Raw genomic sequence first — 71,747 nt, 5'->3', positions numbered from 1 at the left:
CTTCCTTTTGCTTTTGCTCAAATCTGTCTTTGAACAAAAATATATTCAACATTGGCCATGTGTGAGGTAATTCCAGGGATTGTTAAGGGGATGCCCAGATAAGTCAGGAACTTAGCTACAGTCATAGAAATAATACATGCGAATAATTACAACTTTAGCTACAGGAGTGCTGTAAGAAGTAAAGGAAAGAGGCTTTGAGTGGGTGAGAGGTAACTTTTATTTGGGTGAACTTAGAGAAACCTTTTGGAGAAGGCCACCTTTGAGATGGATCTTCAAGAGGGAACTTAAACGGATTGGATGCAGCCCAGATCCTTTAGGGAGTGTATAGAAAATCAATCAATCAATGAATCAATAAAACAGATATTTTTTGTTGTTGTTGAGATGGAGTCTTGCTCTGTTGCCCAGGCTGGAGTGCAATGGTACAATCTCAGCTCACTGCAACTTCTGCCTCCTGGGTTCAAGTGATTCTCCTGCCTCAGGCTCCTGAGTAGCTGGGATTATAGGCTCACATAATCACGCCTGGCTAATTTTTGCATTTTTAGTAGAGACAGGGCTTCCCCATGTTGGCCAGGCTGATCTCGAACTCCTGACTTTAGGTGATCCACTTGCTTCAGCCTCCCAAACTGCTGGGATTAAAAGTGTGAGCCACTGCGCCCAGCCATAATGGGTATATTTTGTGATAATTTAAAGAACAGGTATGATGATGGCATGGCTATTTTTTTTCCTCTGGTGAAATTCCACATAATGTAATTGTAGATTTTAACAGTGACAGCTACAACAAATAATTCAAAATGGCTTACTTGCCTTTTTGTAGGATTACAAATTCATTTTAGGTTCTTCAGCCCACAAGTGATAACTGACAATGTCTCTCAGCAGGACCCAATATGTGGGACACAAATCTTTCTCATAGGAAAGTTTAAACTGGGGATTATTTCCAAATGCCAGGGTTGCTGCTTCCCCCTGCTGGTAGGAAAAAATGTCGTAGGCAAAGCAAAGCACAAGCACTCTCCCCACCCATGTGTGCTGCACACAGATCTGGATTGTTGACATTGTCAGTGATAAGGTCATTAGCACCCATGAAGTAACAACAACAACAAAATAGTGATTAGGAATTGAAACTATACTGCAGACTGCAGGAAAGAAAAATACATTAGCAATGTCTCTCATCCAAAGTGCATCATTAAGGCCGGGGATGGTGGCTCATGCCTGTAATCCCAGCACTTTGGGAGGCCAAGATGGGTGGATCACCTGAAGTGAGGAGTTCGAGACCAGCCTGGACAACATGGTGAAACCCCATTTCTATAAAAGTAAAAAAATTAGCTGGACGTGGTGGTGCGCATCTACAGTCCCAGCTACTCGGGAGGCTGAGGCAGCAGAATCACTTGAACCTGAGAGGCAGAGGCTGCAGTGAGCAGAGATCACACCACTGCACAGCAGCCTGGGTGACAGAGTAAGAGTCTGTCTTAAAAAAAAAAAAAGCATCGTTAAAACCGTATACAGTATATGACCTTATAAAAATCAGGAAGAAGCAGGGAGTGGAGATGAAATTTTTATTTTCTTTTTTCCTTTCCTTTCCTTTTCTTTTTTTGAGACGGAGTTTCACTCTTGTTGCCCAGGCTGGAGTGCAATTGTGCAATCTTGGCTCACTGCAAACTTTGCCTCCCGGGTTCAAGTGATTCTCCTGCCTCAGCCTCCTGAGTAGCTGGGATTACAGGTGTGTGCCACCATGCCTGGATAATTTTGTATTTTTAGTAGAAATGGGGTTTCTCCATGTTGATTAGGCTGGTCTTGAACTCCTGACCTCAGGTGATCTGCCTACCTCGGCCTCCCAAAGTGTTGGGATTACAGGTGTGAGCCGCCGTGCCCAGTCTTTTTTTTTTTTTTTTTTTTTTTTTTGGCAGAGTTTCACTCTGTTGCTTAGGTTGAAGTAGAGTGGCACTAGCACGGCTCAAGCAATCCTCCCACATCAGCCTTCCAAGTAACTGGGACCCCAGGTGCATGCCAGCTTACCCAGCTTGGAGATAAAAATTTTTACTTGCTGTCTTCCAATTATTCTGCTCGGGTTGATCAGCAAGCCAAAGATACAATGTAACTGACTAACAGATGCTCAGAGATTATTATCTATAAACCTGTCTACCAATGACAGAGGTAGTAAGGCCAACAAAATTAACAAGTTGCTGCAACAATTGGACTTGCATAAGCATAAATAAACAAATAAAAGGAATTTTGACCCTTACCGGGCATCAAATACAAAAATTAACCCAAAAAGGATCATAGACCTAAATGTAAAACTTAAAATTAGAAAACTTGTAGAAGAAAACAGAGGAAAAATCTTTGTGACTTTGAGTTAGGCCAAGATTCTTGGAAAGGACACAAAAAGTATGAACCATGAAAGAAAATGATTGATAAACTGGTCATCACAAAGAAAAAACTCTGCTTGCTGAAAGACACTTAAAAAATGAAATGATTAACCACAGACTAGGAGAAAATATTTGTAAAAGACATATCTGATCAAGGACTTATACCTTGTGTGTATTTGTGTGTGTGCCTTTACAATTCAATAGTAAGAAAACATGCCAATTTAAAAATTGGGCAAAAATTTTGAACACACAGTTCACCAAAGAAAAGATATATATGGCCAGTAAACACATGAAAGATATCTAATATGAAGGAAATGCAAATTAAAATCATTATACAGATATTAGAATAGCAAAAAGTAAAAAATAAAAGGATAATACCAAGTGCAGATTGAGGGCAACTATACCTCCTAGAGATTGCTGAGAAATGAAAAATAAGCAGCCTCTTTAGAAAACTGCTTGGTAGTTTCTCATATAGTTAAATACATAATTATTATAAGGTCCAGCAATTGTATCATTATGTTGTTATCCAAAAGAAATGAAAACATATGTCCACACAATTGACTTGCATGGGAATGTTTATAGTAGTTTTGCTAATAATCACCTCAAACTGAAATCACCCAAATGTCTATTAACCAGTGAATCAATACATGAATTACAGTACATTCATACAATGGAATATTCCTTATCTGTAAAAAGGAACAAAGTATTATACATTGAACAACATTGATGGACTTCAAAAGTATTATGCTAGGTGAAAGGAACCAGATACCAAAGACTGCATACTTTCTAATTTCATTTACATGACATTCTGGAAAAGGTAAAACTATATGAGCAGAAATCAGATCAGTGGTTACTAGAGGATGGGGATAAAGGGAAGGAATCGAATAAAAAAAAAAAAGTTGTTGGGGTGATGAAATATTCTACATCTTAATCCAGGTGGTAGTGGTTTTATGCCAGTGTGTATTTATCAAAACTCACATAACTATTCACCTAGAGTTAATTTTATTCTATGTGAAGTATCCCTCAATAAACCTAAATTTTAAAAAATCAGTAGGGTGGAAACTAAAAATTTCTGCTTGCCATTTAGGTTCAAATGATAGCGATGTTTTCTATAATGTGCCAAGATCCTAAGGGAGGCAAGAAGTCGGTTACCGTGCATCTTTGCCCATTTCTACCCTTTCATCTCCCCCGCTCTTTCTTTCTTTGCTCACTAGTTAGGGAGCACACAGGCTCCCTTCCTGTCTCTAATTCAGAAAGATCATGGCAGCCCCACGCTCTTTGCATTTGCTGTCTCCCAGATCTCTGCACAATTCACTCCTTCATATCTTGTTTCCAGAGTTAACCTTCTGTGAGAGGCTACCGTGACCACCCTGTGTAAAGTAGCTATCCCCCAACCCATGTCACTATCATGTTAATCTGTATTATACTCTCCCCCATAGCCCTTGTCGCTATTCGAAGTTTTTACTTGTTTGCATATTCCTTGTCTGTGTCTCTCTAGAGCACCTTCTAGAGAGAACACCTTTTTCTTGTCTTTTTTTTTTTTTTTTTTGAGACGAAGTCTCGCTCTGTCACCCAGGCTGGAGTGCAGTGGCACAATCTTGGTACACTGCACGCTCCGCCTCCCGGGTTCACACCATTCTCCTGCCTCAGCCTCCCAAGTAGCTGCGACTACAGGCGCCTGCCACCACGCCTGGTTAATTTTTTTTGTATTTTTAGTAGAGACAGGGTTTCACCGTATTAACCAGGATAGTCTCGATCTTCTGACCTCGTGATCCGCCCACCTCGGCCTCCCAAAGTGCTGGGATTACAGGCGTGAGCCACTGCGTCCGGCCATGAGAACACCTTTTTCAAAGGCCCCACTGGCTTTTGTCTGTTTCTTTAGACTTCCAGACCAGTGCCGGCACAACAGATACACAATACATATTTATTCAATGAGCATATTCCTTGTTAAGCTGCAGTAGGCATCTTTAAGGAATAAGCTTTCCATCGAGATTCTGCAAATATAGTCACATAATTAAATGTTTAACACACATCATATTGTCACTAGCCCTTCTCATGATATGCACTTCATATCCATTATTCATTTGAAGTTTATTGGAAAGAACACTAGATTGATAATCAAGAGTCCAAGATTCTAGCCTTGATTCTGCTACTAACTGTTAAGACACTGCACCTTTGGGCCCAGTAATTCTATTTCTAGAAATTTATTCTAAAGAACAAAATTGGATACATGCACAAACATATATGCACTGGGATGCTCATCATCCTGTGTAGTTATATTGGCTAAAATTGGGAGAAATATAATTTAACACAATGAGGCTTTGGCTAAAAAGACTGTGGTAAAACCACCAAAGCCACACTACGAATTTATTTGAAAGTGATGATTGTATTCATTTTGTTCCTTATTCAATAAACGCTCTTTGAGTATTTGTCAATTTCAGCCACTCTTGTATGTAGGTTCAAACAAAACAGCAGTAAATGAAACAAAGGTCCCATGCTCATAAACCTGGTATTTTTGATGGATAAGAAAGGCAATAAAATACATAAATATAAGATGATTTCAGATGATGAGAGGTTCTATGAAAAAAATATAATACACAGTAAGGGTTTCAGGGGCATCTCCCAAGAGAAAGATTGGGGATGTGCTATTTTGTATAGAGTAGTGTAACCCCAGAACTCTTTGAGGTCACATTTGACCAGAAACCTGAATGAAATGAGGAAACGAAGCCGGGCACGGTGGCTCACGCCTATAATCCCAGCACTTTGGGAGGCCGAGGCGGGCGGATCACAAGGTCAGGAGATTGAGACCATCCTGGCTAACACGGTGAAACCCCATCTCTACTAAAAATACAAAAAAAAAAAAAAAAAAAAAAAAAAAAAAAAAAAAAAAGGGAGAGAAATAAGGAAATGAGACGTGTGAATATCTATGGAAAGAGTTCCAGGCAAATGCATCGGCCCCCAAGACTGGGATGTACTTGGCAATTTTGTAGGGCCTATTATAGAGGCCGGGGGAGGATGTCAGATTTTATTCTAAAAGTAGTAGAAAGCGTTGGAAGATTTTGAATAGAAGAACGTTAAGACTGGTCTTATATTTTAAGAAGGTGTGGTAAATAGACGAAGGCAGGACAAAAATCAAAGAAATCCAGATGAGAGATAATGGCAGCATGGCATAGGACCATACCAGTGGGGACGGTGGTCAGTCATATTTGGAACTTTATTTACTTATTTTTAAATAGAGCTAATGCAAAAGGCTGGTATGGTAGTCTCGGTGGGGTATGGGAGAAAGGAGAAAAAGGTGATTCCTTAGATTGAACATTTGCAATTGAGTAAAGGGCAACTGGGTAAAGATGTCTGTCACTACTGGATATGAGGGTCTGAAGTGCAGAGGAAACAGTGTTCCACGGCCTGCATGTATCTGGGTGATATCTGACTGAGAAGTGGTTGGAGAACCGAGTCTTGGGGCAATCCAGATAACCAAATGTGCCAAATGCTGCTGACAGATGGAGTAAAATGAAGACTGGGAACAACCATTGGAAGTCACAGGTGCAGGACATATTGGGGTCAGCGGTGAGGATGAATTTCTTCAGGAAATAAATTTATATGTGCGGGGGAATTAAAACGGGGGAGGCCGGGCTAGGTGGTTCATGCCCATAATTCCAGCACTTTGGGTGGCCAAGGCGGGCGGATCACTGTAGGTCAGGAGCTCGAGACCAGCCTCACCAACACGGTGAAACCCTGTCTCTACTAAAAATACAAAGAGGAAAAAAAAAAATTAGCTGGGTGTGGTGGCACATGCCTGTAATCCCAGCTACTTGGTAGGCTGAGGCACGCGAATCGCTTGAAACCCGGAGACTGAGGTTGCAGCAGCCGAAATCGCGCCACTGCACTTCAGCCTGGGCGAAAGAGACTCCGTCTCAAAGAAAAAAAAATAAATAAATAAAATAAAATAAACCAACAAAAAACCCTGCATATCTATATTTTCGAATTTATATGTAAGATGTCTTCATTGTATGGGTTAAATTAAAAAAGAAAAGACAAAAGGAATGGAACTACCAGCCGCGACTGTCAGTAGAAGAGTGGTACCGGAACCGGGTGGAACACGCGCAGGCGCCTTTGCTAGGTTTTCTTTGAGAGGTTATTTTCGCGTCATAAATGTCTAAATTCATGGAAGTCTTACAAGAGCATGTTACACATTAAAATATAAGATTGTTTCTAGTTAATAAGGGGTCTATAAAAAATAAAGCAATAAGGTGTCTTGTTTAATTTCATGCCTTAAAGAAACAACCCTCAGCTACTACTTTTAAGTCAGTAAAAGGGGTAGGGATGGGAGGAGTCGAATATACGCAGGCGCAATATCGAGCGATCGGTCTGAGGCGGATCTAGAATCTCGTTAAAGGACAGCTCCTACAGCCAATCAAGGACAGGGTCGATGGCTTCTTCCAGGAGGAGAACGGAAATTAGTTACGGCTGCAGAGGGGAAGGCGGCTACCAGTGTAAAACCAGAGCTGAGGTGAGTGGGCGGCAACGGCTTGTGGCCCGCGCGTGTGTGCGTTTTTTTCTTCTGGACCCCGCGGTTTCCTCTGTACTGGGCTGGGAACTGGGGAGGCATGGAGGAGTTCGGCCTCCGAAGACGCTCTCTCGTCTTTCTGTCCCGAGTCTCTGCGAGACCGCGGCATCCCCGCTGCTCGCGGAGGTCTCGAGATGGACAGCCCGGAGGAGGGGTCTCAGCTCTGCAGTCCCAGGGCTTCCTCCGTGTGGGGTCGCCGAGCCGGAGTGGAGGTTGGGAGACCTGGTATCTAGTCCCCTCGCCTCTGTTTTTCTAAGCTGTGTGGCCTTGGGCGAGTTATTTGCCCTTTCTGGCCCTTTGTAACATGAGAGTAGGCCACCCTGCCCTTCCTTCTGGGAGCAGTTGTGAAACAGCTGAGATATGGGGGCAGGCGAGGGCGGTAGATTCCAACCAAGCCTAATCGTCAGGTCCATCTGGAGAGGTTTTTAAAGCGACATACTCGGGCCCATTCACAGTGGACAGAATGAATCAGATCTCTGGGGCTGGGACCCTGGAATATCTGTGGTCTTATGGCGAGGCGCCTTCTCCCCCAGTAGAATAAACACTAGATGTTGGATCTTGAGTCTAAGAACCAGTTATGATGCTTGGCTCTGGTTTTAATAAAATAAGACCTCCATCGCCTTTGAAAAGTTTCATCTAGAGAGACAGTAGAGAAGAATACAATTTTTGTAATATGCAAGTTCTAATTGTACAATTAGATGCTTCACGGCTTAGAGATATAAGAGCTTGCCCTTTGGAGCTAAAGGGACCTGGGATAAGAATTCTATTGTACCGTTTATTAACCTTTTGATCTGGGGCAACACTTCCCCTCATTGAGACTTGGGATCTTCACCTCTAAAATGAAATTGATAATAGAACTTAATTCGTGGGACCGTGTGGTGGCTCACACCTGTAATCCCAGCACTTTGGGAGGCCGAGGTGGGCGGATCACCTGAGGTCAGGAGTTCCAGACCAGCCTGGCCAACATGGTGAAAACCTGTCTTTACCGAGAAATAAAAAATTAGCTGGGCATGGTGGCACGCACTTGTAGTCCCTAGCTACTCAGGAGGGTCATGCAGTTGAATCCCTTGAACCCGGGAGGCAGAGGTGGCGGTGAGCCCTGATCGTACTACTGCCCTCCAGCGTGGGAGACAGATTGAGACCTTGTCTCAAAAAACAAAACAAAATAAACAACCTTAATTCATAGAATTGTTATGAAAATTATGTTAGAGAGGTCATAAAACAGCAGTACCTGTCATGTAGTTGGCCTTAGGAAAATGACAACCGAAGTACAGGAATGCACATCGTGTAGGAAAGTACAGAGCAGCACTCGTCACCTAAAAAGGTTTGAGTGGGATGAAACGTAAGCTGTCAAAAATTGTGTTTTGAAGTACCAGATCAATATTAATTCCTTGATTTTGGTAATTGTGCTGTGGGTAGAAGAAAACATTCTTGTCCTGGGAAAACACACTGAAGTATTCAGGGGTAAAGGAATGAGAAACCAATAAAGCAAATGAAGGAAAATGTTAACATTTGGAGAATCTGAGTGAAGAATATGGTGTTCTTTGTATATTCATGCACTTTTTCTGTAACCTGAATTTATGTTAAAAGTTTTTAAAATGTTGGCTGGGTGTGGTGGCTCACACCTGTAATCCCAGCACTTTGGGAGGCCAAGGCAGGAGGATTGCTTGACCTCAGGAGTTCAAAACCAGCCCGAGTAACATGGCAAAACTCTGTCTCTACAAAATATACAAAAATTAGCTGGGCGTGGTGACATATGCTTGTACTCCCAGGTGCTTGGGAGGTTGAGGTGGGAGGATCGCTTGAGCCTGGGAGGTCGAGGCTGCATCATCCTATGCACCACTGTGGCATAGTGGAAACTCAGGGCTGCACCATGCCTGCCCTTAGTACCTCACGAATTCTAAGTATAATATTGCTTCTAGTAGAATACTTGCCCCACCTGATGTTAGAGGGTGTTTGATAATACCAGTGTAAAGAAGCACTTCAGAATCTTCTCATTGGATGGTATACCTAGGCTTAAGGTAGAGTAAGTAGAGGTTATTATGGCCATAAAAGATACTGGGTTTGAACCTGGGGTTTGAAATTTCTGTGATAGTTATAGGGAAGTTAATGTGTCCATACAGGCCGGGCGCGGTGGCTCACACCTGTAATCCCAGCACTTTGGGAGGCCAAGGTGGGCGGATCACCTGAGGTGGGGAATTAAGAGACCAACCTGGCCAACATGGCAAAATCCTGTTTCTACTAAAAATACAAAAATTAGCCGGGCATGGTGGTGTGCGCCTGTAATCCCAGCTACTTGGGAGGCTGAGGCAGGAGAATTGCTTGAGCCCAGGAGGCAGAAGTTGCAGTGAGCTGAGATTGTACCACTGCACTCCAGCCTGGGCATCAGAGCAAGACTCCATCAGAGCAAGACTCTGTCTCAAAAAAAAAAAAAAAAAGTTAATGTGTCCATATAAAATTGCATAGTATACTGTGACAAAAAGGGTATGGAACTGAATCATTTCATTCAGGAACTTTGGATAATACCATGTGTTTAGGATTTAGCAGTGTTAATTTTGTCAGTGTTTATGAGAGATAAAGTAAGTATTTGCTATTGAAAATCAATCTAACATAAAGCAAAAGTGATTGTGATATGAGATTGGGAGACAACATGTGTAGTTTGGTTATGGAAGAGTAGAGAAATGGGGCATAAGTGGTGAGGGGCGTGGAATCCAGAAGATTTTCTTGTTTTTGTTTTTGAGACAGATTCTCGCCCTGTCGCCCAGGCTGGGGTGCAGTGGTGCAATCTCGGCTCACTGCAAGCCCCGCCTCCTGAGTTCACACCATTCTCCTGCCTCAGCCTCCTGAGTGACTGGGACTACAGGCACCCGCCACTGTGCCTGGCTAATTTTTTTTGTATTTTAGTAGAGACGGAGTTTCACCCTGTTAGCCAGGATGGTCTCGATCTCCTGACCTTGTGATCCGCCTGCCTCGGCCTCCCAAAGTGCTGGGATTACAGGTGTGAGCCACCGCGCCCGGCCGAAGATTTTCTTTAGAGATCAGAAGATGCTACAGATTTTTTTATGCTGATGAAATTATTAGGGAGAGAATGGAAAATACGTGAAAGGTTGAGAATATAATGCCTACTTAGAAAATATGGCAAACTTTCCCTATCATAAATGTTAGTTTTAGAAACCAAGGAGATCATCTTGTCTTGGACCCCAAACTACTGGAAGAAAAGGAAGAAAATATTCTGTCTGTTGTTATGAAATGTAACAGGTTTGTTTTGTGGCTCTAATAAATCTTTGGTCTGTGTCCATAGGTTCTTGATAGTCCACAATGGGTGAACCACAGCAAGTGAGTGCACTTCCACCACCTCCAATGCAATATATCAAGGAATATACCGATGAAAATATTCAAGAAGGCTTAGCTCCCAAGCCTCCCCCTCCAATAAAAGATAGTTACATGATGTTTGGCAATCAGTTCCAATGCGATGATCTTATCATCCGCCCTTTGGAAAGTCAGGGCATCGAACGGCTTCATCCTATGCAGTTTGATCACAAGAAAGAACTGAGAAAACTTAATATGTCTATCCTTATTAATTTCTTGGACCTTTTAGATATTTTAATAAGGAGCCCTGGGAGTATAAAACGAGAAGAGAAACTAGAAGATCTTAAGCTGCTTTTTGTACACGTGCATCATCTTATTAATGAATACCGACCCCACCAAGCAAGAGAGACCTTGAGAGTCATGATGGAGGTCCAGAAACGTCAACGGCTTGAAACAGCTGAGAGGTTTCAAAAGCACCTAGAACGAGTAATTGAAATGATTCAGAATTGCTTGGCTTCTTTGCCTGATGATTTGCCTCATTCAGAAGCAGGAATGAGAGTAAAAACTGAACCAATGGATGCTGATGATAGCAACAATTGTACTGGACAGAATGAACAAAGAGATAATTCAGGTCATAGGAGAGATCAGATTATAGAGAAAGATGCTGCCTTGTGTGTCCTAATTGATGAAATGAATGAAAGACCATGAAAGATGTTTATCTTTCTTTTTTTCCTTTTGATAAATAGCTTCATATATTAGTTTATTTTCTTTTGGACAGTCTTAAGAGAGGTTTCACTAAAAATGTAAACAGCTTTAATCTTGACTCCAACTTTTTCAATTATGAGATGTCATAGGCAGTAATTTCACTGTATAACAAGCATAGACAATGAGTACCCCTGCACTAAGAATAATCACTTTAAAAAGCAAAGTGTTCGCTGCTGTTGTATGGGACGTTCCTATGTTTTGGAGTTGCAGTAAAACTTTGATGATAACCTCAGTAACAGCAAAAGTTTTCGTCTTTGAAAAGGGGATTTATCATTTAAGAATGATAGAGGAATAATGGATATCAATCTCTATAAATGTAAAACTATGAAATCTTCAAACTTATTCCATTAAAAATTTTGCTTAAGTTCCAAAAGGTAGTGTAACATGTTAATAGAGAGGAGCCCAGAAGAATTATAAAACAGAAACTTTATTTTTTCCTCATGACTGCTCCTGTAAACCCACTATCTTTTCTCCCTATCCTAAATGGACTCTTGCAGGCAAGTCCCATGAATTGTTTTTTTCTCCAGTCACTCAGGTAATAAGTCCTTTGGTCATTTTAAGTTACAGACATTAATTTTAGTAATTAAGATGTCTATGTCATTAGCTACACATTTTCTTTAAAGCTAAGCCCAGACTTGCTTAAGTCCACAATGGGAAAGGGGTTTGAAGGCAGAGACTGCTAGGGGTCTACCAGAGAGTCTTGTTCTTTGAAGATATGTTGCCAAGATGTGGCAACCCAACCAGGGACATTTCCGTACTCCCAGCATCTCTGTGAGAACATATGACTAAGTTCTAGGCAGTGAAATGTGGGCATAGAAATCCAGGCTTGCCCCATAAACATTTCTTGCATGATCCTCCATTCTTTTCTCCCAACTGCTGGTTGCATGGTCATATCCAGGATAAGTTTGGAAGCCACAGAAGATGGCAAAGATTGTCAATCTGGGTCTTTGAATGACTATGAGGACTAGGTCTTCTTTTCATTAACTCCACTCTGCCCCTAGCTAATTGGACTTTATGTGAGCACTTTCTTCTCCCCACTGTCCATCACCTCTTCCACCAAGGTGTTAGTAGAGAGTTGACTTTGTTTCTGAGGATCTCTGCCTGCCATTTTCTTAATGTAGGCCAGTGTTTCTTAAAGTGTGTGGTCCTGGACCAGCAGCATTGGTACCACTTGGGAACTCACTAGAAATAAAAGTTTTAGTATAATCCATAGGTTCAGAAAAATAAAAAATAAATGAAGTTTCTCTAGCTCCATCCCAGACCTTTTCAACCAGAAAGTTGAAAAGACCAATGGGGGCAACATAGTAAGACCTTCTCTCTATTGCTGTTTAATTTTAAAAGGAAAGGATATGGGGTATGTTGATTGAAGGATAAGTTGAATATATAAACCATGAGGAGGACAGAAAGTGTCTGAAGTTTTGAGTTAGTAGCCCTGGAGACCATCTTTCCTGTTAGCTTCATTCTCTTTACTGATGAACTTCTTTAATGATGTAGGTGGAGAACATGGCAGCTAACAGTTCCCATGTGTTTAGCATTTCTGTGTTTACCACTGTCTGGGAGTTCGCTCTCAAATACTAAAAAAATGAGGTTAATTAACGACTTAGACAGGAGGAATTAGGGGTTGCATACTTGATTCCAACTGGGCAAATCAACTGGGACTTGGATCCCATAAGAGTTTGACAGTCCCCACTATGTCTATGTATGGAAGAGTCAGTCTGTCTTTCAGAGGAAGGAAGTGGTGCTGAGCTAACGATAACGAGATATCCACTACAAAACAGGCACATGTAAACTTAATATAAATAGCAAAAATAACCTGTACAAATCCGTATTCTCTTTATGAGAGTAGTTTTTCCCCAGCTATTTATTTATTCATGGTATTCATTTGATGAATACTTACTGTGGTCCCCTCTATGCCTGATACTAGTTTAAGTGTTGGATGTATGGGAAGGGCGAAGGAAAATGTAACCAAGATAATAAAATGAATTGATTTTTGAAGGTGATAAGTTTGTGTCTTAACCATTCAGCCATTACAGCACCTTCAGAAGAATCTTGCTTCCAGTTATGTTTCTATTGTCTGTTCAAATCACCTTGTCCACATTATCTTCTCTTTTCAAGGCATGTGTACATGTTCACTTTTTTTTTGTCTTTTAAAACTTTTTTTTTTTTTGAGATGAAGCCTCACTCTCGCCAGGCTGGAGTGCAGTGGCGCAATCTGGGGCCACTGCAACCTCCAACTCCCAGGTTCAAACGATGCTCCTGCCTCAGCCTCCCGAGTAGCTGGGACTACAGGCACGTGCCACCACGCCCACTAAATTTTGTATTTTTAGTAGAGAAGGAGTTTCACCATGTTGACCAGGATGGCCTGGATCTCCTGGCCTTGTGATCTGCCCACTTGGGCATCTCAAAGTGCTGGGATTACAGGAGTGAGCCACCATTCTCAGCCTGAAATTTTTTTTTTCTTTTTGAGTAGGGATGAGGTCTCACTACGTTGCCCAGGTTGGTTTCAAACTCCTGAGCTCAATCCTCCAGCCTCCCAAAGTGCTGGGATTACAGGCGTGAACCACTGTGCCTAACCTCACATTTGTTAAGGACTTTAGAAGGCAACTTTGCCAAGTATGGTGACTCACACCTGTGATCCCACCACTGAGAGACTGAGGCGGGAGGATCACTTGAGTCCAGGAGTTCAAGACCCACCTGGGCAACATAGGGAGACCCCCCCATCTCTACAAAGAAATTTAAAAATTAGCTGGATGTGATGGCACATGCCTGTGGTTTCAGCCATTCCAGAGGCTGAAGTAGAAGGGTCCCTGGAGTCCAGGAGGTCAAGGCTACAGTGAGCCACGGTCATGCCACTGTACTCCAGCTTGGATGACAGAGCAAGATCCTGTCTCAAAAACGAAGGCAGCTTCAACTCATGCACTGAGCTCCAAGATTACTGGGAATGGCAGGTGCAAATATCTCATGAAGAGATACAAAGTTGGCATAACTTGGATGAGAAAGGCTATGATGGCTACAATATAGTGAGGGAGGAGGTTGGAGCTTGAGAAGCAGGTGGAGGACAGATGTATATGATTTAGAGGGTCAAGGGAAGGAGTTGGATTTTTATTTGAAATCTGGTGAGAAATTATGTTTGCAATTGATTTCTCATCAGCTTTTACTAAAATACAGAGAATCAGTAGGAAGGGTACTAGCTATCCTTTGATAGCTTTCTAAGTACCACAAATTGTGCTAAGTGCTTTGTAGCCATTCTCTTATTTAATCCTTAGAACAATCCTATGAAGAACCTTCTAAATCTGTTGGGATTTATGGCTGTAAGTTGCTGGCAATGTTTGAATCTCTTTGTATAAATAAAGTCATTTTAGCCTTCCAGCTATTTAATGAAATCAGTATTCTTTTTACACTTACATTTCAGATGAGGAAGTGAAGGGTCAGGGAAGTTACATAATTTACCCAAGGTTACCTGACTAGTGAGTGGCAAAGCCAGAATGGAAACTAGGCATTCTAGTTTTCAAAGCCTGAGCGCTCAACCTTCATACTTCATTGCCTCTCCATGCCCTCATGTTGTTACTAAGTCATCTAGGCAAATAAGTAGTGAAATCAAGAGTGGAGCCAATATTTTGATGCTAAAGTCCATGCTTGTAAATACTACTTGATACTGGGCTGAACAGATTTATAGATGGAAATTATGAGTTCCCTTTGAACATATTAAGGTGCTTATGTCTTAGCTTAGACTTCTATGAGTATCTTGAGGAGATTCTGTGCTTATAACTCTAATCTTCCTAAAAACTCTTAGCAGGTATTATCCCCATTTTATGAGTAATGAAAATTGAGGATTAGAGTTTAGATTTGCTCAGGTTGGAATCTAGGTCAGGAATTGGCAAACTCTTTTGTAAAGATTCAATTAGTAAATATTTTAGGCATTGAGGACTGCGCAGTTTCCGTTGCAGCTACTCAGCTGCTGTGGGTGGAAAGCAGCCATAGACAATGCATAAACAAGAGAGCTCAGTTCCAATACAGCTTTCTATATGGACACTGAATTTTGAATTTCAATAATTTTCATATGTGAAATATTCTGATTTTTTCCAACTGTTTAGCATATACAATTAGAGTACAAAATGAGACAGCAGGCTGGATTTGGCTGGTGAGCCATGATAACCTAGTTAATTGGATTCTAAACTTTGGAGTGTTTTCACAAAGCTACTAATAAATAATCACAGAAATACAAATTACAGAAGCTTCTTCATAGTATTGTTCTGGGAGAATAGTGTTGTATTCATAGTATTGTAGCCAGGAGAATGGCTACAAAGCACTTAAGTTTTATTTTGTTTTTAATTGATAAATTATTTATTTGTGAGGTACAATGTAATGTTTTAATATATGTATACCCTACTGAGCCTTTTTTCTTTTGCATACCACTGGCACTTAGAATTAAATTTGTGTCTACGGCCATACCACCCTGAATGCGCCCGATCTCCTCTGATCTCGGAAGCTAAGCAGGGTCGGGCCTGGTTAGTACTTGGATGGGAGAATTAAATTTGTGAGCGGGTTTCAAGTTGCATTGTGATGAGGCTACCGGTAAGTGGCACTCTTACCTCAGATTTAAGAGCTGTAGCTGGTTGCAGAGTAGACTCAAATGAAGAAACCCAGAGGTACTGCTCACCCTAACTTACCCTAACTCTGGGTAGTTAGTGTCAGAATTAAATTGAATCATTAGATACGTACTTGGTCTGTTGAATTAGAGAAGTGGTTGGTGTTGGAAAACACCCCAGAATCCTAGGGTTCTACTGTTTAATCAGTTGTATATCTTGGTTTGGTAATATTAACTTCTGGCTGGGCGTGGTGGCTCATGCCTTTAATCCCAGCACTTTGGGAGGCGGAGGCGGGCAGATCACCTGGGGTCAGAAGTTCATAGACCAGCCTGACCAACGTGGTGAAACCATGTCTCTACTAAAAATACAAAATTAGCCGGGCACGGTGGCACATGCCTGTAATCCCAGCTACTCGGGAGGCTGAGGCAGGAGAATTGCTTGAACCTGTGAGGCAGAGGTTGCAGCGAACTGAGATCGCACCATTGTACTCCAGCCTGGACAAGAGCAAAACTCCGTCTCAAAAAAAAAAAAAAAAAAAGAAAACCAACTTCTGTAAAACTCAATTTCCTTTACTATGGTAAACATAATACGTATCTCTCCATAGTGTAGGTACCATCTAATGCTGGGAATGAAAGAGAAGACCCACCCTAATTCTCTTAAAAAAAATTTTTTTTTATTATACTTCAAGTTCTGGAATATATGTGCAGAACGTGCAGGTTTGTTACATAGGTATACACGTGCCATGGAGACCCATCCTAATTCTTTCTGAAATGCATTTGCCTCCAAGCAACATACTCAGAGCTTGCTGAACATCTGTGCAGAAGCATCTGATCTGAAAGGGCAGCAGGAGTGCCCTGGCAGCTTAAGTGGTGCTTGAGTCTGGGGCTCTGAGTCCCTGCTACTTGCAGGGGAGAGTGATAAAGAAAAAAAAAAAAAAAAGAGGAAGGCACAAATAATAGCAGAAATGAAAGGAGGGACATTATTATAGTAAAAAATAAAATATGGATTTTTAATAAGTTAGAAAATTTTTTATTTATTTAGAAAATTACCAATGCAGATTGAGGAATAGGAAACCAGGATAATTCTCTAACAATTAAAAAAAAATGGATCAATAGTCAAAATCTTTTCACAAAGAAAGCTTCAAAATTCAAATAGCTATATGGCGAGTCTTAAAGTCAGCTGATTAGCAAAAGCAAACAAGCAAACAAAAACACAAAACCAAACAAACAAAAAATAGCTTTGCTGGCAAGTCTGCCAAACATTGCCAGAAAAAAATACAAAAGTAAATAAATAAATAATGATTACAGTCTTTTTTTTTTTTTTTTTTTTTTTTTTTTAGTTTGTTAACTTTTAATTGTACGAGTAAAGATATTGGGAAAAAATCCTCTCATGTACCATCACTAATAGTTCAAAAGCAGAGGATATTGTAACGTCTTAGAAAGGTAGACTGAAGAGAAGTTCTCAACTTGGGGCAATTGGGAATCTAAGACAGTATATATATCCCTATCATGTTGCTCTTATTTTTTCTTATTTTACAAACAAATTTGTGAAAACTTCATAATAGGGCAACACTGGCATTTGGGAAACATTCCTCTAGTGTATAACAGCATGTTTTCCATGTTTCCCAAACACGGCCCTTAAAGCAGGGTTCCTCAACCCCTAGGCCATGGTACTGGTCCTTGGCCTGTTACGAACCTAGACCACACAGCAGGAGGTGAGTGACTAGGCCAGAGAACATTATTGCCTGAACTCTGCTTCCTGTCAGACCAGCTGTGGCATTAGATTCTCATAGAAGCCTGAGCCCTGTGGTGAACTGCGCATGCGAGGGATCTAGGTTGCGTACTCCGTAATAAGAATCTTAGGCTGGGTGCAGTGGTTCACACCTGTAATCCCAGCACTTTGGGAAGCCAAGGCAGGCGGATCACCTGAGGTCAGGAATTCAAGACCAGACTGGCCAACATGGTGAAACCCCGTCTCTACTAAAAATACAAAAATTAGCTGAGCATGGTGGTGGGCTCCTGTAGTCCCAGATACTTGGGAGGCTGAGGCACCAGAATTGCTTTAACCCAGGAGGCAGAGGCTGCAGTGAGCTGAGATTGTGCCACTGCACTCCAGCCTGGGTGACAGTGTGAGACTCTGTCCTAAAAGAAAAACAATTCTAATGGCTGATGATCTGGGCTAGAACAGTTTTATCCTGAAGCTATCTCCCTAACCTGTCTATGGAGAAATTGTCTTCCACAAAACCAGTCCTTGGTGCCTAAAAGATTGGGGACTGCTGCCTTAAAGCACTGCCATTCTGTTTCAGTCTGTTCTCAGGCACATTCTCCTCCTGCTCTCCTCCCCAGGCACCTAGCTTCCCCTGCTTACTCTCATCCTTTTCTTCCTCCTGCTATTCTTTTCCTCTGACCCCACGGAACTCTGATTCCATTATGGGCCAACATCCGTTTTCTTACCTCTTACCTGTATTTCTCCCCAGTCCTCTCCTTTAAATTATATCCTAGATATCCTGATTATACCTCTTTCTTTTTTTTTTCTTTTCTTTTTTTTATTTTATTTTATTTTTTATTTTATTATACTTTAAGTTCTAGGGTACATGTGCATAACGTGCAGGTTTGTTACATATGTATACTTATGCCATGTTGGTGTGCTGCACCCATCAACTCGTCAGCACCCATCAATTCATCATTTATATCATGTATAACTCCCCAATGCAATCCCTCCCTCCTCCCCCCTCCCCATGATAGGCCCCAGTGTGTGATGTTCCCCTTCCCGAGTCCAAGTGATCTCATTGTTCAGTTCCCACCTATGAGTGAGAACATGCGGTGTTTGGTTTTCTCTTCTTGTGATAGTTTGCTAAGAATGATGGTTTCCAGCTGCATCCATGTCCCTACAAAGGACGCAAACTCATCCTTTTTTATGGCTGCATAGTATTCCATGGTGTATATGTGCCACATTTTCTTAATCCAGTCTGTCACAGATGGACATTTGGGTTGATTCCAAGTCTTTGCTATTGTGAATAGTGCTGCAATAAACATACGTGTGCATGTGTCTTTGTAGTAGAATAATTTATAATCCTTTGGGTATATACCCAGTAGTGGGATGGCTGGGTCATATGGTACATCTAGTTCTAGATCCTTGAGGAATTGCCATACTGTTTTCCATAATGGTTGAACTAGTTTACAATCCCACCAACAGTGTAAAAGTGTTCCTATTTCTCCACATCCTCTCCAACACCTGTTGTTTCCTGACTTCTTAATGATTGCCATTCTGACTTGGTGTGAGATGGTATCTCATTGTGGTTTTGATTTGCATTTCTCTGATGGCGAGTGATGATGAGCATTTTTTCATGTGTCTGTTGGCTGTATGAATGTCTTCTTTTGAGAAATGTCTGTTCATATCCTTTGCCCACTTTTTGATGGGGTTGTTTGTTTGTTTTTCTTGTATATTTGTTTGAGTTCTTTGTAGATTCTGGATATTAGCCCTTTGTCAGATGAGTAGGTTGCAAAAATTTTCTCCCATTCTGTAGGTTGCCTGTTCACTCTGATGGTAGTTTCTTTTGCTGTGCAGAAGCTCTTTAGTTTAATGAGATCCCATTTGTCAATTTTGGCTTTTGCTGCCGTTGCTTTTGGTGTTTTAGACATGAAGTCCTTGCCCATGCCTATGTCCTGAATGGTACTACCTAGATTTTCTTCTAGGGTTTTTATGGTATTAGGTCTAACATTTAAGTCTCTAATCCATCTTGAATTAATCTTTGTATAAGGAGTAAGGAAAGGATCCAGTTTCGGCTTTCTACTTATGGCTAGCCAATTTTCCCAGCACCATTTATTAAATAGGGAATCCTTTCCCCATTTCTTGTTTCTCTCAGGTTTGTCAAAGATCAGATGGCTGTAGATGTGCGGTATTATTTCTGAGGACTCTGTTCTGTTCCATTGGTCTATATCTCTGTTTTGGTACCAGTACCATGCTGTTTTGGTTACTGTAGCCTTGTAGTATAGTTTGAAGTCAGGTAGCGTGACGCCTCCAGCTTTGTCCTTTTGACTTAGGATTGTCTTGGCAATGCGGGCTCTTTTTTGGTTCCATATGAACTTTAAAGCAGTTTTTTCCAATTCTGTGAAGAAACTCATTGGTAGCTTAATGGGGATGGCATTGAATCTATAAATAACCTTGGGCAGTATGGCCATTTTCACGATATTAATTCTTCCTATCCATGAGCATGGTATGTTCTTCCATTTGTTTGTGTCCTCTTTTATTTCACTGAGCAGTGGTTTGTAGTTCTCCTTGAAGAGGTCCTTTACATCCCTTGTAAGCTGGATTCCTAGGTATTTGATTCTCTTTGAAGCAATTGTGAATGGAAGTTCATTCCTGATTTGGCTCTCTGCTTGTCTGTTACTGGTGTATAAGAATGCTTGTGATTTTTGCACATTAATTTTGTATCCTGAGACTTTGCTGAAGTTGCTTATCAGCTTAAGGAGATTTTGGGCTGAGACAATGGGGTTTTCTAAATATACAATCATGTCATCTGCAAACAGGGACAATTTGACTTCTTCTTTTCCTAACTGGATACCCTTGATTTCTTTCTCTTGCCTGATTGCCCTAGCCAGAACTTCCAACACTATGTTGAATAGGAGTGGTGAGAGAGGGCATCCCTGTCTTGTGCCAGTTTTCAAAGGGAATTTTTCTAGTTTTTGCCCATTCAGAATGATATTAGCTGTGTGTTTGTCATAAATAGCTCTTATTATTTTGAGGTACGTTCCATCAATACCGAATTTATTGAGCGTTTTTAGCATGAAGGGCTGTTGAATTTTGTCAAAAGCCTTTTCTGCATCTATTGAGATAATCATGTGGTTCTTGTCTTTGGTTCTGTTTATATGCTGGATTACGTTTATTGATTTGTGAATGTTGAACCAGCCTTGCATCCCAGGGATGAAGCCCACTTGATCATGGTGGATAAGCTTTTTGATGTGCTGCTGAATCCGGTTTGCCAGTATTGTATTGAGGATTTTTGCATCGATGTTCATCAGGGATATTGGTCTAAAATTCTCTTTTTTTGTTGTGTCTCTGCCAGGCTTTGGTATCAGGATGATGTTGGCCTCATAAAATGAGTTAGGGAGGATTCCCTCTTTTTCTATTGATTGGAATAGTTTCAGAAGGAATGGTACCAGCTCCTCCTTGTACCTCTGGTAGAATTCAGCTGTGAATCCATCTGGTCCTGGACTTTTTTTGGTGGGTAGGCTATTAATTGTTGCCTCAATTTCAGAGCCTGCTATTGGTCTATTCAGGGATTCAACTTCTTCCTGGTTTAGTCTTGGGAAAGTGTAAGTGTCCAGGAAATTATCCATTTCTTCTAGATTTTCTAATTGATTTGCATAGAGGCGTTTATAGTATTCTCTGATGGTTGTTTATATTTCTGTGGGGTCAGTGGTGATATCCCCTTTATCATTTTTTATTGTGTCTATTTGATTCCTCTCTCTTTTCTTCTTTATTAGTCTTGCTAGCGGTCTGTCAATTTTGTTGATCTTTTCAAAAAACCAACTCCTGGATTCATTGATTTTTTGGAGGGTTTTTTGTGTCTCTATCTCCTTCAGTTCTGCTCTGATCTTAGTTATTTCTTGCCTTCTGCGAGCTTTTGAATGTGTTTGCTCTTGCCTCTCTAGTTCTTTTAATTGTGATGTTAGAGTGTCAATTTTAGATCTTTCCTGCTTTCTCTTGTGGGCATTTAGTGCTATAAATTTCCCTCTACACACTGCTTTAAATGTGTCCCAGAGATTCTGGTATGTTGTATCTTTGTTCTCATTGGTTTCAAAGAACATCTTTATTTCTGCTTTCATTTCGTTATGTACCCAGTAGTCATTCAGGAGCAGGTTGTTCAGTTTCCATGTAGTTGAGCAGTTTTGATTGAGTTTCTTAGTCCTGAGTTCTAGTTTGATTGCACTGTTGTCTGAGAGACAGTTTGTTATAATTTCTGTTCTTTTACATTTGCTGAGGAGTGCTTTACTTCCAATTATGTGGTCAATTTTGGAATAAGTGCGATGTGGTGCTGAGAAGAATGTATATTCTGTTGATTTGGGGTGGAGAGTTCTATAGATGTCTATTAGGTCCGCTTGGTGCAGAGATGAGTTCAATTCCTGGATATCCTTGTTAACTTTCTGTCTTGTTGATCTGTCTAATGTTGACAGTGGAGTGTTGAAGTCTCCCATTATTATTGTATGGGAGTCTAAGTCTCTTTGTAAGTCTCTAAGGACTTGCTTTATGAATCTGGGTGCTCCTGTATTGGGTGCATATATATTTAGGATAGTTAGCTCTTCCTGTTGAATTGATCCCTTTACCATTATGTAATGGCCTTCTTTGTCTCTTTTGATCTTTGATGGTTTAAAGTCTGTTTTATCAGAGACTAGGATTGCAACCCCTGCTTTTTTTTGTTCTCCATTTGCTTGGTAGATCTTCCTCCATCCCTTTATTTTGAGCCTATGTATGTCTCTGCATGTGAGATGGGTCTCCTGAATACAGCAGACTGATGGGTCTTGACTCTTGATCCAGTTTGCCAGTCTGTGTCTTTTAATTGGAGCATTTAGTCCATTTACATTTAAGGTTAATATTGTTATGTGTGAGCTTGATCCTGTCATTATGATATTAACTGGTTATGTTGCTCGTTAGTTGATGCAGTTTCTTCCTAGCCTCGATGGTCTTTACATTTTGGCATGTTTTTGCAATGGCTGGTACCGGTTGTTCCTTTCCATGTTTAGGGCTTCCTTCAGGGTCTCTTGTAAGGCAGGCCTGGTGGTGACAAAATCTCTAAGCATTTGCTTATCTGTAAAGGATTTTATTTCTCCTTCACTTATGAAACTTAGTTTGGCTGGATATGAAATTCTGGGTTTAAAATTCTTTTCTTTAAGAACGTTGAATATTGGCCCCCACTCTCTTCTGGCTTGTAGAGTTTCTGCCGAGAGATCTGCTGTTAGTCTGATGGGCTTCCCTTTGTGGGTAAGCCGACCTTTCTCTCTGGCTGCCCTTAAGATTTTTTCCTTCATTTCAACTTTGGTGAATCTGGCAATTATGTGTCTTGGAGTTGCTCTTCTCGAGGAGTATCTTTGTGGCGTTCTCTGTATTTCCTGAATTTGAATGTTGGCCTGCCCTACTAGGTTGGGGAAGTTCTCCTGGATGATATCCTGAAGAGTGTTTTCCAACTTGGTTCCATTTTCCCCCTCACTTTCAGGCACCCCAATCAGACGTAGATTTGGTCTTTTTACATAATCCCATACTTCTTGTAGGCTTTGTTCATTTCTTTTTCTTCTTTTTTCTTTTGGTTTCTCTTCTCGCTTCATTTCATTCATTTGATCCTCAATCACTGATACTCTTTCTTCCAGTTGATCGAGTCGGTTACTGAAGCTTGTGCATTTGTCACGTATTTCTCGTGTCATGGTTTTCATCTCTGTCATTTCGTTTATGATCTTCTCTGCATTAATTAGTCTAGCTGTCAGTTCTTCCACTCTTTTTTCAAGATTTTTAGTTTCTTTGCGCTGGGTACGTAATTCCTCCTTTAGCTCTGAGAAGTTTGATGGACTGAAGCCTTCTTCTCTCATCTCGTCAAAGTCATTCTCTGACCAGCTTTGATCCGTTGCTGGCGATGGGCTGCGCTCCTCAGTTGAAAATGCAGAAATCACCGGTCTTCTGTGTCGCTCGCGCTGGGAGTTGGAGACTGGAGCTGTTCCTATTCGGCCATCTTGCTCCGCCGATGCCAGTCTTATACAGACTCTTTCAGAGAATAGAAAAACAGGAAGTGTCAACCCTTTTTATGAGACTAGCACAAAATCTTAGCAAATTGGACCCAATAATATGTAAAAATAAAAGGTAATGTATTATGTTTATCTCAGGAATGTAGAATAGATAAGTAAAATGTCACAACAATATAAATTGAAGAAAAATAACTTGGTCATCTCAAAAGATGTGCAAATGGTAGTTATAAAATTTAGCATTGGCCGGGCGTGGTGGCTCATGCCTTTAATCCCAGCATTTAGGGAGACGGAGGTAGGTGGATCAATTGAGGTCAGGAGTTCAAGACCAGCCTGGTCAACATGGCAAAACCCTGTCTCTACTAAAAATAGAAAAAAAATTAGCCAGGCGTGGTAGCCTGCACCTGTAATCCCACCTATTTGAGAGGCCGGGGCAGGAGAATTGCATGAACCCGGGAGGTGGAGGTTGTAGTGAGCCGAGGTCGCGCCACTGCACTCCAGCCTGGGCGACACAGTGACGCTCTATCTCAAAAAAAAAAAAAAAAAAATCATCTATCCATGAAAAAGATAAAAACCTTTAGAACTTTAGAAATGGAAGAAGACTTCCTTAATATAATAAATAGTAGCTCCATAAAACGTATAGCACGTATTATATTCAAGATGAAAACCTGTAGCTTTTCCTTTGAGAGCTGGAGTAAAATGAGGATGCCTGCTATCAAAATTTCTATTAAATATGTACTAGATTTCCTAACCAACATGGCAAGGAAAAAAAAGTACTATTGAAAAGGAAGGAGTAAAACTGTCGTTATTTGCAGAAAATGGTTGTTAACATAGAAAATTCAGTATAGGCCGGGCGCGGTGGCTCAAGCCTGTAATCCCAGCACTTTGGGAGGCCGAGACGGGCGGATCACGAGGTCAGGAGATCGAGACCATCCTGGCTAACACGGTGAAACCCCGTCTCTACTAAAAATCCAAAAAATTAGCCGGGCGAGGTGGCGGGCGCCTGTGGTCCCAGCTACTCGGGAGGCTGAGGCAGGAGAATGGCGTGAACCTGGGAGGCGGAGGTTGCAATGAGCTGAGATCCGGCCACTACACTCCAGCCTGGGCGACAGAGCAAGACTCTGTCTCAAAAAAAAAAAGAAAAAAAGAAAAAAGAAAATTCAGTATGACCCACAGATAACTTATTAATGAGTTTACTGATTGCTGAGGAAAAAATATTCAGAAATAAATTTTGTTTTGGTATATCAGCAACAAACAATAATTTAAAAATGAGGTACTAGGCCAGGAGTGGTGGCTTATGCCTGTAATCTCAGCACTTTGGGAAGCTGAGGCAGGAGTCTTGCTTTAGCTCAGGAGCTCAAAACCAGCCTAGGCAACGTAGTGAGACCCCATCTCTGCCAAATGAAAAATAAAGACACTAGCTGGAATAATGGCATGTGTCAGCTGCTTGGGAGGCTAAGGTGGGAGGATTGCTTGAGCCCGGGAGGTTGAAGCTGCAGTAAACCATGATCACACCACTGCACTCTAGCCTGGGTAACAGAGTGAATCCCTGTATTGGGGCGGGGGAGGGGGAAGATACTACATAAAGTAGGATTACAAATATGAAATACCAGGAATAAAAAAAAAATTAATTGAAGGTTTCCATTGAGAAAATTTTTAAATTTTATTAAGAGATATTAAAGAAAATTCAGGCCAGGCATGATGGCTCACGCCTGTAATCCCAGCACTTTGGGAGGCCAAAGTGGGTGAATGACTTAAAGCCAGGAGTTTGAGACCAACCTGGCCAATAGGGAGAAACCACAGTTCTACTAAAAATACAAAAAATTAGCCAGGTGTGGTGGCACAAGCCTGTGATTCCAGCTACTCAGGTGGCTGAAACACGAGAATCATTTGGACTTGGGAGGTAGAGGTTGCAGTGAGCTGAGATTGTGCCACTGCACTCTAGCCTGGGCAACAAAGTGAGACTCTGTCTCAAAAATATTTTAAAATAAAAATAAATAAATAAATAAAATCTAAATATAAGGAAAGAGAAAACATGTTTATGGATTAGAATACTAAACATTGTAAAGAGGTCAAATTTATTCCAGATTGATCTGTGGTTTCAATATTAGCCAGTCAAATTCTCACCAGGTTTTTAAAAAATTTGCTAAAGTGATTCTAAAATTTATAGGAGGTACAATGTACCTGGATAGCCAGATTCCTTTGAAAAAGGACAAATAGAAAGATTTGCTTCACATGATATTAACATCTGTCATAATGCTGCTATAATTAAAACATGCTGTATTGGCAGACCAATAGAGAAATATATGGTTGGAACAGACTAGAAAGCCAGGAAATAGATCTATACCTATGATTGTTTTTTTCAGCCCTATTTTTAAAAATGAAAGTTGTATATATTAAGGTGTACAATATAATATTTTGATATACATATACATGGTGAACTGATTACTACAGTCAAGCTAATGAGCAGATCCATCTCTTTACATGGTTTCCTTCCCCCACCAGTGGGTGGGTAATGAATATTTATTATTTTATTTTTAATTACAATTTTAAAAAAAATAGAGATGGGGTCTTGTTGTGTTGCCCAGGCCGGTCTTGAACTTCTGGCCTCAAGCAGTCCTCCCAACTTGACCTCCCAAAGTGCTGGGAGTACAGGCCATTGTGTGCAGGCTTATTTTATGTTTTAATTGACAGTAATTGTACATATTCATGGGGTATGTATTGATGTTTTGATGCATATACTGTATACTGCAGTGGTCCCCAAACCCCTGGCCGTGGACTGGTACCTGCTCATGGTGTGTTAGGAACTGGACCACACAGCATGAGGTGAGCAGCAGGTGAGTGAACATTACTACCTGAGCTCTGCCTCCTGTCAGATCAGCAGTGGCATTAAATTCTTATAGGAGTGCGAACCCTATTATAAACTTTGTATATGAGGGATCTAGGTTGTGTACTCCTTATGAGAATCTAATGCCTGATGATCTGAGGTGGAACAATTTCATCCCAAAACCATCCCCCCGACCCCAATTTTCCATGGAAAAGCTGTCTTCCACAAAACTGGTTCCTGGTGTCAAAAAGGTTGAGGACCACTGGTATAGTGATCAGATCAGTATAATTGGCGTATCCATCATTTCAAACATTTATCATTTTGTTCTATTAGAAACATTCAATATCCTCCTTCTAGTTATTTGAAACTGTATAACATTGTTAACTATGGCAATTCTACAGTGGTGTAGAACAGTAGAACTTACTTCTCCTATCTCATTGTAATTTTCTATCCTTTAACAAATCTGTCCCTATCCTTCCTCCCTCTATCATTCCCAGCCTCTAGTATCCTCTATTTTACTTTTATAAGATCAACATTTTTTAGCTTCTACATATGAATGAGAAAATGTAGTGTTTAACTTTCTGTTCCTGGCTTATTTCACTTAACATAATGTTGTCTGGTTCCATCCACATTGCTGCAAATGACAAGATTTAATTCTTTTTTATGATTGAATAGTATTCCACTGTGTATATATACCACATTTTCTTACCCATTTATCTGTTGTTGGATACCTAAGTTGATTCCATATTTTGTCTATTGTGATTGTGCTGCAATAAGCATGGAGATGCAGATATCTCTGATACACTGATTTCCTTTCCTTTGGATAAATGCCCAGTAGTGGAATTGTTGGATCACATCGTAGTTCTATTTTTAGCTTTTTGAGAAACCTACATACTGTTTTCTGTAGTGGCTCTACTAGTTTACATTCCCACCAAGTGTTTAAGAGTTCTTTTTTCCTGCAATCCCAGCAGTTTGGGAGGCTGAGGCGGGTGGATCACCTGAGGTCGGGAGTTTGAGACCAGCCTGACCAACATGGAGAAACCCTGTCTCCACTAAAGATACAAAATTCTCCAGGCATAGTGGCACATGGCTGTAATCCCAGTTACTCAAGAGGCTGAGGCAGGAGAATCGCTTGAACCTGGGAGGTGGAGGTTGCAGTGAGCTGAGATTGCACCATTGCACTCCAGCCTGGGCAACAAGAGTGAAACTCCGTCTCAAAAAAAAAAAAAAAAGTTTTTTTTTCTCTACTTCCTCACCAGCATTTATGTTTTCTTTTTTTCATAATTGCCGTCTTGAGGTGAGATGATACCTCATTATACTTTTGGTTTGCATTTCTTGTTTTTTTTTGTTGTTGTTGTTGTTTTTTTGAGATGGAGTTTTGCTCTTGTTGCCCAGGCTGGAGTGCAATGGTGTGACCTCGGCTAACTGCAACTTCTGCCTCTGGGATTACAGGTGTGCAGCACCACATCTGATTAATTTTGTATTTTTAGTAGAGACGGGGTTTCACCATATTGGTCAGGCTAGTCTCGAACTCCTGACCTCAGCTGATCCATCTCCTTTGGCCTCCCAAAGTGCTGGGATCATAGGCATGAGCCACCAAGCCCGACCTGCATTTCTCTGATTAATTAGTGTTGTTGAGCATTTTTTTCATATACTTGTTGACCATGTTTATATATTTTCTTTTGAGAAATGTGTGTACAGATCATTTGCTCATTGTAAAATCAGACTGTTTATTTCTTGCTATTGAGATGTTTGAGTTCCTTGTATATTCTGGACATTAATCCTCCACTGGATGAATAGCTTACAAACACTTTCTCCCATTCTGTAGGTTATCTTTTCACTCTTTTGATTGTGTCCTATGATGTGCAGTGTGTGTTTGTTTGTTCTTTCAGACAGAGTATCACTCTGTCACCCAGGCTGGAGTGCAGTGGCACGATCTTGGCTCACTGCAACCTCGGCCTCCCAGGTTCAAGTGATTCTCCCACCTCAGCCTCCGGAGTTGCTGGGATTACAGGCTCATGCCATAATGTCTGGTTAATTTTTGTAATTTTAGTAGAGACAGGCCTCTGCCAGGCTTGTCTCGAACTCTTGACCTCAGGTGATCCACGTCCCCTGGCCTCCCAAACTGCTGAGATTACAGGCATGAGCTACCATGCCTGGCCCTAATGTACAGGTTTTTACTTTGATATAACCTAATTTGTTTATTTTTGCTTTTGTTGCCTGCGTGGTTGAGGTTTTATTCATAAAATATTTTCTTCGATCAATGCCTTGAAGCAATTCCCTTATATTGTCTTCTAGTAGTTTTATAGTTTGGGATCTTACATCTAGGTCTTTGATTCATTTTGAGTTTATTTTTAGGGTTTTATAGGGTATTATAGGGTTATAGGTGAGGGTCTAGTTTCAGTCTTCTACATATGGATATCCAGTTTTCCCAGCACCATTTATTAAAGAGACTGTTCTTTCCCCAGTGATTATTGTCAAAAATCAGTTGGCTGTAGATACATGGATTTATCTCTGGGTTCTCCATTATCTTCCACTGGTCTATGTGTCTGTTTTTGACACATAGTGTCATGCTGTTTTGGTTACAACAACTTTGTAGTATATTTTGAAGTCTGGTAGTGTGATACCTCCAGTTTTGTTCTTTTTGCTCAGGGGGTCTTTTGTGGTTCCATGCAAATGTTAAGATTTTTAAAACAATTTCTCGGCCAGGCACAGTGGCTCATGCCTGTAATTGCAGCACTTTGAGAGGCTGAAGCAGGAAGATCATGAGGTCAGGAGATCGAGACCATCCTGGCCAATATGGTGAAACCCCGTTTCTACTGAAAATACAAAAAAATTAGCCGAGCATGGTGGCACGTGCCTGTAGTCCCAGCTACTTGGGAGGCTGAGGCAGGAGAATGGCCTGAACCCAGGAGGCGGAGGTTGCAGTGAGCCGAGATCGTGCCACTGCACTCCAGTCTGGGCGACAGAGTGAGACTCTGCCTCAAAAAAAAAAAAAAAAAAAAAAAGAAAGAAAGAAAAAAGAAAAAAAAAACAATTTCTCTGAAGAATGTCATTGGTATTTTGATAGGGATTGCATTGAATCTGTAGGTTTCTTTGGGTAGTATAATCATTTTAACAATATAAATTCTTCTGATCCATTAGCATGGGATGTCTTTACATTTGTTTTATCCTTTTCACTTTTCTTCATCAATGTTTTGTAGTTTTCCTTGTAGAGGTCTTTCATATCCTTAGTTAAATTTATTCCTAGGTATTTTTTTTGTAGCTTCTGTAAATGGGATTGACTTAAAAATTTTTTTTGATGAGTTTGTTTTTTTATATAGAAATGTGACCGATTTTTGTATGTTGATTTCTATCCTGCAACTTTACTGAATGTGTTTAGCACTATGTTGAGTAAGGATATCCTTGTCTTTTTCCAATTATCAGAGGAAAAACTTTCAGCTTTTCCCCATTCAGTATGATGTTAGCTGTGGGTTTGTCATGTATAGCCTTTATTGTGTTGAAGTACTTTTGTTTATTTATTTATTCATTTATTTATTTTTCTTTTGAGACAGGGTCTTACTCTGTTGCCCAGGCTGGAGTGCAAGGACACAATCTTGGCTCACTACAACCTCCTACTCCTAGGCTCAGGTAATAATCCTACCACCTCAGCCTCCTGAGTAGTGGGACTACAGGCATGTGCCATCATGCTCATCTAACTTTTAAAAAACTTTTTGTAGAGATGGGTTTTCACCATGTTGTCCAGGCTGGTCTCAAACTCCTGGACTCACACGATCCACCCTCCCAAAGTTCTGAGATTACAGGCATGAATCACCATGCCCAGCCTGGTACTTTTCTACTATACCTAATTATTGAGAGTTTTTGTCATGAGGGTGTGTTGAATTTTATCAGATGCTTTTTCTGCTTCTATTAGATGATCATGTGGTTTTTGTCCTTTGTTCTGTTCATGTAATATATTACATTTATTGATTTACATATGTTGAACCAGCCTTGCATCCCTGTAGTAAATCCCACTTGATCATGGTGTATTATCTTTTGATGTACTGTTGGATTCAGTGTGCTAGTGTTTTATTGAGGATTTTAGATCTGTGTCCATCAGGAATATTGGTCTATAGTTGTTTTTGTTGTTGTGTCCTTATCTAGTTTTGTTATCAGTTATGCTAGCCTCATAGAATGAGTTAGGAAGAGTTCCCTCTGCTTTAATTTTTAGGAATAGTTTGAGAAGAATTGGTATGAATTCTCATTTAAAGGTTTCTGTAGAATTCAGTGGTAAAGCCCTCTGGTCCTGGACTTTTTTTGGGAGAATTCCCTTCCCCTTTCCTCCCCTTCCCCTTCCTTTTCCCCTTTCCTTCTCCCCTCCCCTCCCTGTTCCTGTCTTTCTTTTTTCTTTTCTTCTGTGTTTTTTTTGGTTTTGTTTTTTTTTAATGGACTTTTGCTTAGTTGCCCAGGCTGGTCTTGAACTCCTGGCCTCAAGCAATTCTCCCACCTCAGCCTCCCAGCATGCTAGGATTACAGATGTGTGCCACCATGCCTGGCCCTCTTTCTAGTTTTTTGATGTAGGCATTTATTGCTATGAACTTGCCTCTTAATGGAGGTTGCAGTGAGCCGAGATCACACCACTGCACTCCAGCCTTGGTAGCAGAATGGAGACTCTGTCTCAACAAAGCCCCCCGAAAAAACAACAAAAAACTTCTCTCTTAATACTGCTTTATCTGTGCTCCATAGGTTTTGATATGTTGTGTTTCTATTTTCATTTGTTTCAAGGAAACAAAGATATATGTATTTATTTATTTTGAGATGGAGTCTCTCACTCTGTTGTCCAGGCTGGAATGCAGTGGTATGATCTCGACTCACCGCAACCTCCGCCTCTGGGGTTCAAGTGATTCTTCTGCCTCAGCCTCCCAAGTAGCTGGGATTACAGGCATGCACCACCATGCCTGACTAAATTTTTTGTATATCTTGTAGAGATGGGGTTTCACCATGTTGGTCAGGCTGGTCTCGAACTCCTGACCTCAGGTGATCTGCCTGCCTCAGCTTCCCAAAGTTCTGGGATTATAGGCGTGAGCTACCGTGGCGGCCGAGAGAGATACAGCTTTTATATATATCTTTTGTTTCTTAATTTCTCTCTTAATTTGTTTTATTTGCTCCTTAATTTGTTTTATTTGTTTTACAATTTCATTTTCGGCCAGGTGAATGGAGACCTGGTCATAAATAAATAAACAAATAAATAAATAAATAAAATTTTATTTTTAATTTCTTCTTTCATGCATTGATCATTCAGGAGCATGGTTTTAAGTTTCCCTCTAGTTGTATAGTTTTGAATATTCCTTTTTTTTAAATTAATTTCTAGTTTTATTCCATGTGGTCAGGTAAGATACTTGATGTGATTTTGATTCTGAAATTTTTTTTTTAGCCAGGTGCGGTGGCTCACGCCTGTAATCCCAGCACTTTGGGAGGCAGGTGGCTCACTTGAGGTCAGGAGTTCAAGAGCAGCCTGGGCAACATGGTGAAAACCCATTTCTACTAAAAATAAAACAAAATTAGCTGGGCGTGGTGGTGGGCGCCTGTAATCCCAGTTACTCGGGAGGCTGAGGCAGGAGAATCACTTGAACCTGGGAGGCAGAGGTTGCAGTAAGCCGAGATCACACCATTGCACTCCAGCCTGAGTGACAATTCTGGAGAATGTTCCATGTGCTGATGAGAAGAATATGTATTCTTCAGCTGTCTAGTGAAATGCTCTGTAAATGTCTGTTAGGTCCATTAGATTTATGGTGCAATTTAAATCCAGTGTTCTTTTGTTGATTTTCTTTCTAGAAATCTGTTCAATGCTGAGAGTATAGTGTTGAAGTCCCCAACTGCTTTGTATCGGGATTGATCTCTCCCTTTAGATCTAACAATATTTGCTTTATATATCTGGGTGCAGGGTGTTGGGTGCATACATATTTACAATTGTTTTATTTTCTTGCTGAACTGATGCATTTATTATTATATCATGTCCTTCTTTGTCTCTTTATACAGCTTTGACTTCAAGTCTGTGTTGTCTTATATAAGTATAGCTACTGGTGCTTGCTTTTGCTTTCCAAATCAGAAATCCTTAACTTCTCTCTTACTATTTTTGCAGTTGAGTGGTTTTCTCTAGTGATAAGGTATTATTCCTTTCTGTTTGTTCTTTGGGTATTGGCTGTACCAATGAGTTTTATATTTTTGCTTTCCAAAAGTAAGCAGGAGTAAAAAAGAAAACGAATATCTTTTTCCATGAGCAAAAATCTTTGTCCAAAAGCAAAACAGTATCTTTTTCAATCCTTTCATTTTCAATCTATGTATTTATATATAACATGAGTTTCTTGTAGGCAGCCTGTAGTTGGGTCTTGTTTTTTTATCTGTTCAGCCAGTCTATATCTTTTAAATATGGAATTTAATTAGTTTACATTCAAGATTATTATTGATAGATGAGGACTTTTTCCTGCCATTTTATTGATTTTTTTGTTGTTGTTTTGTGTATCTTTTGTTCCTTAATTTCTCTCTTACTATTTTTGCAGTTGAGTGGTTTTCTCTAGTGATAAAGTATTATTCCTTTCTATTTCTTCTTTGAGTATTGGTTCTACCAATGAGTTTTATATCTTTGTGTCTTTCCACGATGGTGGTTCTTTTCTTTCACTTCCAGATGTAAGACTCCCTTGAACATTTCTTGTAAGGCTCATCTAGTGGTGATGAATTCCCTCAATTTTTGCTTGTCTGTGAAAGATTATATTTTCTTTTCATTTCTGAATGATAGCTTTGCTGGGTATGAGATTTTTGGCTGGCAGGCTTTTTTTTTTTTTTTTAAATTCCTTTCAAATCTTTAAGTCATTCTCTCTTGGCCTGTAAAGTTTCTGCTGATTAATTAACAGTTAGTCTTATAGAGATTCCCTTATATATGACTCAGCACTTTTCTCTTGCTATTTTTAGAATTCTGTATTTCTCTTTGACTTTTGATACTTTGACTATAATGTGCCTTGGAAAGGACCTGTTTGAATATAATGTAGTTGGGGTTCTTTGAGCTTCCTAGATCTGGATGTCCGTCTTTCTCCCAAGACTTAGAATGTTTTCAGCTATCATTTCATTAAATATATATTTTTTAAATATACCTTTTCCCTTTTCTTCTGCTTCTGGAATGCTTATAATGCAAATAATTTTTGCTTAGTGATGGCTCATAAACCCGGTAAACTTTCTATTCTTTTTTTCTTTCATTCTTTTCTTTTTTTTTGTCTTCCTGCATTATTTCAAAAGACCTGTCTTCAAGTTCAGGGATTGTTTTTTTCTTTTATCTTTTACTCAGTCTATTCTATTGTCAACACTCTCAATTGTATTTTTTGTTTTATTCATTGAATTCTTTAGCTTTAGAATTTCTATTTGGTTCTTTTTTAAATGATATATATCTGTTGCATTTGTCATTCAAATTATGAACTGTTGTCCTGATTTCATTGAATTGTCGATCTGTATTCTCTTGTATCTCACTGAGTTTTATTAGAATTATTATCTTGAATTCTTTATCTGTCATTTTTAATATTTCCTTAGTATTGGGGTCTGTTACTGGAGAATTGTTGTGTTCTTTGGGAAGAGACGTGTTTTCTTGCTTTTCCTTACATTGATTTCTATGCAAGTCAGTGAAACGTTTGCCTCTTCCAATTCTATGCAGTAGGTTTAGTAGGTAATGACCTATTTGCATAGATGGGTCTTGGGGTGTTGGTTCAATGGGGTGCGTTGGCTTTGGTTCTAGGTGGATGCAGTAGTGCAGTCTCCATGTAGTTTCTTCAGCTGTAATCCATGCTAGTGATGTTTGCGTGTGTCTCAGTGGCATAGGCTAAGAGAGTTTTTGGCAGTGGTGGTGCAGCTCTGCTGGAAGTGGGCTTTCATGTTATTTCAGGTTTTTTCTTAGGTCACTATGTCTACATGCACATGGTAGGTTGGCCAACTTGGGGTCTCACTCATCAGGATTGGGACCACAGAGCTTTCACTCTAGCTAGGGTCATCAGTGTGCCGTTTCATGGTTAGTCGAAGGCCGATCATCCGGGGTGGCCCGTGGTGCTATTTCTTGAGCCCAATACACTGGCTGCTTTGCTGGCCTGGAGGGTGTGTCTCCTGGAGATGGTCCTTGGGGCTGTTTTTTAGTTCTGAGAAGTGAGTAAAGGTTATTTGGGCTGGCCTGGGGCGTGTGTCCTTAGGGTGGTCCACAGGGCTGTTTCTCAGGCATGGGATGTGGCCATATGGCTTTTTGACTGGCCTGAGTTTATGTATGGTAAAGGTGGACCCCACGGCTATTTCTCAGGCCCAGGATGGGGTGCATAGCTGCTCAGCTGACCTGGGTGTGTGTCTGGTGGGGGAGGATCATAGGGCTGTTTCTCAGGCCTAGGATGTAAGGGGACACACAGTTGCTTGCCTGGCCTGGAGGTGTGTCTGCCAGGAGCAGCCTGCAGGGCTATTTCTTAGGCCCTGGACTTGGGCATGTAACAGCTTGATCAGCCTGGGAGCATACCAGCCAGGAGTGGTCTGTGGGGCTGTTTCTCTGGCCTAAGATGTGGGTGCACAGCTGCTCAGTTGGCCTGGGGGCTCGCCTGCCAGGAATGGCTCATTGGGCTGTTTTCTAAGCCTGAGACATGGTCACACAGCTGCTTGTCCTGCCTGGATATGTGCCTGCCATGGGCAGTCAACAGGGCTATTTCTGAGGTCCTGATTTGGGGTGCAGGGCCTTTGAGCAGGCTAGGGTTATGTCCGCAATTGTACGAGGGGGCACTAGATGTCACAGGGCTGTTTTTCAGGTTTTGGGTGCACGCATGTAGCCACCCTACTAGCTTACAGATGTGTCAGCTGTTGGATGGCTCAGGGACCTCTCTTACTGTAATATATAAATTACAGTAGTTTGGCTGGCTTTAGGGTGGGTTTGCCAGGGGCGGGACTGCCAGACTATTTTTCTAGCTGAGTATGTGAGCAGCAGGGGTTGGTTTCCCTGCTGGGCAAGGCCAGAGTCCTAGCTAATCCTGGGCCCAGTCTCTGCAGAGTTGGGATTGTGACATTTAGTCACCTGTGTGGGCTCGGCAGAATGAAGACGGAACCCTAGCTGGAGAGATGAAGTGCCTACTGGCCCCCAGAGGAGGATGAGCTCCAGATGTGGTTGTGGTCTCAAGATGGCACTGTGCTGCACCAGCTTGGCTCACACCAGGTGGGGGGACCGAGTAGGGAGTGGGGAGTGCGTACCTGGTATCCTAATCCAGAGCACACAGCTGCATTAACTCTCTGCACCTCTCCTAACTGGGCTCAGGGCTTGTGAGGACTTTGTAGGATTCTCCTGTGGTAAAGACTGTAGGTATTTTTGGTGGCGGTGGGGGCTGCTGGGGTTCTTCTGCTTGCCGTTTCCTTGTAAGGGAAAGTCCTTCCTGTCTCTTGGCCAGTCTGGGCTAGGGAGATGGGGGCTGCAGAAGCAAGGTGCATCATAGTGTCCCTCTGAGCTTCCAGTCATCACAGGTGCCTCTCTACTTTCCCACTGTACTCTAGTGCTCTCCCTTTGATATCTGGTCAAATCTCAGCTATTATTTATTGCCTTGGTTCTTTATTTTGGGGGAGATGAGTGCCAGGCAACTCTAGTCAGTCATCTTGCACTATATGATTTCTAAAATATGATAGAGATGTCATTACAAAGTAGTGGGAAAATGATGAAATTTCCAATAAATGGGGCTGGGATTAAAACATGCAAAAATAAATTCCAGGAAGATTAAAGACTTAGGCATGGAAGACAAAATTATAAAGATTTAAGTTAAGATAGGCAAATATTTTTATAATCTCTGGATAAAAGAGGAATTTCTTAAAAAGTACTAATGTACTACTCAGAAAAGGAAAGATTAGTCAACTTTACCATATTAAAATTAAGAAAGTTCAAGAAAACATGTCATTTATTTCCAAGTGGATAGTGTAGAAAGGAAAAAAAGAAAGAAAGAAAGAAAGAAAAGAAAACACACTGTAAAGTGAAAAGCCCCAGTGTGGGAGAAAATAATTGCAATGGATTAAACCAGCAGATAACTAGTATCAGAATATATAAATTATTTGTATAACATAATAAGAAAAATATAGAAAATCAATGGGAAAATGGGCAAAAGACTTGAATAAGCATTTGTCCAAAAAGTCCAAATAGTTCCTAATCAAAATAACAGATCCTGGTTGGGTGCAGTGGCTCATGCCTGTAATCCCAGCACTTTGGGAGGCCAAGGTGAGTGGCTCACCTGAAGTCAGGAGTTCGAGACCAGCCTGGCCAACATGGCAAAACCCCATCTCTACTAAAAATACAAAAATTAGCCGGGTGTGGTGGTGGGTTCCTGTAGTCTCAGCTATTTGGGAGGCTGAGGCAGGAGAATCACCTGAACCCAGGAGGCAGAGATTGCAATAAGCCAAGATTACACCACTGCACTCTAATCTGGGTGACAAAGCAAGACTCTATCTCAAAAAAAAAAAAAAAAAAAAAGGCCAGGCACAGCGCCAAGATGGGTGGATCACCTTGGGTCAGGAGTTTTAGACCTGCCTGGCCAGCATGGTGAAAACCCATCTCTAGTAAAAATACAAAAACCAGCCGGATGTGGTGGTGCTACTTGGGAGGCTGAGGCAGAAGAATTGCTTGAATCTGGGAGGTGGAGGTTGCAGTGAGCTGAGATAGTGCCACTGCACTCCAGCCTCGACAACAGAGTAAGACTCCGTCTCAAAAAATAAAAAATGAAAAAAAAAAAGGAACAAAATAAAAGATTAACTTATTAATAACTATGAAAATTCAAATTAAAATGACAGTGAGATGTTATTATACCCTTACCAATTTGGCAACAAACAAACAAACAAAAAGACAAGAAAGCCAACTTTGACAATCCCAAGTGTTGCTGAGAATGTACGATGAAAGAAATTGCTGTATACTGCTGCTGGGAGTCTTGGAAACTAATTAGGCATTCTCTAGTAAGTTTCAAGATGTTTATACCTTCTGATGCAGTAATTCTGCTGTTAGAAATGTAGTCCAGAGAAGCTTCTCTATTTGTGTACCAGGATTCATCTATGAGTATGTGCAGAATGACATTGTTTATAACTAAACAAAAGATAAAAGTCCCTCTAAAGTAGAATGAACATGGCCGAGCGCGGTGGCTCATGCCTGTAATCCCAGCACGTTGGGGGGCTGAGGTGGGCAGATCACCTGAGGTCAGGAGTTTGAGACCAACTGGCCAGCATGGTGAAACCCTATCTTTACCAAAAATACAAAAATTCGCTGGGCGTGGTAGCATGCACCTGTAATCCCAGCTACTCAGGAAGCTGAGGCAGGAGAATCGCTTGAACCTGGGAGGTGGAGGTAGCGCTGAACCGAGATTGAGCCACTGCACTGCAGCCTGGGAGACAGAGGAAGATTCTGTCTCTAAATAAATACATAAATTAGAATGAACAAAGAAGATGAGGTGTATTCATTCCCAGGAAAACTGTTTAGTAAAAATACATAAACAACCTACAGGGATACAAAACAGCATGAATGGATTTCACAAATATACTGTTGAGTTAAATAAAACACAAAAGACTACAGACTATATGATTTTATTCATATAATGTTCAAAACCAACGAAAACTGTACATATAATTTTGGGATACACACATAGCTGGTAAAGCTATAAAAAAAGACTATAATTGCAAAATTCAGGGTGATTTCCTGTAGAAAAGAGGGAAGATTTTTATATATAATTTTTTTTTGGTAGAGATGGGTTCTCACTCTGTTATCCAGGTCTTGAACTGCGGCCTCAAGCATTCCTCCCACTTTGGCTTCCCAAAGTGCTGAAATTATAGGTGTGAGCCATTGCACCCAGCTACTTTGTTTTGGAGAGACAGTCTTGCCATGTTGCGTAGGCTGGCCTTGAACTCCTGGCTTCAGGCAATCCTCCTACCTCAGCCTCCCAGGCATGAGCCACTATGCCAAGCTGGGAAGGTTTTGTGGTCAGGAAGAAGTACATGGTCTTGGCTTGGGGAATAGAAGAGACTTTTGGAGACTAGCAGTGTTTTATTTTTTGTTGGAGTCCTAGTTACTTGAGTTTTTGCTTCAAAGTATTTATAAACTATAAATTTATGTTTATATAATGTCCTACATTCTGTTATATTTCCATTAAACGGTAGTTTGACCTTAAAGCCATATTGTGACATCATTACATATCCATTGTTTTGGAAAAAACGAAAAAGCCTGATGGTACTGATATTGGCAGCAGCATAGAACATCAAAAGAGTTCTCACTGTCGGTGGGAATGTGAGTTTTTGAAAGCTGCTCAACATTCCCCTGTAAGGTGGATGCCTATGAGAAGAGAAAAATGAGAATGTAGGTCAGAAACAATGGGGGGAAATAGTAAAGTAAAAAAATATAATAATAAGCAAAGGACCTCAAGGGACTGATGATAAGTACGTCCATGTATTGAAGAGTATGATAAGCTTAACTATCTGAACCCGGGGTAAAAGGCTAATAACCAGCAAACAGAAAGATAAGGGAGATGTCGCACTGGAGAACACGCTCAGAATGAGAGACCACTCATACTGCCCCCCCCAGCAGCGGGGCCTCTGTAGGAAGTTGTGGGACCTCCACTTTCAAGATGAGACTGCAGATAAGATTTCCCACAGTGACTCACATAGCTCAGCTGAACTTTTTCGGTGAGGAACCCCTTTTCATTCTTTTCATTTTTGTCATTGGGAGCCTAGCTGAGCTATTAAGGGTGTAGTATTTCTACACCCCTCTCCGTTTCCTCTACTCTAAAAACATTTACTCAGTCAGGAGCAGCATCAATTTCCCTTAGGAGTTACTTAATAGATAAGGCTGGGTGTGGTGGCTCACGCCTGTAATCCCAGCACTTTGGGAGGCTGAGGTGGGAGGATTGCTTGAATCCTGGAGTTCAAGATCACCTTGGGCAACAAAGTGAGAACCCTTCTCTACAAAAATAAAAATAACGAACAGGGTGTGGTAGCTCATGCCTGTGGTCTCAGCTGCTCAGGAGGCTGAAGAGGGAAGATAAGTATTTATCTTGCTTCATGCCACTGCCAGTATTACTACCATCAAATTTTAAATTTTTTTCTACAACAATGGATATGTAGATGTCACAATATGGCTTTAAGGTTAAACTATTGTTTAATGGAAAAATATAACAGAATAAAGAACATTACATAACATGAATTTATAGTTTGTAAGTACTTATAAAACTATAGGTATTGAGCTTAAGCCCACGAGTTTGAGGCCACAGTGAGTAATGCTTGCACCACTGCACTTCAGCATGGGTGACAGAGAGAGACTCTGTCTCTAAAATAATTTTTTAAAAATTACTTGCTGGATAAATGTTGTGATAGCTCAGAATGCTGACTTGTCCTTCCTGGGCCACTGTTTTCTATATTGGAAGGGGCTCTAAGCTGGCCTTGCACTCACTTGAGTGTGACCTCAAGCTTAATCTCTCTGGCATCCATTCATGGTTACTAAATAAAAAACTCTCTATAAACACAAGAGCTCTTTATTGTCTCTTCAGGGTTGTGAAGAGCATGTCCTTGTAACTTAACACTGTATTAGTAAAATGTCATTTTTAGGTAAGAAAAAGAACCATATATACCTGGAGGAGAAAGTTTCTTTCTCCATCTCCTGCCTCATCCCTTTTTGTGTAAGGGGCTCTAGTGGATGTTTGTTTTTGTTGTCCAATGTCTGTCTCTCCTCCTGAAATGCACTGCAGTTTTTATTTGGGGGAATCACTCTTCTCTCACTTTCAGAATATGAAGTGTGGGGAGGTGACCCAGGCCTAAGCCTGTTAATATTTTTTGACCCTTTGGGGACAGTGATTTTTCAGGAATGAGTCTGTGACTCAGACCCAGACTTGGGCTTTTGAAAGAGTATAAATCCCTTGACCCACAGGGCAGTGGCCCACATAGATGTGTGCTCTGTGGGTGCGAGAGAGGGGCACTGTGTAGAATCCGTGAAAAGAGCCAGCCTGGAGGCAATTGAATGTTAACATCAGCCAGAAACTAGGTTCTTGGTGACCTCTCTGAGAGCCACTGAATTAAGCCTTGCCTGAACCTGCATTTTTCCATAATGTCAGTTAATAAATTCACTTTATAGTTGAAGCCAGCTTGAGTTGGGTTTTCTGTCATTGGCAGCATGATAATGTACGAAGTCTTTGGTAAGATAATTTTGTTGGCGTATGGGCACATCAAAATCAGTATAAGAACACGCCATAGTCATGCTGTGAGAGGTAGTCAATAGTAAAGGGGAAATTTATTTGTCTTTGTAAACATGTTATTCTGAAGACCCTGAAAAACCTGAAGTTTCCTCCAGGTATGCCCAGGAACTTGGTGGTCTGACATAGCCCTCTTAGTGCTGGGACCTGGTGAGGAGGGCAGAAGTGTTGAAAGTTAACTTAAGCTGGGCCCAGTGGCTCACACCTATAATCCCAGCACTTTGGGAGGCTGAGATGGGCAGATCACTTGAACCCAGGAGTTCAGGACCAGCCTGGGCAACATAGTGAGATTCCCATCTCTATTTATTTAGTAGAAATAAATAGAATGTATTTATTTCTATTAAAAATAAATAAATAAATAAATAAATAAATAAATAAATAAATAGAAATAAATTAGCCAGGGCCAGGCACGGTGGCTCACGCCTGTAATCCCAGCATTTTGGGAGGCTGAGGCCAGATCACTTGAGCTCAGGAGTTTGAGACAAGACTGGCAACATAGTGAAACCCCACGTTTAAAAACAAACAAACAAAAGACAAACAAAGAAAAGAAATGAATTAGCCAGGCGTGATGCTGCATGCTTGTAGTCCCAGCTACCCGGGAGGCTGAGGTGGGAGAACCACTTGAGCCTGGCAAGTTGAGGCTGGACTGAGCTGTGATTGTGCCACTGCACTTCAGCCCGAGTGCTAGAGTGAGACCCTGTCCAAAAAAAAAAAAAAATTAAAAAAAAGAAAGTTAATTTGACACAAATGAGAGGATTTGAGACTACAAAAATAAAAGTGCTTCCATTTGAGGGTGGGCACATGAACTGATAGGTGATTTAATGAAGAATGTAAATAAATGTTTTGTACCTTCTCCTGGGTCACGTGTATGCTCATGATGTTCATGTTTTTCCAGGAGTGAGACATTTTTTGTGGTAATGTACCTATGGGATGTACTGATGTTAACAAGGAGTTACATGTTTGTATATGTGTAGGAGTGTATAGAAAAACATCTGAAAGGCCAGGCATAGTGGCTCACACCTGTAATCCTAGCGCTTTGGGAGGCCAAGGAGGGTGGATCACCTGAGGTAAGGAGTTCGAGACCAGCCTGACCAACATGGTGAAACCCCGTCTCTAATAAATTCAAAAAATTAGCTGGGTGTGGTGGCACGTGCCTGTAATCCCCGCTACTTGGGAAGCTAAGGCAGGAGAATCACTTGAACCGGGAGGTGGAGGTTGCAGTGAGCCAAGATCACACCACTGCACTGCAGCCTGGGCAACAAGAGTGAAAGCTCCATCTCACACACACACACACACACACACACAAAATCTGAAAGAAGACTCATTACGTTGAAAGTGGCTATTTCATGGTGCTAGGATTATGACTTTTTTTTTAATATGTGTTTTTCAAAATTTTCTACAGTGAATATGATTTATATGATTTTTTAAAAAGGTTTTTAAAGTACTATACAAACACACAAGGTGACAGTACTCTTCCTGGGAAGTCACGTGGCTAGTTACAATCTGGAAGTCAGAACATCTAGCTCACAATTGCTTAATTTAACCTCTTACCCTTAATATCCAACCTCAGTTTCTTCCTTTGCAAAATTTTGAACTAATCTCAGTTCGGTCTGTGTAACCTAACTGAGATGGGATTTAACTAAGTTAATTATCAACTCAATTTAAGCACATATAGGGTCCTTACCGTAAGTGGTGACTGTGGTTACTCCCCAATATCTACTCCACTGCACTTCCCAATTGTGTAGAGAAGATTCTAGTTGGACCGAGATTTTCCGGGTGCTGCCATCTGAATCACCCATATTTTCCTGTCTCCTGATCTGGCTCTAACTTCCATTTTATGAACTTTGTCAAGTAGCCCTTTAGTTATCTATAAAGGTGTAACTCTAATTTTGCATAATTAAAGTTACACTCTATGCACACTGTGCCTGGCCCAGTGAGTTCATCTAATGGAGTCTACGTAGCTGTAATAAAGAATGAGGACATTCTACAGGAGCTGAAAGAAAAGATTTTAGACTGGGCGCGGTTGCTCATGCCTGTAATCCCAGCACTTTGGGAGGCCGAGGTAGTCGGATCACTTAAGGTCAGGAGTTCGAGACCAGCCTGGCCAACATGGTGAAACCTTGTCTCTACTAAAAATACAAAAAATTAGCTGGGCATGGTGGCTCGTGTCTATAATCCCAGCTACTCAGGAGACTGAGGCAGGAGAACTGCTTGAGGCAGAGTTTACAGTGAACAGAGATTGCACCATTGTGCTCCAACCTGAGTGATGCAGCAAGACTTCATCTCAAAAAAAAAAAAAAATTTAAAATACATTTAAAAGGCCAGGCGCGGTGGCTCAAGCCTGTAATCCCAGCACTTTGGGAGGCCGAGACGGGCGGATCGCGAGGTCAGGAGATCGAGACCATCCTGGCTAACACGGTGAAACCCCGTCTCTACTAAAAAATACAAAAAATTAGCCAGGCGAGGTGGCAGGCGTCTGTGGTCCCAGCTACTCGGGAGGCTGAGACAGGAGAATGGCGTGAACTCGGCAGGCGGAGCTTGCAGTGAGCTGAGATCCGGCCACTGCACTCCAGCCTGGGCGACAGAGCGAGACTCTGTCTCAAAAAAAAAAAAAAAAAAAAAAAAAAAAAAAAAAATTAAAAAAGAAAGTTGCATGTTGTGGAGCAACCAGACAATTGTGATGAAATGGGAAGTACAGGGCACCCGCTATGACGTGTTTTTGCCAAGAAGTTAAACCAGGTTCCAACTAAACCTCTAGAGCAAAGTTTCATTTGTAGGAAATTCAAAGAAAAGAGGAATAATGTAAATGACCCCACAGGGAAACAGACAAACCCTGAATGTGGAGCATTTCACAGGACAAAACCTGGTTTGTATAACTGGTTTGTATAACCAATGGCAAGGGGGTGGAGGGAGACTGTCTTCGATTAAAAGAGACTTGAGAGACATAGCAAACAAATGCAATGCTGGGACTTGTTTTGGTCTGTATTTAAACAAACTGATTGAAAAAAGACATTTTTGCGATAATCAGCGAGATTTGGCTATAGGCTGAAGTACTAGGTGCTGCTAAGGCATCATTAAATTTGTTATGTGCGATAATGGTATGATTATATTAGCAGAAGGTCCATTTTTGTTTGTTGGTTTGTTTGTTTTGAGATGAAATTTTGCTCTTGTTGCCCAGGCTGAAGTGCAATGGCACAATCTTGGCTCACTGCAACCTCTGTCTCCCTGGTTCAACCGATTCTCCTGCCTCAGCCTCCCAAGTAGCTGGGATTACAGGCACCTACCACCATGCCTGACTAATTTTTTGTATTTTTAGTAGAGATGGGGTTTTACCATGTTGGCCAGGCTGGTCTTGAACTCCTGACCTTGGGTGATCCACCTGCCTCAGCCTCCCAAAGTGCTGGGATTACAGGAGTGAGCCACCACGTCCGGCCTCAGAATGCCCATTTTTTAAAAGGAAGATTGCACACTAAAGTACGTAAAGGTGAAATAACACAATGTCTGGGATTTGTTTAAAAATATTTCAGCAGACTTGGCGTGATGGCTCACACTTGTAATGCCAGCACTTTGGGAGGCTGAGGCAGGAGGATCCGTTGAGCCCAGGAGTTTGAGACCACCCTGGGTAACCTAGTGACAACCTTGTTTCTAAAAATAAATTAAAATAAATTTAAAAAATTTAAAGGGCCAGGTGTGGTGGCTCCTGCCTGTAATTAGCACTTTGGGATGCTGGGATGGGCGGATCACCTGAGGTCAGGAATTCGAGACCAGCCTGGCCAACATGGTAAAACCCTGTCTCTACTAAAAATATGAAAATTAACTGGGCATGGTGACAGGTGCCTGTAATCCCAGCTACTTGGGAGACTGAGGGGAGGCAGACGTTGCAGGAAGCTGAGATAGCACATTGCAATCCAGCCTGGGAGACAAGAGCGAAACTCCATCTCAAAAAATAATAATAATAAATAAAATAAAATAAATAGATACAATTATAAAAATTAATATTTCAGCAAATAAAATAACAATAGGAAACTGCAAGGTTCAAAAAAGGTATATGGTATTTTGTCTAAGAAAAGAGAGTATGAGAATATATATTTTATTTTCTTGGGTTTGCATTGGGAGTATACACAAGAAACTTATGAAAATGAAAACCTGGCCAGGTGCGGTGGCTCAAGCCTGTAATCCCAGCACTTTGGGAGGCTGAGGTGGGCAGATTGCTTGAGGTCAGGAGTTTGAGACCAGCCTGTCCAACATGGTGAAACCCCGTCTCTATTAAAAATACAGAAATTACCCGGGCATGGTGGCAGGTGCCTGTAATCTCAGCTACTCGGGAGACTGAGGCAGGAGAATCGCTTGAACTCGGGAGGCGCAGGTTGCAGTGAGCTGAGATCACGACACTGCACTCCAGCCTGGGTGATAGGGCAAGACTCTATCTCAAAAAAAAAAAAAAAGAAAAGAAAAGAAAATGAAAACCTATGGCATAGGTGGGAGAAATGGGAGTAAACATGGAAGAATGGGATCAAGGCTTCTTGAGCTTTTTATATTGCTTTAACTTTTTAACTATTTGAATGTATTATCTAAAGTTTTTAAGAAAATAAACAGGAAATAAAAGTTAAGTGAATATGAAAATGTTCAGAACCAGCTCTCTACACAAAGAAAAGAAGAAAGAGTTAAAGTAGATCTCTAGACCCCTTCATATCTAGACTTTAATGAACTAATAAATTGTTAATGTTTTATAAAGCTGGTCTCAGTAGCAATTCTAGAAATGAGCAGAAAACAAAGTAGTAAAAACAAAACATGGCTGGACACCATGGCTCATGCCTGTAATCCCAGCACTTTGGGAGACCGAGACAGGTGGATCCCCTGAGGTCAGGAGTTTGAAACCAGCCTGACCAATATGGTGAAACCCCATCTCTACTAAAAATACAAAAATTAGCCAGGCATGGTGGTGTGTGCCTTTAGTCCCAGCTACTTGGGAGGCTGAGACAGGAGAATTGCTTGAATCCAGGAGGCGGAGGTTGCAGTGAGCCAAGCAGGCGCCACTGTACTCCAGCCTGGGTGACAGAGCAAGACTCCGTCTCAAAACAAAAACAAAAACAAAACGAAACACAGAAACTGAGGACTGATGCTTTTAAGAGTCTTGACTAGTTCATGCTGCTGATAAACATAACCCCAGATTCCATGTTTAATCTATTCTACCTTACACTTGAATATGGGCATTTGTTGGTTATTAATTTAATGACAAACATTAAATTAATAAAACATAATTTATAGTGGAAAAAAATCTGACACTTAGGGGGCTTATGCTGTCATTCTAAATGACCAATCATGTGCCTTTTGGCAAATCAATTTTTTGAAGTCTTAGATTCCTTGTCTATAAAATAAGAAATTGGCCAGGCACGGTGGCTCACACCTGTAATCCCAGCACTTTGGGAGGCTGAGGCAGGTGGATCACCTGAGGTCGGGAGTTCAAGACCAGCCTGACCAACATGGAGAAACCCCATTTCTACCAAAAATACAAAATTAGCCAGGGTGGTGGCGCATGCCTGTAATCCCAGCTACTGGGGAGGCTAAGGCAGGAGAATCCCAGGTTTGAACCCGGGAGGTGGAGGTTGCAGTCAGCCGAGATCGTGCCACTGCACTCCAGTCTGGGCAAAAAGAGTGAAACTCCATCTCAAAATAAAGTAAAATAAAATGAGAAACTGATTATGATCTCTTGAGTAACTGCCACTCTGTGATGCTATGGGAAGTACACACATTGAAGAAGTTGCATATTTATATTAAATGCCATTTGTTTATATTGAACAAATTGGGTGTTTATACCAAATGCATTTAATGGCATAAATGTGAATGACAAAGAAACTCAAGTAGGCAAGACATAGAGGAAGGCCACTGACTTTTCAGAAACCACTCAGCCTGTGAGCTCACTTCCCTTCTATAAAAAAAAGCTTTCGCTTTTAAGGTGTCCAGATAAAGGTCACACTCCCAGAGCTGAGGCTGTGTGAGTCTGAGCTGTTACCTCAGTAATGGGAGTATGGCTGGAACTCAGCATTTTCTGATCATTCATGCCCAAAGCCTCTTGGATTAGGGGAGAGGGGGCACCTTGTATGCATGAGATGAAATAGGATACCAAGATCCCCTTAATTCCACTCAGAGTAGAGGAAAGGAAGTGTTGCCAAAAGGAACATGTTTTTTTCTAAATTGAAGAGTTGGAAGTTTGAAGGTCAAAGTCAGAATATTAGAACAGAGAGCCATGCATGTATTATCTAATACAATTTTCTCATTTTATAAATTATGTAAATGAGGAAACTGAGACCCAGCAAGGTTATAGGACCCACAACCTAATCTGTGTTAGAAGGATGAGAGTGAGGCTTATGCTGGGAGTTGCGACGGTCTGTAAATGTGAGGATAAGGAACATGCCATTCACCGTTGTGTTCCACCTCCTAGTCCAGTGCCTGGTGCAAAGTAGGGGCTTCATAAACATTAGTCACAGGCCTGATGGAGGGACTGATTTGAGTGAATGAATCCACGGATGATGCATCTGTACTTTGTCTTCCCTGCTAGTCAGATGGACTCATACATGCTCCATTTCAGGTTTATTTCATCTGGGATATTATATTAGAGGGTTCTCTTTATGTGCCATGACTAAGTAGCGTTTTCTTCCACTGAAGTATTGCTTCCTCTTTGTTGATGTCACAGGACAAACATCAGAACACTTACAGGATGTGTGTAGCATGGCATGACAGAGAACTTTGGTTTCCTTTAATGTGACTATAGACCTGGCAGTGTTATTATAAGAATCACTGGCAATCAGACACCCGGGTGTGCTGAGCTAGCACTCAGTGGGGGCGGCCACCGCTCATGTGATTGTGGAGAAGACAGCTGGAAGAAGTGCCCAGTCCATTTGGAGAGTTACAACTGTGCCTAACAGAGGTGTCCTCTGACTTTTCTTCTGCAAGCTCCATGTTTTCACATCTTCCCTTTGACTGTGTCCTGCTGCTGCTGCTGCTGCTGCTACTTACAAGTAAGTCTGGGCATGGATATTTACAATGAGACAATGGTGCTGTACAGAGGACAAGGAAGAGGTACAAGGATGGCCATTGTAATGTTGTTTGTAATAGGAAAAGCTTGGAAGCAACCTAAATGTCCATCAGTGAAGGAGTGGGTAAATAAATGTGATATAATCATGTTACAAACAGTGAGTCTGAGGAAACATACTGGTATAGAATGTCTCAAATTATAATGTTATTAAAGAAAAGAAAGGTGCAGAATAATGCATATATTAGGCTTCTATTTGTGTGTGTGCATTGTCGGGGAGCAGGAATATGTGGACATTTCTTAATGTATAGTCTCTAGGAAAAGGAACCAGGGAATGGTAAAGAGTTGGGAGAGTAAGGCATATTTTTCTTTTCTTTTCTTTCTTTTTTTTTTTTTTATTGAGACGGAGTCTCACGCTATTGCCCAGGCTGGAGTGCAGTGGTGGCATGATTTCGGCTCACTGCAATCTCCGCCTCCTGAGTTCAGGTGATTCTCCTGCCTTGGGCACCCGAGTAGCTGGGATCACAGGCGTGCACCATCACATCCGGCTAATGTTTTTAATTTTTAGTAGAGACAGGGTTTTACCATGTTGGCCAGGCTGGTCTCAAACTCCTGGCCTCAAGTAATCTGCCCATCTCGGCCTCCCAAAGTGCTGGGATTACAGGCGTGACCCACTGCACGCCTGGCCACTTTTTCATACACCTTTGATAGTGTTGGAATGTTTTTACTGTAGTTGAGTCATATGAAAACAAAAGGGAAATAAAAAATCAAAAGAAAATATATGATGAATGTTTTATCATATATAAAATATGTATAGGTTTTTTAAATGGAATTAACTTTGTCAGTTGAGGAAAATGATGAGACAAGTCTCAATCATTTTAGGAGATTTGTTTGCCAAAGTTAAGGAGGCACCTGGGAGACAGGTCTATGCCTTTCTCAGAAGATGATTTTGAGGGCTCCAAATTTAAAGGGGACAAGGCGGGATATTGAGAAGCACTCAGTTCTCACATTAAAAAAAAAGGGGGCAGAGGAAACATATGGGAATCTGCATTTTGCATTAGGTAACACAGACAAAATGGGGTAGGGTAACAATCAGATGCACATTTGTGTCTGGCCGGGGTGACCGCGCCAGTAAAGGTGAGCTATCAATCTGCATCGCACAGCTGAGCAGGAATTTCCTTGTAGGCAAAATATGGGGGAGGCGTGCAGCCTTTCATCCTGTAGCCATCTTATTCAGGAATCAAAAGGAGGAGGCAGGTTTCCGTGATCCGGTTCCGAGCTTGACTTTTCCCTTTGGCTAAATGAGTTTGGGGTCCCAAAATTTAATTTCTTTTCACAACTTTAAACCTTAAAACAACTCCATGAGTAGTTTCAAATACCCAAGATTCTTATTTAATCAAGAGTTTTTATTTACTGTGCCCTTGCTGCTTAAAAAGAGATGTATGTTAGGAGAGCCTCCCTTGGTTGATGAACAAACAAGTAGCCCAGATGGGTGGGCCATTTCCCGGCTGACCATGACCAATTTTTCTGATTGTCTGTTTCCATCAGCCCTGTTCTCCCGTGTTCACAGAATTGGGCCACAATTCTCTCCTAGGGCAGTGTTTCTGAAAGTGAGGTTCTGGGACCAGCCACTTCAGCCACATTGAGAACTTTTTAGAAATAAAAGTTCTCAGGCTCCACCACAGACCAACCAGTCAGGAATTCTAGCAGTTGAGCCCAGCAATCTGTGTTTTTGCAAAGCTTCCCAGTGATTCTGATGGCTTTCACATCTGAGAAGCATTGTCGCAGTAAATCATCCTCCAAACAGGACTGCAGCGGTGGCTTCCCCTTTATTCTGTAAGGCATTGCTTGCAGTTTTCCTGAAATGGAGTAACCTCACTCACTGCCTGAGTCTTGGCTCTCCTTCTCTCTATTCAGGGTCCTCAGAAGTGGAATACACAGCAGAGGTGGGTCAGAATGCCTATCTGCCCTGCTCCTACACTCCAGCCCCGCCAGGGAACCTCGTGCCCGTATGCTGGGGCAAAGGAGCCTGTCCTGTGTTTGACTGTGGCAACGTGGTGCTCAGGACTGACAAAGGGGGTGTGAATGATCGGACATCCAGCAGATACTGGCTAAAGGGGTATTTCCACAAAGGAGATGTGTCTCTGACCATAGAGGATGTGACTCTAGCAGACAGTGGGGTCTACTGCTGCCGGATCCAAATCCCAGGCATAATGAATGATGAAAAACATAACCTGAAGTTGGTCGTCAAACCAGGTGAGTGGACCGTTGCATGCCTTCTTTATGAATAAGATTTATCTGTGGATCATATTAAAGGCACTGATTGTTCTCACCTCTGACTTCCCCAATTATAGCCCCTGGAGGTGGGCCGCCAAGACCTAAAGTTTAACAGGCCCCATCAGTGATGCTCAGTGATATTTAACACCTTCCATCTGTTTTAAAACTCATGGGTATGCCCAGGTGCTGTGGCTTACACCTCTAATCCCAGCACTTTGGGAGGCTGAGGTGGGAGTTTCACAAGGTCAGGAATTCGGGACCAGCCTGGCCAACAGAGTGAAACCCTGTCTCTACTAAAAACACAAAAACGTAGCTGGGCATGGTGATGGGGGCCTGTAATTCTAGCTACTCGGGAGGCTGAAGCAGGAGAATCACTTGAACCTGGGAGTCGGAGGTTGCAGTCAGCTGAGATCTCGCCATTGCACTCCAGCCTGGGTGACAAGAATGAAACTCTGTCTCAAAAAAAAAAAAAAAAAAAGAAAACCCAAAACTCATGGGTGGAATGTATAGATGGGAAGAAAGACCTAGATCAGTGGTTAGAGCCCCTGACTCTCATTAGAATCACATAGAGAATTTTTAAACAACTACAGATGCCAGGTACAGTGGCTCATGCCTATAATCCCAACACTTTGAGAGGCTGAAGCAGGAGGATCACTTGAGGCCAGGAGTTTGAGACCAGCCTGGCCGATATAGTGTGACTACCCCTATCTCTTAAAAAGAAGAAGAAAAAAAAACCCACTACCAAAAACCAGAGAAATCAGCATCTCTGGAGGTAGATCCTAAGCATTAGCTTTTTACAGAGTCTTCCTCAGGTGATTTTACCCCGGGTACAGCCAGCATGATGAACTGCTGGGTTGTGCATGTATGCTGGGAGGTGAACAGGCTTAAGATTTCTATAACATGTACTTTGTGCCGGGATAGAGCTGAGTTTAAATCTAACTCTGCCTCTTACTAGCTATATAATCCTGAGCAAGTTATTGAAACGCTGTGACCTCCTCCTCTGTAAAATATGACAATAATACCTATCATGTGGGCCATTAGAAGGATTTTGTGTGATAATATTTTATGAAAAGCATTTCTAAGTTGGGCATCCCAAACCTGAAATGCACCAAAATCTGAAATGCTCCAAAATCCAAAACTTTTTGGACACTGACATGGCATTCAAAGGAAATGCTCATTGGAGCATAAGTATAGTGCGGATACTAAAAAATTTTTTAAAATGGCTGGGCGCGGTGGCTCATGCCTATAATCCCAGCAGTTTGGGAGGCCAAGGTGGGCAGATCATCTGAGGTCGGGAGTTTGAGACCAGCCTGACCAACATGGAGAAACCCTGTCTGTACTAAAAATACAAAATTAGCTGGGTATGGTGGCACATGCCTCTAATCCCAGCTACTCAGGAGGCTGAGGCAGGAGAATTGCTTGAATCCGGGAGGTGGAGGTTGCAGTGAGCCGAGATCGTGCCATTGCACTCCAACCTGGGTAACAAGAGCAAAACTCCATTAAAAAAAAAAAAAAAAGTCTAACAAAATTCAAAATCTGAAACATTTCTGATTTCAAGCATTTCAGATAAGAGGTCTTCAACCTGTAATTATGGCCATTTGCATGGCTGTTAGTTCCACTATTAATAATCAGAATGTCACAATGATGACTGCATGTTACCTTTGTCAAACATTTGAAGTGTGTGATACACTCTCAATGTAGGTATCTAGGCAGGTTTGGAAGCTGAGGCTGTATTTCTCTTTGTTAATGGTCTTTCGCATTTTTTTCCTGCTGCCCCTTCGATTCCCTGAAATAAGCTTTCTGCTGTCAGATAATTTTCATCCTTTTGTTGGTTTCTGACATTAGCCAAGGTCACCCCTGCACCAACTCTGCAGAGAGACTTTACTTCAGCCTTTCCAAGGATGCTTACCACCGGGGAACGTGGCCCAGGTAACTATGCATGGGGCAGAGGAGGGAGTCTTTAGCTGGCTCTGAATTCAGAGGATTTTGAATGTGGGAAAAAAGATGAGAAAACAGTGTGAGAGTGGAGGCATGGATGTCTCTGTGCACCTGAAATAGTGTTTGAGAAGAGGGAAGTGGTGGAGACACACCTGTGCTGGGAAAAAATGCTCTGGCTTAGGATTATTTTACTTAAATTTTAACTTTTAAAAAAAGTTAATAAACTTTATAGTCTTTAATTTTACTTAAATGTTAACTAAATTGGATGAAATGCTCATTACTTTGTCCACATTTTCGGACTGACCCTGGACTGGTGATGTTTCATCATGAACTGGTGCCAGTCTGTGTTTGGGAACTGACACATTGGATTAGGTGATTTCTAGGATGCCTTTTAGCTAGAATAAAGCCCATCAGCTTCCCTGGATTCCAACCTCAGAAGGAATAGTTAAATTCTTCATGTAATTCAGCAAGGATGTACTCAGGGTGCTCCAGATGAGAACATTGGGCAGAAAGTAGAAGTCAGGTAACATTGATCATGAAGGTTAATTTTAAGTCATTTCTTGTCAGTGTCCTGGTCTCTCCTAATCTCTCTGGAGCTCCATTTTTTTTTCTTCTGTAAAATGAGGTTAATAGGTGAGTCCTACCTCATAATGTCATAAATCTCATAAATCACACCTTATGGGCTTTAAATAAGAAAATGTCTAAAACGTTTAGCCCAATGTCTGACCACAATTTGTCCTCAGTATATGTTAGCTGTTGTCATTAATATTATAAGATCAGGAGGCAGAATGAGATTGTGGTTAAACTACTTCAGTGACAGGTGGAATGGGTTCTCATTTCAGCTATTCTTGCTAGCTCTGTGACCTCAGTCAAGTTGCTCAAATTCTCTGAAGCTCAGTTTGCTCATTTCTACAATGAGGGTAATTCCAGTGCCCATGTCATGAGGTTGTTGTAATGTATAAACATGATAATGTATGTAAAATGCTCAGGCTAGTACCTGGCCCATAGAAAGCACTCAACTGTTTATTATTACTATAGTTACTAGTTTTAGCTCTCCAAAGGTTCAGTCTTTGGTTAGTCTTTAGTGACTGGTAGCCAACATCTTTTATGCAATTAGAGAGGAAACTATAGTGGGGACAGATGATTATCCACATTGTGGGTTAATAAAGTCATACCAGATACTTATTATATGCTGTTGTTATATTTTAAAGAATCCTACAACCATAGTCCTAGAAGGGACTTCGAGGGCCATTTAGTCTCACTTTCTCATTCTGTGCTTCAGTACTTTTTTTTTTTTTTTTTTTTTAATTGAGACAGAGTCTCACTCTGTCGCCCAGACTGGAGTGCAGTGGTGCCATCTCGGCTCACTGCAAACTCCGCCTCCCGGGTTCATGCCATTCTCCTGCCTCAGCCTCCCGAGTAGCTGGGACTACAGGCACGCACCACCTGGCCCAGCTAATTTTTTATTTTTTTGTATTTTTAGTAGAGACAGGATTTCACCATGTTAGCCAGGATGGTCTCGGTCTCCTGACCTCGTTTTCCACCCACCTCGGCCTCCCAAAGTGCTGGGATTACAGGCGGGAGCCACCGCGCCTGGCCAGTACTTTTTACCAAATCACCACTGAGTGGGCATTTGCTGTAGACGGAGTTTACTCCCTGTCGAGGTGGTGCATTTCCTTATACTTGTCTCTACCACGGACAGAAGTCTTCTTTCCTTTAGTTTTTCTTTTTTCTTTTTCTTTTCTTTTCTTTTTTTTTTTTGTTTTTTTTTTTTTTTTTGAGAGGGAGTCTCACTTTCTCACCCAGGCTGGAGTGCAGTGGCATGATCTTGGCTCACTGCAAACTCCGCCTCCCGGGTTCAAGCAATTCTTCTGCCTCAGCCTACTGAGTAGCTGGGATTACAGATGCGCGCCACCAAGCCCAGCTAATTTTTGTATTTTTATTAGAGACGGGGTTTCACCATGGTGGCCATGCTGGTCTGAAATCCTGACCTCAGGTGATCCCTCTGCCTCAGTCTCCCAAAGTGCTGGGATTACAGGCTTGAGGCACCACGCCCAGCCTTCCCTTTAGTTTTTTCTTGTTAGTTCCTTCCCTCTAGGGCAACAAAAATGGGAATATAGGCACAATACCTCGAATCTCTGAGCTTCTCAAGGGCCTGACTGAGAAAAAATATTGAAACAACCAAAAGTATGTCAGTAGCTCCAAAATAGGAAAATAAAATAAAAAATTGAAATTTATGGATATGTAATGGCTTGTCTATAATATGTAACATTATGTAAATTGGCTGCTGGCAAACCAACTCAAAATGTGGGATGTGGGAGCATTTAATATAAAAATGGGGCTGGGCACAATGGCTCACACCTGTTATCCCAGCACTATGGGAGGCCAAGGTGGGCAGATAACTGGAGCTCAGGGTTCGAGACCAGCCTGGGCAACATGGCAAAACCCCATCTCTACTAAGAATACAAAAAATTAGGCTGAGTGCAGTGGCTCACACCTGTAATCCCAGCACTATGGGGGGCCAAGGCAGACAGATCACCTGAGGTCAGGAGTTCGAGACCAGCCTGGCCAACATGGTGAAAACCCCATCTCTACTGAAAATACAAAAATTAGCTGGACATGGTGGTGCATGCCTATAATTCCAGGTACTCAGAAGGCTGAGGCAGAAGAATCATCTGAGCCTGGGAGCAGTGAGCTGAGATCTCACCACTGTCCTGAAGCCTGGAAAATTGAGCAAGAGTCCATCTCAAAGGAAAAAAAAAAAAAAAAAAAAAAAAGCCAGGCATGGTGGCATGGGTCTGTAGTCCCAGCTACTTGAGGGGGCTGAGGCAGGAATATTGTTTGAACTCAGGAGGTTGAGGATTCACTGAGCCAAGTTGGTGCCACTGTACTCCAAGCCTGGGCAACAGAGCAAGACCCTTTCTCAGAAAAAAAAAAAAAAAATGGAGTAGAGCCTTTAAAAGTAAGAGATCCAAGGGCCTGGAATTTGAACACAGAACAAATGCAACTTCTCTTCTACCTGAAGGAGGAAGGACTGGGTCACAGGTGAGTCCTCAGCTCTAGAGTAGATCTGCTTTAAATCCTAGCTTTCCCAATTAATAGCTGTGTGATCTTGGGCAAAGTGGCTCTCTCAGACTCAGTATCGTCATCTGAAAAATGGGGAAAATAGTAGTACCTACTTATTGTGGTTGAGGATTAAATGAGATTGTATGTATACGGTGCTAAGCACCATGTCTGGCACCTAATAAGTGCCGAATAGATGGTAACTACTAAATTTATACACTATTAAGGCCATCACATCTCACCTTCACTGCTACCTGTCCCCTGAGGCAAATCTTGGGTTCTCCAGAAAGAACATTGCCACTCCCTTCAACTGTCCCATCCATCTTGGTTGGTGGCCAAATCTGTGTGAAAAAATGCTATAATGACACAACAGTGCTTGATTTTACTGATCATTTTCATAGCAAAATGAAGTTTAAAAAGAAGTTATTTTTACCATTTTTATCAAGAAAAATAATTATAGGGAGGCTGAAACTGGATTTACAGTTGAAAATCTTATGTGCACTTAAGATTCATGTTTACTTAGCAGTTGAACTGATGAAGTTTTTTTTTTTTTTTGAGAAGTAGTCTTACTCTGTCACCAGGCTGGAGTGCGATGGCGTGATCTTGGCTCACTGCAACCTCCACCTCCTGGGTTCCAGCAATTCCACTGCCTCAACCTCCTGAGTAGCTGGGACTATAGGCGTACACCACCACGCCCGGCTAATTTTTTGTATTTTAGTAGAGACGGGGTTTCACCATGTTGGCCAGGGTGGTTTCAATCTCCTAACCTCATAATCTGCCTGCCTTGGCCTCCCAAAGTGCTGGGATTACAGGCATGAGCCACTGCGCCCGGCCTGTGTTTTTTATACTTTAAATTTTTTTTCTGGTAATTAGCGCAAAAGTAAGTGGAACATAATCTTTATTTTCTTCAATAATTTTAGGCTGAGGCCATGCCTTTTATAATATTTAAACTATAGTTTGTTAAACCAGCATTTAGTCAAACCCTTTATACACATTAAAGGGTTCCGACTTTAAGGCTTCCAGAAGGTGACTGTGACATTTAAGAAGTTTCGACATCTCTGACTCAGCCATAAAAATGAGTAAGCACGCTTAGTTTCCCAAAAGCTGGCAAGGTACTTATTTTTAGAATTCAGCGTTCATGAGGTCAGGGCCTGTGCCCCTCTTGTTCCCTGCTTTGTCTCCTGTGCCTAGAGTAAGGGTGTAGTGCATATTCATGGAATGGACCTGCAGATGAAATAAACGAATGAACAGGAAGGAAAGATGGTGAGTAGGTGGCCGGGCAATGTGACCCTCTTCATAATGACAGCACTGAGGTAAAGGCTGGTGAAGGCAGTATCATTAAGAATGTGCATTTAAAGCTATGCAGACTTAAATTGGAAGGCCATTTTGTCATTTGCTAAGTTGTGTGACCTTGGGTTAGTCACTTCACTTCCCTGATTTTCAGTTTCTTCATCTGTGTAATGGGACTAACAGTCTCTACTTTAGTAGAGTAGTTCTAAAGTAAGTGCTTCTAAGTATCTCTAAAATGAGCTCCTTCACTGAAGGAGTTTAGCACAAGGCCTGGTTCCTATTACACTGTGGCCACAGTGATTATTTTCATTTGTAGGCAACCCTGTCTCCCTTCTCATGAGTAAATGCAAAACTTATTTAAGAAAATGAAGGCTGGGCACAGCACGGTAGCTCACGCCTGTAATCCCAGCACTTTGGGAGGCCAAGACAGGCAGATCACTTGAGGTCAGGAGTTCGAGACCAGTCTGGTCAACATGGTGAAACCCCGTCTCTACTAAAAATACAAAAATTAGCTGGGTGTGGTGGTGCATCCCTGTAGTCCCAGCTACTCGGGAGGCTGAGGCAGGAGAATCGCTTGAACTTGGGAGGCAGAGGTTGCAGTGAGCCGAGATCATGCTACTGTACTCCAGCCTGGGTGACAGAGTGAGACTCTGTCTCGCCAAAAGAAAAAAAAGAAAAAGAAAATGGAGGCTGCAGTGAGCTGAGATTGTGCCACTGCACTCCAGCCTGGGCAATAGAGTGAGACTCAGTCTCAAAAAAAAGGAAGTGAATTTTTGTCGTCTTTAAAAATCTAATTAGAATATAATGCCTGAGGCCAAGCCTGGTGGTTCACACCTGTAATCCCAGCACTTTGGGAGGCTGAGGTGGGCAGATCACCTGAGGTCAGGAGTTCACAACCAGCCTGGCCAACATGGTCTTGTCTCTACTTAAAATACAAAAATTAGCTGGGCATGGTAGTGCATGCATGTAGTCCCAGCTACTTGCGAGGCTGAGGGATTAGAATTGCTTTAACCAGGGAGGCAGAAGTTGCAATGAACTGAGATCATGTCACTGCACTCCAGCCTGGGTGACAGAGTGAAACTCTGTCTCTAAAAAAAAAATAAATAAATAATGCCTGAGTGTTATCAATATTGCTGGATTTTTGTAGAACTCATTAGGGTCTTGTGAAAAAAAAAAAACAAAAACAAAGCACATATTGAAGTAGGACTTCTTGGCAGAATTCTCTATTTCATAAAATAGTAGGGTTCATTGTCTAGATGAAAAAATATGGCCATCCTAAAGTTGATTCCTGGGTGTTCAGTAAATTTTGTTGGTCTCTCCATTAATTATTGTGACAAGTATGGAGTAGAATTCATTTCAAATAGGATTATAGGCATCATTAAGATTTTTTAAAAACTTAAATAAAAGAAAACGTTCTTAACTATTCTATTGGCTATTTTTCCTCTTTCTCTTTCTCTCTCTTTTTATAGCAGAGACACAGACACTGGGGAGCCTCCCTGATATAAATCTGACAGTAAGTAACTTTTTTTGTGAGCCGTGTTGTGCTCAACTTGGATGGGAAAAGTATGGCTCTAGACTTCCTTCATGCCCACCTTGTCCTTGAGGTAAAAAGCCTGAAGTTCCCTTAGCTTCAGATTCCTCGGCTGTAACACGTTGACGTTCTAACCTCATAGCCCTGTTGTAATGAAGGACTGAGGTGATGCGGGTAAAGTGCCTGGCATATAGTAAGAGCTTGAAAAGCACGAAGAAGGAACATTAGCATTTTGTCCCTCGTATTCTTCAGTTTCACAGCTGTCTACCCTGTGGAAGGTTCAGAGATTCTTCATCTCCCTAGAGTACCATTCTTCTTGCTTCCATCACAACCCTAATGGGAAAGAGTATTGAAATTTACCTCTTTATATATGACAAGACACCAATCAGGAATATTCAAAGCCATAAATTGTTTTTTTTTTTTTTTTTTTTTTTTTTTTTGAGACAGAGTTTCGCTCTTGTTGCCCAGGCTGGAGTGCAATGGTGTGATCTTGGCTCACCTCAACCTCTGCCTCCTGGGTTCAAGCGATTCCCCTGCCTCAACCTTCCGAGTAGCTGGGATTATAGGATATGCGCCACCACACCCGGCTAATTTTGTATTTTTATTTTAATGATTTTTTTGAGATGGAGTTTCGCTCCTGTTGCTCAGGCTGGAGTACAATGGTGCGATCTCAGCTCACTGCAACCTCCACCTCCCAGGTTCAAGCGATTCTCCTGCTTAAGCCTCCTGAGTAGCTGGAATTACAGGCGCCCACCACCACACCCAGCTAATTTTTGTATTTTTAGTAGAGACGGGGTTTCACCACTTTGGGCAGGCTGGTCTTGAACTCCTGACCTCAGGTGATCTGCCCTCCTCGGCCTCCCAAAGTGGTGGGATTACAGGCATGAGCCATGGCGCCCAGCCAATTTTCTGTATTTAACTATAAATAAAACCATACCTTAATTAACCTCAATTTTACTGTCCCTACTACCTTCTTAGAATAAAAGAAAAACTGGCCGGGTGCAGTGGCTCACGCGGTAATCCCAGCACTTTGGGAGACCGAGGATGGTGGATCACCTGAGGTCAGGAGTTTGAGACCAGCCTGGCCAACATGGTGAAACCCCATCTCTACTAAAAATACAAAAAATTAGCCAGGTGTGGTGGTATGTGCCTGTGTACTACTGGCTACTTGGGAGGCTGAGGCAGGAGAATCATTTGAACCCAGGAGGTAGAGGTTGCAGTGAGCTGAGGTCGCGCCACTGCACACCAGCCTGGGCAACAAGAGTGAAACTCAGTCATGAAAGAAAAACCACTAGAAAGCAAACTTGCAGCAATGACTTAAAAATTATTTGAGGAGGCCGGGCACAGTAATTTACACCTGTAATCCCAGCACTTTAGGAGGCCCAGGTGGAAGGATTGCTTGAGACCAGGAGTTTGAGACCAGCCTGGGCCACATAGTGACACTCTGTCTCTACAAAAAATATTTTTTAAAAACTGGCCAGGCATGGTGCCACATACCTGTAGTTCCAGCTACTTGGGAGGCTGAGGCAGGAGGATCGCTTGAGCCCAGGAGGTTGAGGCTATGATGAGCAATGAGCTGTGATCATGCCACTGCACTCCATCCTAGGTGACAGGGTAAGACCTTGTCTCAAAAAAAAAAAAAAAAAAAAAAAAAAAAAAAAAAAAAAAAAAAAAAAAAATTACTTGAGGACATATCCAGGAGTCCACATTTATTTGACTCAGTTTCTTGCTCGTGTATTCACAACTGATGCTCAGCATCTTGTATTTGCTCCTTCTCTCTTTGCAATCAAACAGTGCTTTTTAAGGACCTGTATGTGCCCACAATGCTTAATGCACAATATCTTACATATAGGACTCCTGTTATTGTAGGAGTAATGTGTATTGAATCAATGTGTAAATGTATGTAGAATAAATGGAAGATTTAACTTCCTTAAATTCATTGCTCTAAAAGTGTTTATAATTGTTTTGTGTGTGTGTGTGTTTATGTGTTTTGTATAAATGGGGTCTCAATATGTTGCCCAGGCTGCTCCCTAACTCCTGGCCTCAAGTGATCCTCACATCTCAGCTTCCCAAAGTGCTAGGATTATAGGTGTGGGCCTGGCCTATAATTATTGTTTGTTTGTTTGTTTGTTTGTTTGTTTTTTGAGGTGGAGTTTTGCTTTTGTTGCCCAGGCTGGAGTGCAATGGTGCGATCTTGGCTGCAACCTCCACCTCCCAGGTTCAAGCAAATCTCCTGCCTCAGCCTCCCTAGTAGCTGGGATTACAGGCACCCACCACCACACCTGGCTAATTTTTGTATTTTTAGTAGAGATAGGGTTTCACCATGTTGGCCAGCCTGGTCTTGAGCTCCTGACCTCTTGATCTGCCCGCCTTGGCCTCCCAAAGTGCTGAGATTACAGGCGTGAGCTACCACGCCCGGCCTAATCATAGTTTTTAAAGAGAAAAAGAGAGAACATAGACTGAAATTTTAGAAACAGGATTTATTTTGTGTGACTCTCAGTTATCAGAAAATCAAGTTAACTAGAGCAATAGCAATAATGACTACCACTGATTGAACATTTGTTATGTACCAGGCCCTGTAATAAGCATTTTATATTTTCTGTCACTTAATTTTCCTGATAACTCTACAGGGTTACTCAGCCCTTAGTGGCAGAGCTGGGATTTGTTTTTTTGTTTTTTGTTTTTTTGAGATGGAGTCTTGCTCTGTTGCCTAGGCTGGCATGCAGGGGCATGATCTCAACTCTCTCCAATCTCCGCCTCCTGGGTTTAAGCGATTCTCCTGCCTCAGCCTCCCCAGTGGCTAGGATTACAGGCATGTGTCACCATGCCTGGCTAAGTTTTGTATTTTTAGTAGAGACTGGATTTCACCATGTTGTCCAGTCTGGTCTCAAACTCCTGATGTCAGGTGATCCGCCTGCCTTGGCCTCCCAAAGTGCTGGGATTACAGACGTGAGCCACTGTGCCCGGCCTCAGAACTGGGATTTGAATGCAGGACCATCTGTCTGTAAAGTCTTGGCTATTGAATCACTGTCTTTTCGTGAAAAATAGAGGTTTCACAGCAAGACACCAAATGTAAACTACTCTGAAACTCTCTGGGGGAATCTTAGGGGGTCTTGAACCAACAAGACTCCACTCTAAAACCAATTTTTGCAGGGGCAGGGGAAGGGTCTTAAGAGCTCCTTCTCCACCCACAGCACAGAAGGGCACATTTTGTTTCCTTCCTAACTCCAAAGGTTAAGCGAGTCTCTTTCTTGGGTTGGCTTAAGTGTTGGCTACAAGGTGACAGATGAAAGGTGATTTCAAGGACTCTGCCATCCTGTGATGTTGTAAAAGGGATGGTCCAATTCACAAATCATGAGACTGAGTACACAAGCGATTTCTAGCTATTTTCTGCTTAAATCCTGTTTGTGTTTGCATAGCAAATATCCACATTGACCAATGAGTTACGGGACTCTGGAGCAACCATCAGAACAGTCATCTACATCACAGCAGGGATCTCTGCTGGGCTGGCTCTGGCTCTTATCTTTGGCGCTTTAATTTTCAAATGTAAGTGTTTTTGTTTCTCTCTCCTTCTGATAACAAATTTTTAAATGCGAACCAGTAAAACCTAGATAGAAATGCAAATTCATGTTTATACCCAAAGGTGATTAGACTAAATACCCTTTTGTCCATCCAAATCCTAACAATAATGGCCAATTTTAATTTAATATTTATTGTGTGCCAGGCAGGCACTGCGTTAAATGTTTTACATACATTTTATCATCGTTACTGTCTGATGAGGTAAGGAACAGTGCCATCCCATTTTACAGTGGAGGGAAGTCGAGCTTAGAGTAAGCTGCCTTCCCAAGGTTTCAACATCAGTACCTGGCAGAACCGAATTCAAATCCAGGCAGGCTGATTCCAGTAAACCAATTTCTTTACTTCATGAATATGCTAGGTTTATTAGGAAACACAGCAGCAAAAAACACTCCCTTCTGTGCACTTTTCTGTTACTGGTTTCTCAGGCATACCTCTTTGGGAGTAGATTGCAAGTCCGTTTAACACTGGGTCATGGTTGGGGTTACAGAATGTTTCCCTCCATCATGGTACTTAGCACATAGCTTTTCCTAAGTTACTTGTCCTTAAACAACAACAACAATAAAAACAGGCCCTGCGTGGTGGCTCACGCCTGTAATCCCAGCACTTTGGGAGACTGAGGCAGGTGGATCATTTGAGGACAGGAGTTCGAGACCAGCTTGGCCAACATGGTGAGACCCCATCTCTACCAAAAATACGAAATTAGCCGGGTGTGGTAGCGCATGCCTGTAATCCCACCTACTGGGGAGGCTGAGGCAGGGGAATCACTTGAACCTGGCAGGTAGAGGTTGTAGTGAGCTCAGATCATGCCACTGCATGCCAGCCTGGGCAACAGAGTGAGATTCTGTCTTAAAAAAAAATAGTAATAAAATATAAATAAATAAGCAAATAAATAAATAAATACAATGGCCGGGTGCAGTGACTCATGCCCGTAATTTCAACACTTTCGGAGCCTGAGGTGAGAGGATCAGTTGAACCCAGGTGTTTGAGACCAAGATCAGCATGGGCAGCAAAGCAGGTTGCTGCCTGTACAAAGTAATAATAATAATAATGAGGTGAGCATGGTGGCACACACCTGTAGTCCCATTTACTCAGGAGGCTGAGGTGGGAGGATCACTTGAGCCCAGGAGGCTGCAGTGAGCTGTGATTGCATCTTTGCAGTCCAGCCTGGGCCACAGAGTGAGACAGTCTCCAAAAAAAAAAAAAAAAAGTGTGTTCAAGTTGATGAATTTTGATGAAGAATTACAGTAGGAAGCCATCGCCACAATCAAGATCTAAATAATACTTGAATTACCCCCAAAACCTCGCACACTTTTCTTTCTTTCTTTTTTTTTTTTTTTTTTTTGAGATGGAGGGTGGAGTGCAGTGGTGCGATCTCAGCTCATTGCAACCTCCGCCTCCCAGGTTTAAGTGTTTCTCCTGACTCAGCTTCCAGAGTAGCTGCGACAACAGGTGTGTACCACCAGGCCCCAGAGTGTAATACAACATAGCAGCCTTTCTTACTAATACGCAAACAGGGACTGTCTGTGCGGAGTGAGCAATCACCTCAGACTGGCTTAAGACTAAAGGGTGTTTCTAAGATATGTGAGACTTCTAGAGCTAAAACTGGAACAGTCCAAGAAAAACAGGGATGAGTTGGTCACCCCACTAACTGTGGACTGAAGCTGCTAAGTGCTTTACATGCATTAAATTCTCGTAACTACCCTATGTTTCTAATGGAGAATCAGCATGCTAAAAGGTTAGGTCACTTGCCTGCATTACACAGTTAATTGATAGATATAGGATTTGAAACCAGGACTGTCCTGCTCCTCACCATTATGGGTTCTGCCACTCTCGTCGCCCAGGCTGGAGTGTAATGGTGCAATCTTGACTCACTGCAACCTCCACCTCCCAGGTTCAAGTGATTCTTCCACCTCAGCCTCCTGAGTAGCTGGAATTTCAGGCATGCACCACCACGCCTGGCTAATTTTGTATTTTTAGTAGACGGGAGTTTCACCATGTTGGCCAAGCTGGTCGCAAACTCTTGACCTCAGGTGACCCACCCACTTTGGCCTCCCAAAGTGCTGGGATTATAGGCGTGAGCCACCGTTCCCAGCCTGATACCTTTATCTTTATTATAGTCAACGTTTTAAGTTGATCACTCATTCTAGAAAGTCTTCCTTCTCTTGGCTTCTGAAATGACATTCTCCTATTTGATCCATTGCTTTTCAGTTCTTCTGCGTGATCTTTAGATGTTGAGATTCCTTAGGGCTGGGTATGGTGGTGGACACCTATAGTCCCAGCTACTCAGGAGCCTGAAGCAGGAGAATCACTTGAGCCCAGGAGTTTGAGGCTGTGAACTAGGATCTTGCTGTTGCATTCCAGCCTGGGTGACACAGGGAGACTCTGTCTCAAAGAAAAACAACAATAAAAGATTCCTGCAGTCTTCCTCCAACATATCTAAAGTATTTTCATTATTCTGCATCTCTTTTGGCCATTACCTTACTCCAAGGCATCATTATCTCTACTTAATTTATCTTCTCATTTCTTTATTCCTCCTTCTAATCCAATATTAAAACCCAAATCAATATCTGAGCACAATGGCTCATGCCTATAATCCTAAGACTTTGGGAGGCCAAGAGAGGAGAGTCACTTGAGGCCAGGAGTTTGAGACTAGCCTGGGCAACATATTGAGATTCACCCAGGCTGCAGTGCAGTGGTGCGATCCCGGCTCACTGCAACCTCTACCTCCCGAGTTCAAGTGACCCTCCTGCCTCTGCCTCCAAGTAGCTTGGACCACAGGCATGTGCCAGCACATCTGGCTAGTTTTTGTATTTTTAGTAGAGATCTAGTTTTTGTATTTTTAGTAGAGAATAGGTTTCGCCATGTTGCCCAGGCTGGTCTCGAACTCCCAAGCTCAAGAAATCTGCCTGCCTTGCCTCCCAAAGTGTTAGGATCATAGGCGTGAGCCACTGCATCTAGCCCAAAAACATTTTAAAAATTATCCAGCTGTGGTGGTGTGCACCTATATTGTAGCTATTCAGAAGCTGAGATGGGTAGATCCCTTGAGCCCAGGAGTTCAAAGTTGCAATCGGATATGATCTTGCCACTGCATTCCAGCCTGGCCAATAAAGCATGACCCTGTCTCCAAAAAAAAAAAAAAAAAAAAAGAAAAAGAAAAATTTCCAGTCTCAAATATTTGAAACTGCATCCCCAGAAGACACTTTGAAAGAGATCATGAAAGACCTTGATCCAGAGGTACCCAGTAAGCCACACCTGAATTCCTGACCCACAACATGGAAATTATGAGATAACGAAGTTGTTTTCAGCGGCTAAAAGAAACCTAAAACAAATAAGGATCACATCTCTGCCCTTCAAGGAAATCTAAGGTTTCCTACAGGTCTTAGAATCAAATACAGATTCCTGATTATGGCTGGAAAGGTCTTGTTAGACCTAGCCCCAGCCTACCTTTCAGACCTTATCTTGGGCCCCTCCCTTAGTCCAGCCATGTTTTCAGTTTCAGGCACTCAGCAAGATCTTTACTGAGGGTTCTCTCATCCTGGAATGCTCCTTCTGGCTCTCTACTTGGCTGACTCATTTCAGAAGTGAGCTTAAAGGTCATCTCTGAGGGTCCTTCCCTGACCACCCTCTCTATTATCTGTTTCAATATGATGTTGGCTTCCTTTATAATACATCATAATTTGAAATTATTTTTTTTCCTATTTACTGTTTCCTTTTATTTTTGAGATGGAGTTTCGCTCTTGTTGCCCAGGCTGGAGTGCAATGGCGCAATCTTGGCTCACTGCAACCTCCGCCTCCCGGATTCATGCGATTCTCTTGCCTCAGCCTCCCGAGTAGCTGGGATTGCAGGCATGGGCCACCACACCCGGCTAATTTTGTATTTTTAGTAGAGACGGGGCTTCTCCATGTCAGGCTGGTCTTGGGTCTGGGGTACTGTTTTCTTTTATTTCTTTGGTCTCCCACAGGAGAACATAAGCTTCATGAAATTATGGCTCACAATTCACTTTTACGTTCCTGTGTTCCTCGTGCCAAGCAAACTGTCAGACACATAGTAGAGGCCTCATAATTGTTAAATAAGAAAAATGCATCTTTATTATTATTTTCTAGTCAGTCCATATAATTATCTAAGGCACACATTGAGAGTTTCATTTAACTCAATCTAAGGTGAGACCAGATTTCCCTAAACAATGCATGCCTCCAGTGAGCCTATTTGATTTCTTGTCTCATTTATTTTATGAAGGCATTTTTATTGACTTTTCTTTCCCCCTTTATCTAGGGTATTCTCATAGCAAAGAGAAGACACAGAATTTAAGGTAAGAATAATGGAATGGGGTTGGGGAAAGATGAGAATCTTGGCAGTCCCTACTCTTAACATGTCTGATCTTTACTCTGAGAAGTCCTGTCCTGGGGCTTTGAGATCTGAGTTTATACTTCCTTTTTCCTCTAGGTCTAGTTTTATGAAGAGAAAATGTAACATACTGCTGTGTTTACTTCCTGATACCTTTAGCTTCTTTAGTTCTAAAGTTAAGGTACAGAATTAATCTCCCTAATAATACAACATGCTTGTTCATCTTGATATTAATGGTTTTTCCAACGAACTGAAACATCAACGGATTGAGCTCCTATTATATCCAGGGTCTGGGCTGAACTTTGGCATTAGAGAAGTGAGCAAGACACCCAGTATCTGTTCTCAGCATTTCTGTAAACCAGCCCAGGCATTTTCAACTTTGGTTTCCTATTAGAATCACCTGAGCACCGAAGTGTACTAGTGCAGGGCCAACCCCAGAGCAACTGAGTCAGAATCTCTGGGGATGAAGCCTAAGCATAGGTAATGTTCTGAAAGCTCTCCAGGTGATTCTAGTGAACAGTCAGGGCTAAGAACTGCTAATCTATTAAAGACTCCTGTCTTAACCTTCATTCCTGATCATGCACACACACACATCCCTTTCAAATAGGTATGGCTTACGTAACTTACTAGATTTTAGACTTTTAGTGATGTTTGGCACATGAATGGGATGCAATATATTTGGATTACAAAAATGACTCTGGGCCAGGTGCTGTGGCTTACGACTATAAGCCCAGGACTTTGGGAGGCTGAGGTGGGAGGATCACATGAGCCCAGGAGTTCGAGACCAGCCTGGGCAACATAATGAGACCTCTTCTTTACAAAATATAGGAAAATTAGGTGGAAGGATTGCTGGAGCACAGGAGATGAAGGCTGCAATGAGCCATGATTGTGCCACTGTACTCCCACTTGGGTGACAGAGAAAGACCCAGCATCAAATAAAACAAAACAAAAACTTCTGAACATTGAATGCTATCTAAAGCATTAATAATTTTTTTTTTTTTTTTTTTGAGACAGGGTCTTGCTGTGTCACCTAGGCTGGAGTGTAGTAGCGCAATCTCTGCTTACTGTAACCTCTGCCTCCTGGGTTCAAGTGATTCTCTGCATCAGCCTCCCAAGTGGCTGGGATTACAGGTGCACGCCACCACGCTGGCTAATTTTTTGTATCTTTAGTAGAGGTGGGGTTTCACCATGTTGGCCAGGCTGGTCTCGAACTCCTGACCTCGTGATCCACCCACCTCAGCCTCCCAAAGTGCTAGGATTACAGGCGTGAGCCATGGTGCCCGGCCCATTTTTTAAAAAATCTAAATGTGTACATAATTGCAGACATCTTGACACTTCACCTAAACTTCAGCCTGCAACTCCTAGAAATAAAGATATTCTCTTAGCTATCACAATGCTATTGTTATACCTAAGAAAATTAAAATTAATGGAAATTTTCTCAATTGTTTCCCCATAGTATTTTATTGCTGTTTCTTGGCTTTTCCCCTTGTTCAGCATCTGATCAAAGATCATGCACTGTATTTAGTTGCCGTCTCTTTGGGAAAGCCTATTCTCTTAATTCGATTCCGTGTTACCTGGGAAATGCTTAACTCAGCTTCAACACTTGATTTCCGCAGCCTCATCTCTTTGGCCAACATCCCTCCCTCAGGATTGGCAAATGCAGTAGCAGAGGGAATTCGCTCAGAAGAAAACATCTATACCATTGAGGAGGACGTATATGAAGTGGAGGAACCCAATGAGTATTACTGCTATGTCAGCAGCGGGCAACAACCCTCACAACCTTTGGGTTGTCGCTTTGCAATGCCATAGATCCAACCACCTTATTTTTGAGCTTTGTACTGTCTTTTTCAGAAACTATGGGCTGTGTCAGCTGACTGGTTTTGGAGGTTCTGTCCACTGCCATGGAGCAGAGTTTTCCCATTTTCGGAAGATAATGACTCACATGGGAATTGAACTGGGACTTTCCCTGAACTTAAACAGGCATGTCATTGCCTCTGTATTTAAACCAACAGAGTTACCCAACCCAGAGACTGTTAATCATGGATGTTAGAGCTCAAACGGGCTTTTATATGCACTAGGAATTCTTGACGTGGGATCTCTGGAGCTCCAGGAAATTTGGGCACATCTTATGTCCATGAAACTTCAGATAAACTAGGGAAAGCTGGGTGCTGGGGTGAATGCATAACTTTTTTGGCACAGAAAGTCTAAAGGGGCCACTGATTTTCAAAGAGATCTGTGATCCTTTTTTTTTTTTTTTTTGATACGGAGTCTCGCTGTGTTGCCCAGGCTGGAGTGCAATGGCACAATCTCGGCTCACTGCAACCTCCACCTCCTGGGTTCAAGCGATTCTGCTGCCTCAGCCTCCCCAGTAGTTGGGATTACAGACATGCACTACCACACCCAACTAATTTTTTGTATTTTTAGTAGAGACAGGGTTTCACCGTGTTGGACAGGCTGGTCTCGAATTTCTGACCTCGTGATCCACCTGCCTCAGCTTCCCAAAGCACTGGGATTACAGGCGTGAGCCACTGCATCCGGCCAGTGATCCTTAAAAGATTAAGAGATGACTGGACCAGGTCTACCTTGATCTTGAAGATTCCCTCAGAATGTTGAGGTTTAGGCTTCTTTGAGCACTAACTGTCCAACTGTCAGTGCCAGTGCACAGCCCTTCTTTTGCCTCCCTTATGAAGACTGCCCTGCAGGGCTGAGATGTGGCAGGAGCTCCCGGGGAAAAAGGAAGTGCATTCAATTAGTGTGTATTGCCAAGTTTTACTTGTTGTGCTCTTGAAAGAAAATATCTCTGACCAACTTCTGTATTCGTGGACCAAACTGAAGCTATATTTTTCGCAGAAGAAGAAGCAGTGACTGGGACACAAATTCTGTTGTCTGGTGGAAAGAAGGCAAAGGCCTTCAGCAATCTATACTGCCAGCGCCGGGTCCTTTGATAGAGAGTAGTCCTTAAACTTAAATTTCAAAGTGGTAAAGGCTTGGTCTGTCTTGTTTATTGTTGCCCCCAGTGCCTGGCACAATTGTGACACACAATTGGAACTTACTAAAAAAATTTTTTTACTGTTTTTTGTTTGTTTGTTTGTTTTTTGAGATAGAACCTCACTCTGTCGTCCAGGCTGGAGTGCAGTGGAATGATCTTCACTCACTGCAGCCTTGATCTCCTGGGTACACTTCATCCTTCTGCCTCAGCCTCCCCAGGAGCTGGGACTATAGCCATGCACCACCACGCCAGGCTAATTTGCACAGTTTTAGAAGAGACAAGGTTTCACCATGTTGGCTAGGCTGGTCTCAAATTCCTGGGCTCAAGCGATCCCCCCTGCCTCAACTTCCCAAAGGGCTGAGATTTTAGGCGTGAGCCACCATGCCTGGCCTAAATATTTCTGGAGCAAAAATATTAAATAATCAGAAAAGTAACTTTCTGGAAGACTTCCATTAGAGTGCTCAGACAGAGTGTGACTCTGCAAGTTCACTTCTTAGAGAACTCACAAATACTGGAAGCTTCCATATTCACTCTTTGTTTGTTTTGAGACAGAGTCTCACTCTGTTGCCCAGGCTGGAGTGCAGTGGCACAAGCTCGGCTCACTGCAACCTGCGCCTCCTGGGTTCAAGAAATTCTCCTGCCTCAGCCTCCCGGGTAGCTGGGACTACAGGCGTGCGCCACCACACCCAGCTAATTTTTGTATTTTTATTAGAGATGGGGCTTCACTATGTTGGCCAGGCTGGTCTCAAATTCCTGAATGCATGATCCTCCCGCCTCGACCTCCCAAAGTGCTGGGATTACAGTTGTGACCCACTGCACCCAGCCCCATATTAACTCTCATCCAGGCCAAAGTGGCCTTTTTTTCTCAACATTGTTCAGCTCAGGCCTTTGTTGGGGTCTTACTCTCTTGTCTAGTTCCCTTTTTCTGCTGAGCCATCCTTAGCACATAGGAATGAATTAACAATGTGGGCCTATCACCGCCTAAAAACTGCTCCTCCCCAGGTGATGACTAAGCTGTGATTGTGTTGCATGCAGAAGATGTTGGCCAGCAAGGCTGTAGCCAGCCTGCTTGTTTCTAGAAGTCTTTCTGACAGTCTTGTGTGAATTAGAGTGTCGGGCTGCATCTAGATAGTTTTGGGAGGGACTGGCATTCTGTAGGGAGATACGTAAGGGAGATCATTTTACAAAATTAATTATAGGGAGCAGCTCATATAGGCTAAAAAATTAATCTTAAGTGTCTTTTTAATTTTTTTTGACATAGAGTCTTGCTCTGTCACCCAGGCTGGAGTGCAATGGTATAATCTCGGCTCACTGCAATCTCTACCTCCTGAGTTCAAGTGATTCTCCTACCTAAGCCTCCTGGATAGCTGGGATTACAGGTGAATATCACCACACTCAGTTAATTTTTTGTATTTTTAGTAGAGATGGGGTTTACCCTGTTGGCCAGGCTGGTCTCGAAGTCCTGACCTCAGGTGATCCACTCGCCTCTGCCTCCCAAAGCGCTGGGATTACAGGCATGAGTTATCGTGCCCAGCCCGTAAGTGTCTTAATGTCGTGAAATTCTAGTGAGAAGAAACTTCAGGACACATTTGAAGCAGATCAATGGTCCCCCTCAAAAGACATTCTTATCCTACCAAAATCTTTAAATAAGGGTATGTGTACAAGGCCGATCATTGCAATGGTGTTTGTGGAGATTTTTACAATCAATAAGGGAATCATTGATTATAGTGTTATGTCAATACACTGGTGCAAGTAAAAAGAATTAGGTGTTTTATCATTATGCTTTTTTGCTAATTCAACAAATACTTATTAAGTGCTTACTATGTGCAAAGCACTATGTACTTCTTCTTTTTTTCCTGTCAGACCAACTAGGAGTTCCATGGAGCCAGGGATGTGTCTATTCGGTCCCCTTCTGTTTTGTTTAGTTTTTGTTTTTTTAATTTTTAATTTTTTTTTTTTTGAGACAGAGTCTCACTCTGTTGCTCAGGCTGGAGTGCAGTGGTGCAATCTTGGTTCCCTGCAGCCTTCGCCTCCTGGGTTTAAGCGATTCTCCTGCCCAGATACTCACTGGAGTAGCTGGAATTACAGGCGTGCACCACCGTGCCTGGCTAATTTTTGTGTTTTTAATAGAGACAGGGTTTCACCATGTTGGTCAGGCTGATCTTGAACTCCTGGCCTCAAGTGATCTGCTCGCCTTGGCCTCTCAAAGTGCTAGGATTCCAACTGTAAGCCACCACACCCAGTGCATTCAGTGAATATTTATTGGCACCTACTTTATGCCAAACACTATTCTGGTCTCCAGAAATATAGCAGTGAATGAAGCAGTCAAAATCCTTGCTGTCATGGAACCTACATTACTTATCAGAGAATGCTATGTAGTTAAGTTCAAAGGAAGAAAAAAAGGGTTCCATAATGGTGTATATAACTGTTGAATTTGATTTTGCCTTAAAAATATAGAAGAATATACCCAAATGAATAAGGTTACCAGTGGAGACAAATAGTGCAGACTCGCTTTTCCCTTTTGCATGTTTCTGCTATAGTTTGAATTATTTTCTCCATTTTCTTTTGTAATAAAAAAATGTTTTAAGCACTATACCAATGTTTTTCTGTCCACCCTCCTCATCAAAGAAATAAATGAAGACAAGGTCAAGGTCAAGATCAAGGTCATCAGTAGAGTGTGGCAGCAAACCAGGACTGGAACCCTGGTTTTCAAAGTGGAATCTCCCTTTACATCAACTATTTGGAATGTGAAAGATGGACACAGAAAAACAAAAAAGGGAGGGGAATTACTACAAAGGGCCCAGGAGATGGCAAATGATAACTTAGAGAATTAAAAACAGCCAGGCGAGGTGGCTCACACCTGTAACTCCAGCGCTTTGGGAGGTCGAGGTAGGTGGATCACCTGAGGCCAGGAGTTCGAGAACAGCCTGGCCAACATGATGAAACCCCAGGTCTATTAAAGATACAAAAATTAGCCAGGCATGGTGGCAGGCACCTGTAATTCCAGCTATTTGGGAGGCTGAGGCAGGAGAATCACTTGAACCTGGGAGGCGGAGGCTGCAGTGAGCCAAGATCATGCCATTGCACACTAGCTTGGGGACAAGAGCAAAATTGTCTCAAAAAAAAAAAAAAAAAAAGAAAAAAAAAAAGAATTAGAAACAGTGCAATATAGACCAGCGTTGGGGGGCCATGTATACGCTGCCTCAGGCCACACCAGGTGTTCTGCACAGCAGTACCCAAGCATGCGAGACAGATACATTCTAAGGGAAGAGGCCCATGTGCCTGTCTTTTGCTGTATAAGCAAGGCTTTTCTAG

General features: G+C 41.9%; 2 protein-coding genes across 2 annotated transcripts; both read left to right on the top strand.

Moving 5' to 3' along the window:
• The first annotated feature begins 6,778 nt into the window (after positions 1-6,778).
• Positions 6,779-12,244, top strand: MED7 (mediator complex subunit 7). The gene is made up of 2 exons (XM_010363417.2): positions 6,779-6,870; positions 10,229-12,244. Exon 2 carries the CDS (start codon positions 10,246-10,248, stop codon positions 10,942-10,944), a length of 699 nt encoding a protein of 232 aa, XP_010361719.1. The 5' UTR covers positions 6,779-6,870; positions 10,229-10,245; the 3' UTR covers positions 10,945-12,244.
• Positions 12,245-43,170: 30,926 nt separating this feature from the next.
• Positions 43,171-68,517, top strand: HAVCR2 (hepatitis A virus cellular receptor 2). The gene is made up of 8 exons (XM_010363419.2): positions 43,171-43,253; positions 47,082-47,406; positions 49,338-49,676; positions 51,543-51,626; positions 57,458-57,501; positions 60,939-61,065; positions 65,372-65,408; positions 67,060-68,517. The coding sequence occupies exons 2-8, from the start codon at positions 47,346-47,348 to the stop codon at positions 67,250-67,252; spliced, it is 885 nt and encodes a 294-aa protein (XP_010361721.2). The 5' UTR covers positions 43,171-43,253; positions 47,082-47,345; the 3' UTR covers positions 67,253-68,517.
• Positions 68,518-71,747: the final 3,230 nt, after the last annotated feature.

Source organism: Rhinopithecus roxellana, chromosome 3 (assembly GCF_007565055.1).
Source record: "Rhinopithecus roxellana isolate Shanxi Qingling chromosome 3, ASM756505v1, whole genome shotgun sequence".
In the NCBI taxonomy this organism is placed as follows: Eukaryota; Metazoa; Chordata; class Mammalia; order Primates; family Cercopithecidae; genus Rhinopithecus; species Rhinopithecus roxellana.
Note: the sequence above shows the minus strand (reverse complement) of the source record. Positions and strands in the feature narration are given on the sequence as shown.

Bases quoted from the DNA above. Each gene is read 5' to 3' on its own strand.
- MED7 (XM_010363417.2), top strand. From the start codon at position 10,246: ATGGGTGAACCACAGCAAGTGAGTGCACTTCCACCACCTCCAATGCAA.
- HAVCR2 (XM_010363419.2), top strand. From the start codon at position 47,346: ATGTTTTCACATCTTCCCTTTGACTGTGTCCTGCTGCTGCTGCTGCTG. The intron at 49,677-51,542 runs GTGAGTGGACCG...TTCTGACATTAG, and splicing joins GAAGTTGGTCGTCAAACCAG to CCAAGGTCACCCCTGCACCA. The intron at 61,066-65,371 runs GTAAGTGTTTTT...CCCTTTATCTAG, and splicing joins TGGCGCTTTAATTTTCAAAT to GGTATTCTCATAGCAAAGAG.